This window comes from Leptopilina heterotoma, unplaced genomic scaffold (assembly GCF_015476425.1).
Source record: "Leptopilina heterotoma isolate Lh14 unplaced genomic scaffold, ASM1547642v1 Lhet_68, whole genome shotgun sequence".
In the NCBI taxonomy this organism is placed as follows: Eukaryota; Metazoa; Arthropoda; class Insecta; order Hymenoptera; family Figitidae; genus Leptopilina; species Leptopilina heterotoma.
In genome coordinates, this window is record NW_025111157.1 from 6,410,089 (window position 1) to 6,482,177 (window position 72,089).

The window sequence follows — 72,089 nt, forward strand, 5'->3', positions numbered from 1 at the left end:
AGGCATTTTTTTCCCTTGCATATTTAAAGCACCTATTTTTTACTCTATGCATGAATAAATATTAAGTTTCCCATGTATTTTTTTTTCTAAATAAATAATAATTACTCAGAAATTCTCCTTGCGTAGTTTAGTTAAAAATAATTTTTAATTGACGCCTTTTTTATTTCGCATTTAACAGCTCGTTAAAACGTTTTTTTCACGAAACAAGAAGTAATAAGTAAATTTTGAATTTTATTTTTATTTCAAAAGTATTTAGAATCAAAATTACTACCTACTTATCATTACGCACCGAGAAAAATAATCTATTGAACATAAAATTAATTATCTTCCAAAACAAATCCTTTAATAATTTTATTGTAAAACGAATCTTTATTAAAAAAAAATGTTACACGTTTATTGAAAAGAACAAAAAAATCCAACACTAAAAAAAAATTTATTTGATTCAAATAACAAACTAATAAATAAAAATCGAATAATCAAATCAAATAAATATTTACTCAATCCAATAAATTTTATTTAAGTCAAATTAATTGACTTAAATAAAAATTATTTACCTAATTCAAGTAAATATTTATGTGATATATAATAGACAAGAAATCAGTTATCTGAATCAAGTAAACTTTTATTTCTATGCAAAATAAAAAATTTTTTTTGTTTTTCAAATGAAATCCTTATACGGCCAAAGGATAATTTTAAGCAACAAATTGTAAAATGTTTTGAATAATAAAAAATAAATAGAATCTAAAACTATTCTGAACTATTAAAATTTTATTTAAATATTATTTATAACTAATTATAAACTTAAATTTTTAAAAAATTAAAATGTTTCAAAAGAAGTTGAATTTTAAAACAATAGTTTTAAATTTTACAACTGTTTATTATTTTGATTAATTAAAATTGTTTTAAAAATCATTAAATTTTTATAAAGATTTTACTATTTAAAAAAATAATTGAATTGTTTAGAAGGATTTATTAAAATTTTAGAAAATAATTCAACTCTTTCGTGAAATTTTATTCAAATTTTTGAAAATATGAACAATAATAATTAATTTTATACTTAATAAGTGAATTTTTTTAATTTTGATTATGAAATTATTTAAAAAATTTATATTTGAAAATAAAAAATTTTGTAATTTGCATAACAATAATAAATAATAAATACTTTTTTAATTGTAATAAATAATAGTTAATAAAAAAATAATATTCTATTTAATTCTGTTTGTTTCAAATTCGTTTTCTTTTGACAGTAAACTAATTTTTTTTAGGAATTAAAAGATATAACTTAAAAGATTTTTCCTTTGTCCTAAAAGAAAATCTTTTTAAATAAATATTAAAACCAAATATTAAAAATATTCAGAATATAATATAAAAATTAAAAAATCCGCTTAAAGGAGAAGGATTCCTTTAAAGTTAAATAGATTATTTTTTCAGTGCTGTATTTCGAAATATAAAAATCAATAATATTTTAAATAAACATTCGAATCTATGGAAATTCGGTTGAATAGAAATTTTGTTAACAAATCAAAATTCAGTTAAGTAAATATTTATCTTTATATGACATGACAAATTGATGAATTAAATATAAACAACAGTTTTTCAAATTATCCATCAATCCATGTAAACTAATATTTAATAAATATAAATTATTGACAATTATCGTATAATATATGCCATGATTAAATTATTTTTAACATTTTCCATCAATTTTAATTTACTTTAATTTATCGACATTTCTGTTAACACAATTTCTTTAAAATCAAATTATTATATTTAAAAACATATTAATTTAAACTATGTGACACATTATTTATAGCAGTTCAATTGAATTAATTATCAATTGAATTTCTCAAGGCGTCAAATGAATCCTACCTAATTTTCATAAATTCCAATTATCGCAATCTTATTAAATCTTATCCGATTTTCATTGTAATCCAAACTATATCAACAAAATTGTTTAATAGATAAGAATAATAATTTTCACGTGACCTAATTTTTAATTCACTTAAATTTTACAGACGAATTTAAATTCAATATTAAAAATTGAGAGACGAGCAGAAAATGACGTAAATCATATTTTTTGTAATAATCTGATAATTCTAATTGTTATAAATTTGAAATATTTCAACTTAAAAAAAATTCCAAATAATACACCGTCAAAAAGTTCAAATATTGGGAAAAAATGCCGTTTTTATTTTCTTTTTTTTTATTTGTACCCGACTATATTGTCCATAAAAATGTCTCTTAATAATCAAGAGCAAAACAAATTTCGAACAAAAAAAAAAGCATAATAACAAGTGAGTAAATAACTTTAAAAAAAAAAACAAAGATGTATTTTAATTAATTCCCCATATTGATTTTGTGCTGCGCTCTATTAATTGAACCAATTTCTCTATAGATTTTTTGGCATTTAATTTTGAATCTCTATATACTCTTGTTGTTGTTGTTTTCTTTTTTTTCTGGCAACGATGCATTAATTACTTTTGTAATAGCTGATAAACTCGTTGAATGAAAAATTGCAAACTTTAAAGGTCAGTTTGTTCCGGCATGAAACTTTGCTGCAGATAACAACATCAGTTTTATCAGTGTAAAATATCAGGTCTAGAGAAGCAATATGTTACTCCCACCGATTCTTTATATACCCAGTTTGTGTCTATAAAAAGAACTAACACAAGTTTACACGGGAAATGTGTCTTTAAAAAAAACTTTTTTTAAATATAAAGTAATTGTTTATTCACGAGCAGCCTTTAAAAATTATTCCCAAAGTTTTCCAAGATTTGGAAAAATTAAATTTTTATTTCTATTCTTTTAAAAAATATATTATTTGGTATATTTTCTAAAAAAATTTGTTATTCAAAAATCTTTTTATAATTAATACACGGACAAATTTATTCATAGTTTGATTAATTATTATTTAATTTATTAAATTAATATTAATTTAATTTAAAAATTAAGTATTGATTTAAATATTATTTTAATTTTAAAAGTAAGTATTGATTTTAATGCTATTTTAATTTTAAAATTAAAATAATGATTTTAATATTAATTTGATATTTATTTTAATATTAATTAAATGTCTAAATATTTGGGAAATAATTTCTAATTGTTCATCAATTTTGTGAGTGTAGAAATTAAAAACACGATTCTGGGGAAACCAATTGACCTAATTGAAAAAAATGTCACTTGCCACTATGCGAAATAAATCTAAAGTACAATGACGGCAGAAACCATTTTATTGTGAAGAATCATGGATATAAATTGAAAAATTAAAAAGCACTCACCGTTCGCTGATTCCCTCGTCAAGGAGCTCGTTGTCTTCCCTAGAGATTTTTTCTTCCAGACGAAGACCCTGTAGATGCTTCAGGCACTTAATTTCTGGAACTATCTGGCGTATTTTTCTAGTCTTCAATTTTTAAACGCCATCTAAAACATAAAGAGTTATATATTAAAATAATAAGCCATAAATCAATTAAATAGAACAAAAAATATTAGAAATAAATTAATAAATTGATTAATTTACTGAAAAAAATTTGTTTGATTCAAATAACCGATTACTTGACTATTATCAATTAAATATTTAATTGAATCAAATAATATTTATTGGAGTCAATTAAATGGTTTAGTTGTTCATATTTGCTTCAAATACTGAAATTATTGGTTCAAATACCATTTAATTGACTCCAATAAATATTATTTGATTCAAGTAAATATTTAATTGATAATAGACAATTAATCGGTTACTTGAATCAAAAAAAATTTTTTTCAGTGTATTTCTTGATTATTAATTCAGAGTTGCCACAAAAATTTATATTATAAAAGAATAATTTTTACTTTAACTTCGTCAAAATTATTTTCATCATTTCAATTCAATAAAAATTTTCTAGAATTTTCAACTACAATAATTCTTCTTCAAATCAATTATTTTTAATAATTTTTGAAAAAGTTCTTTGACAATTTTCAAATCCATCTGTTCACAATTCAATTTTATGAAATTTCGATTATTTGAAAAATCTTCAGTTAAATATATATTAGAAAATAAAAACTTGCAATTTAATTTTTACGAAGAATTTTATTAACAACTTTTGAAAATATTTAATGTTTTTAAAGAAATTAAATTAAAATCTTACTGAAATTTATTGTATAAAAGAATTTTATAACAATTTTTGAAAATAATTGAAAACTTTTTGAAGAATTTTATTAAAAAATTTTAAAAATAATTGAATTCCTGAGAAGAATTTAAATAATAATTTATATAAATAATTGAATTCATGCAAAGAATTTTATTAAATTTTGTTTAAATAATTGAAATTTTGCCAAGAATTTTATTAAAATTTTTGACAATAATTTAATTCTGGAGAAGAATTTCGCTATCTATTTATAAAGATAATTTAATTCTTGACGAGAATTTTTAAGAAATTTTGAAAATAGTTTAATTTCTGCAAAGCATTTTACTATTTTTCTAAAGAATTGAATTCTTCTGATGAATATTAATATTTATCAAAATAATTGAATTTTGGGAAAAAATTTTATTAAAATTCCTTAAAATAATTGATTTTATTGGAAGAATTTTGTTGTTTATCAAGATAATTGAATTCTTTTGCAGAATTACTTAAAAAATTTTGAAAATAATTGATTTTCTACGACGAATTAAAAATTATTTATGAAAATAATTGAATTATTGCAACTAATTTTATTATTTTATTGAATAATTAATTTAAAAATAATTGGATTTTGCAAAGAATTTTATTTAAATTCCTAAAAATAATTGAATTTCTGTGAAGAATTTTGTTATTTATTGAGATAATTGCGTTAAAACTTTTGAAATAATTAAATAATATTAAATAATTCATTCTTGTTAGTTATTTAAAAAGAATCGTAATTTAATTGCAAAAAATCAATTCAAAAGTCTACGTAAGTAATAAATTTTATAAATATCAAAATAAAAAAAAGTTATAAACTTTATAAACTTTGACAATTTTTTTTTCTTCTAATAAAATCTGCTAAATCACTGATTATCTCACTTTTCTATGAGACGCACCTCGAATGATGCATAAGAAATAATAAATTTAGTATCTTTTTATATTTAAATTAATATTTATAAGACATTTTAAAGAAATGAAACTTTTCATTTTCTTGTAAACTTTATCTAATTTCTATTTTTATGACACAAAAAAATAAATTTTCTTAATTATGATTACTCACTCGATTAATTGAAAGTCATTCTCGCTTCAATTTCCATCCAATCACACTTCCATAATGAGATTTTTTTCAAGAAATATATGCACTTGATTGGATTCCGTTGACTCAAGAATAATAATTATCATTTTAATAATTATGATTTAACACATCTTGAAAGTGACTTCATTCGACAACAAAGGACAAGTTTTTTCTGCAAATTAATGAAAAAAATTGTGCATATTAAAAAAGAGTATTATCAATATTATAATATTATTTAATTAAATAATTACGAAATGTAAAATTTGTATTAAATTAGAAAAAAAGAATTATATTTTAAAAACTCATTTTCAATCAATACATACGATATCTATAATATAAAAATTAAATATTTAATTGCCGATATTCATTAAAAATTTGTCACTTCCTTTCAAAGAACTTTATTAAACTCAACTGCGAATCTACTTAGTTTCAATAGTGTCATTAATATTTATTTTATAAAACCAATATCTTAGAACGAATTCAATTAATAATTTACATTAAAATTTATATTGATTGAAAGTAATAATAAAACCGGAAACTAAATTCATTTCAAATGACAAGGAAAGCTTGAATAAATTATAAATTATATTATATTAAATAAATTATAAATTATATTTCAAAATAAATTTATATTTTATAATTCTTTTTTCCATTACGATTTTATGTATAATACCATCAAGATATTAAATATATTAATTCAAACAAATACGAATATTATTTTTAATAATTAATATGACTTTCAATGTTTTTGTTTTATAATAATTTGCAAATTTTATTCAAAATAATTGAAGTAAAACAAAGCATCACTAATTATTGAAAATATAATGGAAAATATAACAAATAAATTAAATTTAAATAACCATTTTTAAAATTTTAATATAAAAGTACACTGTTATTTTACGATAAATGAAAAGCATTGTTAAAAATACTAAAAAAATGTTCGGAAAAAAGTTATTTTTATTGAAATAATTCATAAAAGCGAAATTATATAAAAATCGCTTATATCAATAACGAAAATATTGAAAAGTAGATTAAACATTTTTTTTTAATAAATAAATAAAACTTTCTCACCATTTGTTCTCCAGTAATTGTCACCGAATACTTCTTCGTAGTCACCGTCAAAATTATTGCGCCAGGAACTTGCAACAATTAATATTTTTGTTTAAAAATATTGAAGCGACTCTCATTTTCTATTGAATCGCCAACCATGCTTGCATTTAAACGGCGGAGATTGAGATTTTTCTTTAGCGCCTGAAAGAAAAAGTTACATTTTCTTCAAATTCGAGGTTATGTTGACATTGAACTGCATCAAGTACATTTAACAAAAGAATAATCAAGAACGTATAAATATTCAGAGAAAAATAAATTTATCACTTTAAATAATAAGGCAAATAATTCGGAAAATATTCTACTTGATTGTTTTCCACAATCACAGAAATATCACCTATCAGTTTATTTTATTTTGTACTTTAAATAATTGTTGACAAATTATCGCAGCGCGCTGGTGTCGAGTATTCAAATTACTATGACTTATCGACCGTCGATAAATTACTTCGAAATTAAATAAAAAACAATTTGTCATCAAAAAAAGAAAAAAAAATATTTATTTTACAATTTGCACAAATAAACTCTTCGTTAGCGCAAAAAATAAAAGTTAAAATTCTTAAATATTTGTGTTCGTCATAGCCTAAATGAATGTTGAACTTAAAGAGTAATTATTCAATTCTACCGATTAGATAAAAAATAATTTAATCAATATGTATAATCAAATAATATTACTTTAATAATCTAAAGGGTCATTAAAAAAATTAAATTATCCAGGTACTTTAAGCTAAAAGGTCATTAACTACAAAAATATTTTACCTAATTATTTTTCTTATAAAGAATATTAAGATTCGTTTATAAACTACTTGAAATCTTAGAGGGGGGAGGGACTGAATTAGCTGTGCATGATGATCTGTAAAAAAATATCGCCAAAGTACAAAAAAGTAATTACTCACCTGATATAGCATAGATTACTTCCTCTCAATGATGGTAGAACATCCTCCTCTGGACCACGGGAGGATCTCTCGTCACCAGGAGATCCCTTAGAACATCCACGAGGTTCTAAGGAGGAGAGGGGAGTAGGACCCCAGGCACAGAAGAGAGGTTAGAATGGATAAGAACAGCAAAAGCTGCCTCACCCCTCCAACCCCACCCTGGAGTTCAAACCACCCTACAACCCCTGTCTCAAGGGGGTGAGGGGGGTAAGACCCCTGGCAGCCTCTCCACCGGGGAGTTCCGTAAGGAACAACGTCCCGGGGAACGAGCTACTTCCACCGTCACCGGTGAATGCTCGCCGCCAAATGAGCTCCGCGCACTGCACATACGCACGTTCAGATATGCACTCACCTGATTGGCTGTCGCAGTCGACCAATGAGGCAGCTTCTTAGCAGCGCTCTGGTGGCGAGTATTCGAACTACAATGACTTACCGACAGTCGATCAACACAGTTTGTAAAATAGTAAAAAAACGAAACGTCAACAATAAAAGAATAATTAGAAACTAATAATTTATAATTTATGAACAGTATTATTTATAAATATACAAAAATAAGATGAATTTAGACAGTTAAAGGTGTACAGTAATAACTAACAATACTTCTGGATTATTATTGCTTACATACACTTTAAGTTCACGTTTAATTACATCGATGAGACCACGGTCTTTATTTTAAGGTTATGTTGATGTGTAAGAATCGTAAACATTAATTTCATTTATTTAATTGTTATTTTGTCATTAATTTAACGATTTTATTAATTGACAGGTGTTGTTTTCAAAATGTTTACAATCGTATTCTTTAATGTGATTTTAAAAAAGTGAGATCTAATTTAAACAATGGTGAGTGTTCTACTGTAATAATTTATTCAAAATAATCAACAGTTTTGGAACTAAAGGACATTTTAATTCATTTGTTTTTTAATTGTTTTTAAGTATTTTCGGTTTTCTGCAATTAATGGCATTCTAACCTTAAAAGGGGAAAATTGGCTTGTATGTATTTGTTTTAAATTTTTCTTAGTAATTTTTTGTATTCAATAAATTAGTCTCAATTCATTAATATTATTTGATTAATTTTTAATTAATATTAGAAATTAAATTCATTAATTTTAATATTTATTCATTTGTTCTAGAAAAATAGTGAAAACCGTATCATATTTAATTTTATCATTCCCAGATGTAACTTTAATATTCTATTCTGGTTTTCAGAAATTGTCGAAAAAGTGAATCGATTGAGACTGATTTAGAAGAAATCTGTGCAACTGGTTTTGCTTCTATTTCAAAATTCAGGAGGAAATTTTATTTACAAGGAATTATATTTTCAAGCTTCCACCTGAAAAAAGTAATATTTTATTAATTAATATTATCAAAGAATTTTATTACTTTTTAAAATTATTTATTACTTTTTATTTATTATTAATAACTTATTAATTATTTATTATCAATTTATTTTGCACTTATTCTTTTGAATTTTTAATTAATACTTTCTTTTTATTTTCATTTATTATTATTATTTATTATTACTTATTATTTACTTTATTATTCTATTATTAATTATTCGTTTTATAGTTTTAGTATTATTTATTAATATTGATTATTTTATCATTCATAATTTCTTTTATTAATGTTTTTTGCACTTATTCCTTTGTATTTTATTTATATTACTATTTGTTAGTCAATTTCGCTTAAATTATTTTTGTAACGAATTTTACAATTTTTTTTTTCTTAAATTGTTTGTTTAGAAAAACTAAATTTCTGAATGTAAGAAAATCAATTCAATAGTATTTTTTAAGAACATTACTAAATGTTTATAAACGCATTAATATCTTAATAACTAATTTTTATTAAATTTTAATTCTAATTTATTTTCAATAACAGTCTCTTAGTATTAATTTCATGTTAATTATTTAATAAATCGTAAATTTGATTTTAAGTCTTTTTTTCTTTTTCCAGGATAATCCAAAAACATTTCTTAGAATCGAAGAATTATACCAGAAATGTGTATTCAAATTTTGTTTCGATAGAATCGATTTCAGTGTGTATTTTCGATCCTTGAATATGTGTTTAAAGAATGGAAAAACTACCTTCGACATGGGAATTACAGTATCGAGAAAATATTTACGTGTATGAGGATTACATCGATATTTTTTAAAAACTATTTCCAATATTCTCCTGAATAATTTTTAATCAATTTCAAAAAGACAGTTAAATTATTTTTTAAAACGTTAAATTAATTTTATCCTATTATTTGTTTAACATTTTTTAAAAGTAAATATTTAAAAGATAGATGAAATATATTTTTAAAGAGACCGACAATGAGATGAATAATTTTCTAAATTTAATTTTTAAATTAATTATTAAACATTTTGAAATAAAAAAAGTACGTAAAACAACTAATATTTTTGAGCCGTTGTAAAAATAAAAATAATATTAATGGAATGCTATTAGTAATGGAATGCTATTAATAGAATAACATTTGAAAATTGATAATAATGTAAAATAATTTTCATTTTTAGATTGGTTCAAAAATATTATTTCTCTTACATGCGTTTTTTATTTATTCAGATATTTAATTTATTAAGAGAAATAATTTAATACCTCAATTTAGAAAATAGTTCATGTCGCTCTCTTTTAAGAAAAATATTTTGTTTTAGTTAATTCTACATCATTTTTCCATTCAATAATTGTTGATATTATATTTTTAATTTATTTTTATTTTTCAGAATGAGGAAAATAGAAATTTTTTTCTTATAACAGAAAGATAATTATACGAGAAATACACATTTAGATTCAATAACTTGAGTCGATTCCAAGTGTCAAGAACATGCACTTCTCTAAATAAACGTTAATAGAACGGAAACTGCGATCAGAATTGCTTTTTATAAAAACCGACAAAGCATGGAAATGTAAGAGGATTATTCCTATAGAATATTTTCCGAAAATCGGAAACATTTTTATTTTATTTGCACTTTTTATTATTTATTATTTTTATCGCTTTTATTTGGTCAGTTCTTTATTTTATTTTTTAATTTTATATTTTATTATTCTTTAAATATGGCACTAAATTACATTATGTAACTATGAAATTTTATATTTGCATTTATCAATATTAATGATTTTTGTTTCAAATTTTAAATTTATTGTATATAATTAATTAATAATTCATGATTTAATTTCTTTAATTAGTTACTAATTAATTTTATTTAATTTTATTAAAATTTTTTTTTCAATATTTGAAAACGATCAAAATAAATTTTAAATTTTTCAGCTTGGTGTTCCAAAGACGGGCGATTTAAAAGGTCCCTGAATCCCTGGACTTCAAACATGAGAAGCGATCTCAAGGGACACACTATGTACTAAAAATCTAATGCTGCATTTTCTTCGACGTTGACGAATGAATCCCCTAAGGTGAGGAATTTTTAATTCTGCAATTTAAATCTATTATGATCCACAAAAGAAGGGATTAATTCTATTTTTAAAAAAAGATCAATTTTTCCTTTTTATTTTATAGTGGACCTTTTGAAAATTATAATTATCAGTACTTTAAATTTAAACATGTAGAAAAATAGAATTAAAAACAATTTTTTTCCTGCCTAAAATAATAATATAATAATAATTATTATTATTAGCAATTAATTTTATAGATTTCTATTGAATAACAATTTATTCTAAATTTTTTTATTTTAAAACGAAAAATGAATATTTAGTTATTTATTAATTAAATTGTTTTCAATTATTTAAAAAATTAAAACTATTTGTTGCTATACTCCCATAATTAAAACTTAAAATAAATTTAAAATTATTTATTTAAATAATAAGATATATAAATTTATAAATTTTAATGTTTATAAATTGTGGTAAAATAATTTTTAAAAACAATTAATTTTGTAAACTTAATTTATGTAATATAATAAAAAAAATCAAATTAAATTTTTAGTAAGTATAAATGATAGTTAATAATAATTGATAAATAAATTAATAATAAATAAATACCTCATAAAAAATTATTAATTTTATAAATTTAATTTACGTAATGCAATAAAAAAATATTCAAATTTAATTTTTAGTAAATTTTCAATAATAATAATAAAAATAATCATAATATTAATAATAACAAGAAAATAATAATAAATAGTAATAGAGAAAAAGTAAATTTTATAAATTTAATTTACGTAAAGTAATAAAAAAATATTCAAATTAAATTTTTAGTAGGTTTGAATAATAATAATTAATAATAATAAATATTTATAAATAATAAAAATTTATTTATTAGAGATTATTTAAAAATAGTGAAAATTTTTCGAAAGAAAGTAAAATTATGTACATACATTTAACAATTGTCTGATTTGAATATTAAATAATTACCGCCAAATCAGTGTTGCCAACATTATAAATGAAAATGTCAACGCTGATTGGCCAGTGACTCAAAGGGTGTGGTGGGGTCTACACGACTGAAAGCACGGAAAAGAACGCCATTTTACTGGCGCACTTTGTCCACAAGAGTTTCAACGGTTTCAACAAAAATTTGTATTATTGTTGATCATATCTAATCGCATCATAGAATATTGTGTGTGTTTATTATTATTATTTTGAATAATTTACTTCTTTATTTTAATTAATTTGCGTTGCATTCTTCTTGACGTAATAAATTAAGTCATACATCAAGTGAAAGTGCTAAAGGAAGAAAGTTTAGGAGTTCCTTCATTCTTGTGTTCTTTGCAAAAGAATCAGGTAAAATATTTTTGTATAGTTAATAACTAAGTTAGTTGATTAAAGCAATAAATAATATTTCAGCAAAAGAATCAGGGTAAAATATTTTTGTTTATTATGCAGAATTTAATTATTGCTCTTCAAGGTTAACATAACCTGCATTTTTATGAATTTTAACTTTTATTCTTAGTAGCTAACTAGAATTTATTTATATATAAATTGTAATATAATTATTTTTTATTTATTTGTTAATTGTTAAATTTTGGAAATAATTTATCGACAGTCGGTAAGTCATAGTAGTTTGAATTCTCGACACCGCCGCGCTGCTCTTGCCTACTGCGAACCAATGGGGTGCGTTGAAATTTATACATGCGTATGTACTGTTGCGCGGAAGTCATTTGACAGTGATTTTATGGATTTTATTATTGTTTTAAAGTGTAACAATCAAAATATTTTCTGAATTATTTGTCTTTATGTTTAAAGTGCTATTATTTTTTCTCTGAACATAAAGTGTTCTTGATTATTCTTTTGATAAATGTACTGGTATAACTAATGATTCAGTTCAATGACAACATAACCTCAAATTTGAAAGAAATGTAACTTTTACTTTCAGGCGCTAAAAAAGAATCTTCATCTTCGCCGTTTCAATACAAGGAGAAAAAATGAGATACGCTCTAATATTTGTAAGTGAAATATTACTTGTTGCAAATTCCTGGCGCAATAATTTTTACGGTGCTAATTACTGGACATCAGTCGGGTGACACAAAGCCGGGCAACTAATGGTGAGAAAATTTATTTATTTCCAAAAAAAATGTTTAATCTAGGTACTTTTTAATAATTTTGTTATCGTTACTAGCGATTTCTATATAATTCCGAAATAATTTTGCTTTTATTAATTATTTCAATCAATAATTAACTCTTTTCAGTATTTTTTTCGACATTTTCATCAATGCTTTTCATTCTCTTCGTATAAAACAAAAGTGTACTTTTTCATTAAAATTTAAAAATGGGTGATTTAAATTTAATTTAGTTGGGATGAGTGAAAAATTCACGCAGTTTATTTTAATTAATCAGGGTGGCCACATGTCAGTAAAGTCAGGGAAATGTCAGGGAAAAAAATATTTTGTCAGTAAAGTCAGGGAAATGTCAGGAAAAAAATTTTTTGTCAGTAAAGTCAGGGAAATGTCAGGAAAAATTTTTTTGTCAGGGCAATTAAAGAAGAAGGGAAATGTCAGGAAAAAAAATTTTTTGTCAGTAAAGTCAGGGAAATGTCAGGAAAATTTTTTTGTCAGCGCAATTAAAGAAATTAAGACGGTTATGCAATAAATTTTTTGCTCTAAACAAAAAAATTTTTGTCAGGGAAATTCGTTGTTATGTCAGTAAAATGTCAGGGAAATTTATAAAGTCAATCTTGCGGCCACCCTGGTTATTTTACCATATAATTTTTATTGTAATAAAAGTTTAGTGTTTATTCGTTTTCCATTTAATTTTTAATAATTGATGAGGTTTTGTTTCACTTCAAGTATTTTGAATAAAATTTTCAAATTATTTTAAAATAAACATTGAAACTATTAATAATTTCAATTATTTTTGGTAATTTCTTTTAATTTTTTTCATTTGACTAATATGCGCATAATTATATTAGGAAATATTTATGATTCGAAAGTTCTGAACGTTTAAATGAATGAAATTTTTTCCATTCCTCTTTAAATTAAGTTTTTATTACAATAATTTTGCGTCTCTATCAAAAGAAGTTAATTATAAATCTTTTAAATATAAACTAATTTTTTAACTTTTATTGCAATCAGTAATTTTTGAAAATTTGTTTATTAAAAAATATTTAATTCATTTGAATGTTTAAAATTTGTGGATAATAAATATTTGTAAATAATTATATTCAAAGATCAGTTATTTATCGATTACAAATATTTTTATGTATTAATGAATATTTTAATATTAATTTTAATATTAATTAATTAATATTTTTTCAGATAGTTCGAGAGGATTTAAAGGACAGAGAGAAGGAGGAGGACGAAAGCATTTGCTCCTCGTCTCGTAGCCTATTCTATGTGATCTCCCATAGTGTTTGTCCAGAGGATGTACTGCCATCACTATGAGGAAATAATCTTTGTTAGATCAGGTACTAAGCTATTAATTTTTTATCTATTTCTTTATTTTATTTTACTTTTTTATTATTTATTATACGAATTATAATTATAAGTATGTATTAATTAAAATTTTTGTACTTTATTGTCTCTAAAGTTTCGAACCTTATTTCGACAATATTTTTATTACTTCTTTTACTTTGAATTTTATTTAGGTACAAAATATTGTTTTCTATAATTACAGAATTAATTTTTAATAAAATAAATGTTTAATTAAATTAGTTTTCGTTTCTGCGAGTAATTTTTTTAAAATATTGAAACATAGAAAAATATTGTCTTCTATAATTACAAAATTAATTTTTAATTGAATATTTATTTAATAAATAAAATAGTTTTCGTTTCTTTTGAATAATTTTTAAAAATATTGAAGCATAGAAAAATATTGTCTTCTATAATTACAAAATTAATTTTTAATTAAATTAATGTTCAATTAAAATAGTTTTCGTTTCTGTCGAGTAATTTTAAAAAAATTTTTAAGCGTAGAAAAATATTCCGTTCATTTAAACTTTCAAAAATGTAGGAAAATGTATTAAAAATTCTCTTATTTGAATATTGCTCAATTACTACTATATTAGTGTTGCCAATTGCTGAGCATTTGATAGTAAAAAAGATCTTTCTTTTATTCATTCATTTAATTCCGAAAAAAATTGATAATTTAACAAAATTTACAATGAATCTAAGTGGTTTTTATTTATTTTTTTTATATTAATCATTGAATTTCATACAGTAAATTTCTGTAAATTTTTTTAAATTAAAAAGAAGTTAATATAATTTTTGTACATTTTCAGTTGGCGTTGAGGGGAGAGATTCCTGAAATAATATAATGCGAAAATTGCAAATACTGTCTTTATTCAAGAGGGATGGAATCTCTGGAGACTAAAAATGACTCGAAATGGATATTTTTCCAACAATTTGAAAAGAAGGAGAAATTTATTTCTGGTGAGTGATTTTTAATATTTTTTCATCAAACTTTTGAAACAATATTTTATTAGAAAAATCTAATTTAAAAAAAATGATAATAGGAAAGATATAAGAGTAAAAAATAAATGTTATTTCACACAAGAAGAATTCTCGAATTTTAGAGATTTCTCTCTCGTGTATCTCCTTTACTTTGACAAGCGCGGAATTCATGAAGGTGTGAGGTGTAGACACGTTTTGGTGATAGCTGTCAAAGTATCCTACAGGATATGGGCGGTATAGGGTGGAGGATTTCCTGTACTTCATGTTAGAAACATAGTACAAACCCTTCCGCCTCAATTCAAAATGTCAAACATCCCTTCTCGGTTAACACCATCCAAATTGTCTACTGATAGTTTTCCTAGAGTTTAATTTGCCAATCACAATTACAATATGAAAACTGTAATTAATATTGCAATTTAATTTCGTTATATTTCAAAACTGAATTCTTTTTTAAAATTGTCGAATTAAAAATATTTTAATTTTATTATTAATTTATTGTTAATTTCAAATTTATTAATATTGATTATTAAATTTATTGATATTGAAAATTAAATTTATTAACGTTGAATATTAAATTTATTAGTATTGAAAATTAAATTTCTTGATATTAAATATTTAATAATATTGAATTAAATTAAATAACTTTGAATATTAAGTTAAATATTTCAAATAAATTAACAAGTATTAAATATATTTTATTAAAGCTTACGAGCGTTAATATTAAATGACCTTTTTCTCTAAACTGAAAAGATTTAGTTAATAAAAACTTTTGTACTATTGTCTTTTAAAATTAAATTTTATCAGACTTTGTATAAATAGTTAAAGTGAAAAAAGTAAAAACCAATAAAAAGATTTTAATCTAAAAAACTGAAAGTTGAATGTACATAGTCAGATTTTTATAATCGCTCACTCATTATTTCTTTAGGCGAACCGTAGTAGAATTTAAGGGGAATCTAGAAGCAATTCGAGTTGAAAATCTTTTGAGAGGGAATTAAAATATTTGCCGAACGACTTGTTCCCGGAGTACTTTAACATTAAAGTCGACGAGAGAAGGTTGTCAGAGACAAAGAGAGAGGGAGAAAGAGAGAAGGGTGACATTCTCAACGTTTGTTTGGAAAAAAAAGACTTGGGGCCCAATTTCAAAAGTGCTGCCCCCCTTGAAATCGCAGGAGGCAAAGGAATGTTGTAATAGAGACGTCTGGCATTAGGTGTACAGTACCGTCCGAAATTGTCAGTCCACCCATTTTCAAAGGAATGACAAAAATTTTTTAACATAAAATTCATAAAAAGTAAAATTTTTTTTGGTTTTTATTTTGAAAGACGATAAAATTTTAAAAAGAATAAGACCTTACAGAAGTCATTTGGCCAAAATTTGTAGAAGATATTCTTAAAAATCGTCATTTTCAATGTTTTACAAAAATTTGAATAACTTCTAAAATAATGAACGCTTTTTAATAATCTTAGGCTTATTTTAAAGACCATTTTCTACAGAATAAGAATTACTTATAGGCATTAACCTGTAATTTTTAACTTGGAGTAAGCATGACGTCAAAGTTGGACAAAAAAATTCAAAAAATTTGAAATAATATTATTAAAAGAAAAATAATTTTTGAAACTCAAACATATATTTTTATTAAATTTTCTTGAAAAATCTACACCATATCATGTTTTATATATGTTCTAGAATAGTTTTTAGTACAAAAAATTGATTTCAAATTTTTCCAATTTTTTTGTCTAATTTTGACGTCATGCTTATTCCAAGTTAAAAATGACAGGTTAATGCCTATAAGTAATTCTTATTCTGTAGAAAAAGACCTTTAAAATAAGCCTAAGATTATTAAAAAGCGTTCATTATTTTAGAAGTTATTTAAATTTTTGTAAAACATTGAAAATGACGATTTTTAGGAATATCTTCTACAAATTTTGGCCAAATGACTTCTGTAAGGTCTTATTCTTTTCAAAATTTTATCGTCTTTCAAAATATAAACCAAAAAAAATTTTAGTTTTCATGAATTTTATGTTAAAAAATTTTTGTCATTCCTTTAAAAATGGGTGGACTGACAATTGCGGACGGTACTGTATACATGTATGGATGAATACAGATTTGCTATATATCTATATTGGATAATGCTGTCACTTAATCCCGGGTTTAGCGTGCGCACCTCGTCAAGTTGAACCCTGCTAATGGAAGGTTAAGCCACCAGGATCCTCAGCTAACTTTCAAGCTCGCAGACAACTCCTGGAAGCAAATCGAAACTTCGTCTCCAATGTCCAACGTGTCGATTATCTTGTTGTCTTTCACAGAAACAAGTGTTTTTATCAATTCAAGACAAACGTTTTGCAACTATTGGAAAAACAATTTGTTTTCTCTCTATAAATATTTGTTCATTCTAAAAAAATTAATCTGATTCAATTAATTAAAATAAATTAATTAAATTATTTATTAGATTACATTATCTATTTATCTAAATTCAACTTTTCAAAATTAAAATTTTTTAATGGAATTATCTGAATCAAAATTAATAATTAATGTAATTAATAATATAATTAATAATACGTAAGTAATCAAATATTAATGATTGTTTTTCATTATTTGAACTTGAAAATAAAATATAATTACGGAATTCATTATTCACATTAATCAACAATAAATAAAATAAATAATTTATTTGATCATTAATAAATAATCAAATATTAATTTTTAATTAATTTTTTTATTATTCGAAACAAAAACAGTTAATTTAATTAATTAAAATAATCTTTTTGACAAAATAAGTAATTTATTCGATAATACGTAAGTATGTAATCCAATATTAATATTAATTTAATATAATTATTGTTTTTCTTTATTTAAACTAAAAAATAAAACATAATTAAAGAATTCATTATTAACATTAATCAACAGTAATCAATTATTAATTGATAATTGTTGATAACTGACAATTAATTCTTAATTAACCGTAAAATGTTAAGCATTAATTCCTTATTTTTTTAATTTTTGGATTTAAATAAACAAAAAAAAAATTAATGAATTAATAATTAATATTTGATTCCTTGTATATTATCGAATAAATTATATTATTTTGTAGAAGTGATTGTTTTAATTAATTAATTAAATTTAGTAATTAAATTATTTTTTTTTCAAATAAACAAATTGATTAAAAATTAATTTTGGATTATTTATCAATTATTATCAAATAAATTGTTTGTTTTATCAAAGAGGATATTTTGTTTGATATTTTGTTTGGTAACAGTTAAAAAAATTGAAAATAAATTAAAAATTGAATCAAATAAATTATTTTTCGATGATACAAAATGGAGGACAATAATGATTTCCATTTGGTGGAAAAATTTTATTCAGCAATTTTAAAATTTTCTCTGCAAACTTGGAATTAATCGTTTAGTGAGAGTTTATCTGATACTCAAAAATAAATGTTCTTCTTTCTTTGGAATTTCGTGTAATTATTTTATTACTCGAATTTATTTCTCAATTCGCTTTCTTCACTCAGCCGATTAAACTTTTTTCCTCCTTTATCTCTAATCTTCGTTTCATTTTTATTATCAAATCCTCTTATTTTCTATTGATTGTTCAATTATTCCGCATCAGCTCTCAACAAAATTTCTTTTTTGTTTTTGATTTTTATTATATTTTTATGAAAAATACTGTTACAGACTATTTATAAATATTATAATTTACACTGAAAACAAAATGTATTTGATTCAAATAATCGATTATTTGTCTATTATCAAATAAATATTTAGGTACTTGAATCAATTTATTTTTTTTTTTGGATCAATTAATTTTTATTTGAAGCAAATATCATTTAATTGGATTAAATAAAAATTATTTGAATCAGTTGATTTTTATTGGAATCAATTAATTTTTATTTGAAAAATAAATATCATGATATTTATTTTCAAATCAATATCATGATTTTTATTTGAAAAATAAATATCATGATATTTATTTTCAAATCAATATGATTTGAACCAAAAATATCAGGAATTGAAGCAAATATCATTATTTTAATTAAATAAAATAAAAATTGTTTTATTCAAGTAAATATTTATTTGATAATAGACAAGTAATCGAATATTTGAATCAAATAAATTCTTTTACATTAAATAAAATACAGAATTAAATTCTTAAATATTTAAAAATAATTCCATTTGCACTGAAAAATAATTTATTTGATTCAAGTAAATATTGATTATCAAATAAATATTTACTTGAATAAATTCATTTTTATTTGAAACAATTAATTTTTATTTGAATCAATTAATTTTTATTTGAAACAAATAAATTAAATAAATAATAAATAAAACAAATAAATTTGAACCAATAATGTCAGTAATTGAAGCAAATATATTGAATTAAATAAAAATTTATTTGATTCAAGTAAATATTTATTTGATAATAAATATTTACTTTAATCAATTAATTTTTATTTGAATTAGTTGATTTTTATTCGAATCAATTAATTTTTATTTAAATCAAATAAATCTTATTTGAAGCAATAATGTCAGTAATTGAAGCATAGATCATTTAGTTAAATTAAATGAAAATTTATTTGATTCAAGTAAATATTTATTTGATAATAGACAAGTAATTGAATATTTAAATCAAATACAATTTTTTTTTACATTAAATAACATACAGAATTAAATTCGTAAATATTTAAAAATAATTTTATCAATGGATAATTTATTACACTGGGAAAAAATTATTTGATTCAAGTAAATATTTATTTGATAACAGACAAGTCATTGGTTATTTGAATAAAATTTATTTTTTTAATGTCGTCAATTGTATTTTATTTATTTATTTATTTCTTCAAATTTATATTTATTATTATTTGTTAAAATTTATTATTGTATATATTTACGAATTTATAAATTTCGTATTTATTTTAATTCAGTTTCAGTTATAAATCCAGAAAGGGAAATTTGCTGATCATAACATAATGAACTAGAGCAGACTGTTCTTTTTTAATTCTTTCAATCGAAATAATTTTTTTTTTTTAGTAGATTTTTGTATTGAAAAAAAGAAACTTTTTGAATATGTTAATAAAAGGAGGTAATCAATACTGAACTGAATTGAATCATTCGGTTCTATGACTTCTGCATCGTTTGATACATGGTCTAGAGAGCACATTAGCATATTAGTGTTTGAAATTCTCATCAATAGGAGAGAACGAGCGAGACTGAGAGAAATAGGGAGAGTGAGAGATTTCTTGTTTTATTTAGGTTTAATGTCCCCCCTGATTTATTTCGTTTCTTTTTCTTGTTTTCATCTTACTTGAGCGGTACATGTATGAATATTCTGGTATGATATCGGAATTTACCAGACCTTCAATGAACCAAGAGGCATCCACACGATTAAGCTCACAAAGTTGTCCGCTTCATTGGTTACGAATAGAGAACCTGTTTCGTCCTGGGTGCTCGCGAGCCCTTCTCAAAACCATAAAATATCGTAAATTCGATGTAAGCTTTTTGAGTCAAAAGTTTAAATTGTTCCGGGGGAAAGTAGAGGAAATCCTATACAATCGAAAATCGTACAATTTTCCACACCAACCTTCCTGTAATTTCTTGTCAAATTAAACATTTATTTTACATTATTTAGAAATAGAAATAAAATGAGGAAAAATATAAAATAATAATAAAATAATAAAATAAATATAATAGAATAAAAGTGACAGATCAAACAGAATTTTTAACAACAAGTTTATAGCAGAAATTCAAATGCTTTCTCTTCAGTGTAATATTAAATATAAAAAGAATCTAAAAGTGGAAAATTAAAAATATTCTTTATTAAAAAAAATTACAAAAATAAAATTAAAAAAAAACACGCACTGTAATTATAAAAATCATCACAAAAGGAATAAAGCTAAAATATTTTAGCTTTATTCTCGTTTAAATTTTCTTTTTTACATTTTTGGTTATAAAAAAAGAGAGTGAAAAAAACATTATACGAATTTCACTACCCTTTTCATTTGTTCACTCTAACCGTCGGTCATTTAAAATATTTGAAATGTGCAAGACATTTTTTTCCCAACTACTAATTAAAACTTTTTAATTAAAAGCTCGAATGCTTGACAATTCTGATATTTATTTATCTTCTTTTATTTTTTCCCCTTTTAATGCGAAAAGAGGGGAAAACAACTTGATAAAAATATTTTAATATCTGTAAATTACCTTCAATAAAAATCAATCGTGACTAAACTATATATTTAAGTACTTGGGAAATTGAAAAGAGAGTTTAAAAGCTTTTTTTTTTTAATTAATTGAAAAAAAGATGTGTGTTTTCTATTTAACGTTGAGATCACACACAACAACTTTTAGAAAATTTCAATTTTCAATTTAATTTAATTAGAAATTTTAAAGACGGATTTTTGAAAAATTTTTTAAATTTAAATTCTTTTGGAATAATTTCAATTTTTTAATATATATTTAATTAATTATTAAAAATAATCGATTTATAGAAGAATTTTAGTTAGAAACACTAAAAAATTGAATTTTGGAGAAGTTACAAATTATTGCAGAAATTCAATTATTTTCAAAAGTAATAAAATTCTTCGCAGAAATTCAATTATGATAACATTTTTTAGAAAATTCACGCCCAAATTTCAATTTACAATTATCTTTATAAACAATAAAATTCATATTCAAAATTCAATAATTTTCAAAAATTTTAATAAAATTCTTGTCAAAATTTCAATTATTTTCAAAAATTTTCCTCGATTGAATGATTTTCAATATCTACTATTTTAATAAAAATTTTTCAAGAGAATTCAATTATTTAAATAAAAATCTAATACAATTCTAAGCAAAGATTTAATTATTTTTGTAATTAAGAAAAATCACTCAGGAATTCAATTATTTACAAATTTTTAATATATTTCTTCTTAATAATTCAATTATTTTTATAAATAATAAAACTGTTCTCAGGAATTTAATTATTTTTATAAATAATAAAAGTCATCGTAGAATTTCAATTATTTTTATACAATTCTAATTGAATTCGTCGAAAAATGTAATTATTCTTAAAAATTTTATTAAAATTCGACAAAAAATTTATTTAACAATTTGTTGATAAAATTCTTTATGAAACATTCAATTCTTTAATAAATTATATTTAATTTTGTACTTAAATAGTTGAATTCTTGTATAATTTTTTAATAAAATTTTATTTAATAATTAATTTCAGTTAAAATATATATTTTTGTTTCTTAACTTTTTTAATAATTTATCTTTTTAAATATTTTTAACTTTAAAATTAATAATATTGAAAATCATTGAATTCTCTCAAAGAATTTTATTAAAAAATCTGAGAATAATTTAATATTCCTTGTAATTTAATTGACATTAAACATTTAATTGACATTAAACATTTAATTATTGAATTTTATTGAAATTTTTAGAAAATAATTAAAATCTTTTGTAGAATTTTTTTTAAGTTTTTTTGAAAATAATGTAGTTTTTTGAATGATTTTAATTGAAAATTTTGAAAATAATTGAATTAAACAAAGAATTTTTTCAACTTTTTAAAATAATCGTGTCTGTTAATAATTATAATAAAATATATTTGATTATTGTAGTTTAATAAAATTGTATTGAAAATAATTGAATTGCTGAGAAGAATTTTATTATTTATAAAAAATTATTTAATTCTTGCCATGATTTTACTATTTATAATAATAATTGAATTGTTTTGAAAGGATTTATTAACTGTTTAGAAAAAAATTGGGTTCTTTCGAAAAATTTTATTAAAAATTAAAAAAATATTTGAATTGTTTCGAAGGATTTATTTAAATTTTAGCAAATAATTGAATTTTTTCGAAAAATTTTTAAAAAATTGAATTCTTTCATAAAATAATTTTGAAGAAGTTACAGTAACAGTATTCTTATAATATAAAATAATGATTTTATCACTCGGTCATCTTTAATTATTATAATGCATGTTTTTAATCATTCTTATAAGTTGTTGAATTTCAAAAAGGTTTGAATTTTTTAATGTTTGAAAATTATTGAAAATCTTAATTGATTAGGAAAAATAATAATGATTAAATAATATTTATTAAAAAAAAAGTTATTGATGGTTTCGAATAATTTTACAATTGAAGAAATTCGTAAATAAACGTAGTAGAACATTTTTTTTGAGCATTTAATCATTTTTAGAGTAAATCAGAATCGATAAAATTCTCCTGTTATCCTTGATTGATAAATCAAAATGACTTGTTTAACTTTATAGATGTGAATTTTTTTTACACGCTACAATTTAATTAGTTGTCATTTATCAATTCATAAATCTTTGTTAAAAGAAGAGAGAGCAAAAAAAAAAAAAAAAAAATCTGTTAAGAATTGTCCTTTCAGCGGGAGTCTTCACAAATCACAATTATCTATGGGAGATGCAATAGTCCCCGAAACTGTTTTCACGAAAGCTCACAATAGACAGTTGGGGGATGAAAAGCACAAAGCACTATTTAATTTGTTTCGAAGGGTGTTGGAGGCTCGATCCCCATTAAGGCCTGAATGGTTCGCCCGATTTATGCGAGGTGAGATTATCTGCAAGATAAAATGGGCGGTAGATAACCGCACGAGAATGCGATGCAAAGGGAGTTAGTTCTACCAGAGACACTTTCAAATTTATCACCTATCGACCTACTTAGTTCTCACTGGGCGGTTTGTTGGTGGGTGGTTTAAAAGAAAAACAAGAATAAATGTGTGTGTGTATATATATCTTACGGGAAGAAGACGAAACTTTTGTAATTGCTCAGAAAACCCCCTTTGAAAAGCGTTCTACTTGCAGGGTTTGTGTCTATATACACTCGTCTCGGTGTTAAAAGTAACTATATATATGTATATAAACCCTTGGAAGTAAACGACCGTTGGTTTCTGTATTGTTCAAAATTAAACGAATAGGCGTGTCCAGGAGCTAGTTCTCTCGTTACTCCTGTATAAACCTAATGAGAGATTAAGGCACACTGTACCAAGTTTCAATGGTCAATTTTCGCCGCAATTAATGCCACTTGTAACACCGCTTTAATTAATGAAGAATGTGCTCTCCACGTACATCAATATATATGTATATATGGAGTGCGCAAATTAAAGGACATGGTTGCAAGTGAATTTTAATATTTTTAATGATTCCGCATTTACATTTGTACCCGACAAAGATATTTAAAAGCCATATTGGAAATTTAGAATTGTTTGGAAATTGTTGCACGACTATTTATTTTTTTTATTTCTATAAACTTTATTATTTTTTGGTGAAATTCACAACTATAATGAACAATTTAAGACAAAATCCTATTTTTTCTGTATGAACTCCTTCATTGTCACTGACCTCTATAGCGGCATCGAAAAAGCGTTTAAAAATTAGGAAATTTGACTAAAAATTTCGAAAAAATTAATTATTTAATCAAATTTTTATACAATTCTTCACAATAATTCAATTATTTTCACTAATAACAACATTTTAAAATAAAATTTTCATAATATTTATATTTCGAAAAAATTAATTATTTAAATCAATTTTTATGAAAAATTCTTATAAAGAATTCAATATTTTTCTGAAATAATAAAATTATTCACAAGAATTCAATTATTTTCATAAATAATAAAATTCTTGTCAGGAATTCAATTATTTTTGAAAATTTTAATAAAAATCTTAGCAACTATTTAATTTTCATAAATCATAAAATTCATTGTGGGATTTCAATTATTTTTAATTCAATTTTACAGGTATTGCTCAAAAAATGTAATTCTTCTTAGAAATTTAATTTCAATTCCTCGAAAAAATCAATTATTTCAAAGAATTTTTTTTTTAAATTCTTTGATAAAATTCAATTATTTACAAAATTATTTGAATTTTTTACAGGAATTCAATTATTTTCAAATAACATAACCTAAAATTTGTTAAACTGTATTAAATTTATAAGAGTCAAATTTAAATTAAACTAACAATTTAATTTTCATTTTCAGTATCAATGACGAATTAAGACTGTACTAATACGATGGCCCAGAATTGTTTAACATTACTTCAAGGGAATAAGAATATTTGAAATCCATGTGATCTTTGGCTAAAATAAAAAACTGTAAAAAATAGAATTTAAAGGAGAATTTGAGGAGGATATTAAACGAAAAAAAACATACAATGGGGTGAGTTTTTAAAAAAATTATGATATTTGATATTTTTTATTAAAATTAAAAATTAAATTAAAACATTGGTATAAAGTTTATTTTTTTCTGTTAATTTGAAAATTTTTTTTTCATTTTTTCCAAAGTAAATAAACTCTGAAACAAATTTCACCTTAAATGAGGTTTGGAAATTCAGGGAAAAGTGAGAGAATTTTATTAAAAGTACTATATAAATTAAATAAGAATATAATATAGTAAAAATAAAATATAATACCTATAAAAAATATAATTTAATATGGAAGAGTTTCGAATAATTTTACAATTAAAGATATTTACAAATAAAAGTATTAGAAATATTTTTTTTTCGTATCTAATTGTTTTTAGAGTGAATAAAAATATTTTTTAGGGTCAAAATTCAAGATTAAATACTGAAAATAAAACTGGAAAGTCGTTTTCAAAAATTAATATTTTTTTAAGTGATCTTTATTTCGGAATTTTATCAAATTTCAGAAAATAAAAAGAAAAAAAAGTTTAAACTACATTTTGCATAAGTAAAGTTTTTTAATCATTGCGAAAAAGGGGTTATTCACGATTGTAGAGCAAAATTTTTGAAATTTACACCTGTCCATATTTTTTACCTGTTAAAAAAGCAAACTGGTTGAAAGTTTAGGATTAAATGAAAAAGTTAGTTTCAGTTTTTTTTTTTTTTTTTTTTGCTCTAAATTAAAACGAATCCTTTTGAAAATTTGTTCTAATTCTTATTTTGAAAAAACAGGCAATTTTATAACGACAAAAAATTTCTATTTTTTTCTCGCTTTTATATATTTTTAATGCTCCGTTTTAATTGACTTTATTACTTCAATATATAAATAAAGATAAAAAGACAAACGAACGGGAAATATAATTCTTGAATAAATGAAAATTGCTTCCATTTCTCTTTGCTTTCGATTCTAGTAAGGTAGTGAAGTGGAATTGACAGACGTTCCATTTGTAGATATTAGATCTGGTTTTTCAATTTCCTTAAGAATTTACAATCCATTTCTTATTTTTGTTATTAATTGAGTTCAAATCATAACATGAAAAATTTTAAACTTTACTAAAATTATTCTATATATTCATAAATGTAACTTATTTTTATTTTTTTTTAAAATATTTTAACTGTTTAAAATTATTTAATATCTGGGTGGAATTCATAATGTGCTTTTTTCAAATATATAGAATTTGAGAAAATACATATTCAATTTAAAATTCATTTATTTCGGTATGTCTGGAAATAAATTATTTTGTAGTATTTATTTACTATTTTATGCGAATATTCTTTTGTTTATTTAATTATTCAAATTGATACAGCATGAGAAAAGCATAAATTTAAACTTCTTACAATACTGAAATATTTAAATCAAAATTCGAATGAATTATTTCGTGTACCTTTATTTTTTCTATATTTAACATCTCTTCAGTAGTATTAAATCTGTTAGGTCAGACGTAACCTTTCTGTAGCCTCTATTTTCGTATGAAAAGAGATTATAAAATTAATACTATACTAAGTGAAGAGAATAAAAATATAGAATGAAAAAAATTAGTAATAAAATTAAAAGAATATGGTATAGAATTATATATTTTTATTTCTGGTCTTGAATAAAGATGTCGACTTTTTCATTTCTTGTTAATTACTTTAAAATGAAGCTTCTTTTATAAATAGACTGAAAGATAAAATATCAGATAAAACGGAAATGAAAGTGATGATAAGTTGTCGGGACTTCGAACCCAAACTCTTCTTTCTAGACAGGGTGGCTACCATTCTAGATTTCAGCGGGAGATAAAAAATTAGGACCACAGTATAAAGATAGTGTGTTTTTTGATAGAGAACAAATTCTTCTTGGTGTGTGTTTTTCCTATAAATTTCGTTTTTTCTTTATCGGTAGTAGATAAATCTTATTTGACGATTTTTAAATTGGATTTTAAACAGATTGTTTGGAGTAGGAAGTAGACTATTTTTCGTCTTTGTTTTCTGTAATCAGGGTTGCCACAAGTCAGGGAATTCAGGGAAAAGTCAAGGATTTTTAATAAAAGTACTGGAAAAATTAAATTTTTAGAATTTATGAGAACATTCTGAATTTTTGTGTATTTTGTTTAATAAAATTCTTGGCAAAATTTCAAAAATTTTCCTCATTTCAATTATTTTTAATAACTACTATTTTAATAAAATTTTACAAAAGAATTCTATTATTTAAACAAAATTTTAATAAAAATTTCACAGGAATTCAAATACATACCAATTTTTTTATATATTTCTTCGCACCAATTCCATAATTTTTAATTTTTTAATGAAGTTTCTCCAAAGAATTCAAATAAATTCAGAAAATTGAAAAAAATTGAAAATAGTTCTGAAAAATTCAATTATTTTGAAAAATTTAAATAAAATTCTTCTAAAAATTCTATCATTTAAAAAAATGTTGCCAAAATTCTTTACAAAATTTAGATAATAAACTTGCAATTTTAATAAAATTTTCCTATACAATTCAATTATTTTCAATACAATTCTTCTTAAGAATTCAATTATTTTCATAAATAATACATTTTTTTATGGGAATTCAATTATTTAAAAAAAATTTGAATAAAATTCTTCGCTAGAAATCAAATATTTTTATGAATAATAAAATTTTTCTTGAGAATTCAATTATTTAAAAAAATTTTGATAAAATACTTTATAAATTTAAAAAATTATAATAAAATTGGTCGTTGAATAAAATTATTTTCGTAGAATATAACATTCTTTCTAGAAATACAATTATTGTCAAAAATGTTTGTAAGAATCTTCGAAATAATTCAATTATTTTCGTAAAAAATAAAATTTTCTTCAAAGCAATTCAATTATTTAAGAAATTTTAATAAAATTCTTCTCAAGAATTCAATTATTTTCACAAATAATACATTTTTTATGGGAATTAAATTATTAATCAATTATTTTTTGCAAATAATAAAATTTTTCTTCAGAATTCAATTATTTAAAAAACTGTTGATAAAATGATTTATAAATTTCAAAAATTATAATAAAATTGGTCGTAGAATATAATTATATTCGTAAAATATAGCATTCTTTCTAGGAATACAATTATTTTCAAAAAGTTTGTAAGAATCTTGGAAAGAAATCAATTATTTTCGTAAAAAATAAAATTCTTTAAAAGAAATTCAATTATTTAAGTAGGTAATTTTAATAAAATTCTTCCTAATTAATAATTCAATTATTTTCAAAAATAAACATTTTCACAGGAATTCAATTATTTATAAAAAAGAATTTTTTAAAATTCTTTGGCAGATTTCAATTATTTTGGAAGTTATTATTTTTTTAATGAAATTTCTCGATAGAATTTAATTATTTTTAAAAAGTTTTGAAAAATTCTGAGAAATTCAATTATTTAAAAAAATTTGAATAAAATTCTTCCCAAGAAATTAATTATTTTGAATAATAAAATAACATAATAATAATAATTATAATAATAATAATAATAATAATAATAATAATAATAATAATAATAATAATAATAATATTTTTCTCCGGAATTCAATTATTTTTACAAATAAAATTCTTTAGAAATTTTTTTAATAAAATTCGTTGCAAGAATTCAATTATTTTCATAAATAACAAAACTTATCGCAGAATTTCAATTATTTTTTATAAAATTTTAAATATTATTATGATAGAAAATTGCATTTATTCTTACAATTTTTTTAAAATTCACCGAAAGAATTGAATTATTTTTAAAACTTTTGATAAAATTCTTCATAAAAATTCAATTCTAAGAAATATTCAATTATTAAATAAATTATTTATTCTTGCATGTAAATAATTGAATTCTCGAAAAGTTTTCTAATAAAAATTTATTAAACATTGAATTTTAGGTAAAATTTTAGATAATAATTAAATATTAGAAGAGTTATTGTGCGAATTTTTAGAAATAATTGAATTTTGAAATGGGTTCAAATTAAAATCTTTGAAAATTTGAATTTATAGCTACAATATTCGTATATCGATTTCCTCATGTTTTTATTTCGTCTGGAAATCAGGAAAAAGTCAGGGAATAACAAAATTAAAGTTTTGTTGCAACCCTGGTAATACAAGATGCAACATTACTTTTAAAAAAAGATTCGTTAGGGTCAGGGGGAAAGTAAAAATTGTGTAAAAATTGTCTAGAAAATAGAAATTGTGTTAGGGAAAAGTGAGGCAAAAAAGAAAATTTAAATTTTTGTGGCAACCCTGATGATGAATCCGATTACTTTGATTATAATAGAAACCTGATTTTTAAGGATCAAATGAACCTGACTTTGCTACTTTTCACACCCTCATTTTGACGACATATTGTGTGCTAGTGATGACATGAGGTTGAAGAAAAATGAACGGAGAAAAAAGATTCAATCCCCTTTGGTCCTTGTACCCCCTATAGGTATTTACAACACGTGAATGACGTATAGAAAATAACCCAACACTGTCAAAATAAAGAAGAACATCGACTTTCTCCTTATTGTCATTTTCATTTTATTCTCTGTCGGATAAATACAGTTTCGTGTTACCAAAAGCCCATAGTAACTACCTTCCCCTTATTCGCTCATGGGGAGCCACGTATCACCTTTATACCTCTATGCTTGCGAGTTATTTATTTTTATGGAGTATCGCTGCTCTCCCTCTTTGTTTCTCTTTTTTACTATCATCTCCCATTTCTTCATCTCTTTTTACCTTTTCCATCCTTCTTCTGCTCCATCTATCCTCCCTTTTTTCCATCCTTCTTCTCACTACCCTATTACTTTTCTCTGTCCTTTTCCCTTTTACTTCCTTTCTCTCTCTGTTTCCTTCTCGCATTTTATCTTGCTTTCCCTCTCGCTTAACGTCGTCCAGAACCGAACCTTGACTCGGAGCAGAGAGAAACCCTGTGCCCGCTTAATGGCGTTACGGGGTTACCATGGTAACCCAAACCCCATAGAATCACCTCACCCAGCGGAAAGCCCATTTATCCTGGAAAAACATTATAAGAACGCAAGTCTGGATACGCTACTGCCACTGAGACCAGCCAATACTCAAACAATCTTTTTTTCTTTTTTCATTTTTTCTTTTTTGCGAAAATATACTATAACCATATGTGTGTTGCTTGAGAGTTTTGTTCCCTTTACAGATTGTCAACGGTGAGAAAAGTAACATGTGAAGTCAGATATCATAGATTTGAAAATATGTGTATCCCCCTCTACCACCTTTCATTTTATTACCATACATCAATACGAAAATGCATTTTTTTTCTTCTTCTTTTTTTTAACTCTTACGCTTTAACGAGATACTCGATTCTCAATCAGAACATTTTTGCAGTTTTACGACTATACTGGATACATAAATTTAAATACAAATGCTTCATTTAAACTTCTTCCCTACAAAAGAAAACGCACCTTAATGTCCCCTTTCTAAGTTTAATGCGCGACCGATTGTAATTTATGTTAAGGTTTTTATTTTGCCAACTGAAAAATTCCATTTTAAGAGCAATATCAAAAACTGTTTTTAATAGATATTGTTATGTAGAGTAGGAGACATTTATTATAGTTGGCTGCGTAATAAATGTCCTTGCGCGGTATTTCAAAACTTGACTATATTTTGAATTGAATTAAAACTAAAAGTACTAAGTGAAGAAATATGTTGAATTGTTCTTTTTTTTATATAGGTTGATGGATTTTTTTTTAACAGATTTTGAAAAATATGAAAAGACACTGAATCTTTTTTTTAGCAAATTTCTAAAAAGAAACCTTAAAAAGACATGATTGATTAGTTCGGCTTTTTAAAGAGAGAATTTAAAGTTTTGGAGATTAAGTTCTTTATACAAATCTACAAAAGCGAATTACGAATTTGCCTTTTTCTTTTAAAGTTCCTTAAATATGTTGAAGGGATTTTTATAGTTATTAAAAAATATAAAAAGACATTGACCTTTTTTTTAAATTTCTAAACAAAAACCTTAAAAAGACATAGAATTTGTTTATATGTTGTGGAAAAATTTAAAAACAGACGTAACAAAAGGAAAGCGTAACAAAAGAAAACTTAATGAAAACGGATTTTAAAACGCAAATAAAAGAAGATTGTCTGCTTTAAAAATAAAGTGTTTCTGGAAAAAAGATGAACTGATGTTTTAGTAAATTTTTTTTTTGATTGATTCAATTAGTCAAATTTCACTCATTTTTCAGTTATTTTTTTTACTGATTTTATGTCAAACCGGGAATTTTTTCACCAAATTAAAAAAAGTTTTATTATTTTAATTTGTTTATAAAAAATCGCTTTTTATTTCAATTTTTATAGATATTTATACGGTTCTGTAAATTTGAATTAGTTAAAAATAATTAATTTGATAGTAAAAAATCAGTCACTGATTCAAATATAGTACGTAAATAAAATTTAAAACAAATTATCGAATGAATGGAAATTTTGTAAAATTCAACTGAAAATAATAAAATTTATTAAAGAATTCTATTAAAAACTTTTCAATAAATCGAATTTCCAAAGTATTTTAATTTAATAATTGATAAATAATTGAATTTTATAAAGAGTCACATTCTAATGTATTCATGTTTCTTTGTGCGAAAATTAATAATTAAAATTTTTATTAGTTAATTTAAAAAAACACACACACTTAAATTTTTTTTAATAAAATTGAATTTTCGCAAAATTTTTTTAAAAATTCTGAAAAATAAGATTTTTGTGATTTTTTAATTGTTGTTTCAAGATAATTAAATTTTTATAAACAAATAATTGAAAATTTTTGAAATAATTGAAATTTCTTTACATTCGTTAAAAATAATTAACTTCTTTTAAAGAATTTTATTTAAATTTTTCGAAAATAATCATGGTAATTTAGTCATCGTAATTATAATTTTATTTTTAAAAATTTCTTCGCAATATATTCAATTATTTTCATAAATAGTAAAACTCATTGCAGAATTTAAATTATTTTTAATACAGTTTTAATCGAATTCCTCGAAAAATGTAATTATTATTAAAAATTTTATTAAAATTTGTCGAAAGAATTCAATTATTTCTAGAAACTGTAAAAAAATTCTTCTGAAAAATTCAATTATTTCCATAAATAGCAAAATTCTTCAGATTTATTAAATTCTTTGGAATAGGGGAGACTGGGGCGAAAAGTTAAATTTTGCATAAATGATTTTTTTTTGGCAATATAAGCCGCTTAGATGCAAATATTTGTATATCAATATTGTAGGGCAACTTGTCCTCTACAACTTTCAATAAAAAAGTTCCTGATATTTTTGCAAAAAATACATGTTTTCTCCTTTTTTGAAAATTTTGTTTTTTTAAACTTTTCGCCCCATGCTGGGGCGAAAAGTTAAATTCTATTTTTAGCCTACTAAAACTATTTTCTGATAGGTGATAAATAGTAGATAAGTTAAAGTATACGTAAACAAGTAATTTAGTAAATAAAAGATCTTTGTTTATTTGACAAAAGCTTTAGAATAGTTGTAAAGTTAAAAAATTAAAATTTCAAAAAAAAAAAAAAATTTTTTGGTTTATTTCACGTGAACCGGCTTATTTTTTGACAGAGTACTTGCCAAATGTCAAATAAATAATGTTTAAATAAATAAACCCAAAAAAACGAAAAATAAAAAAAAATTTTTTAACAACATGTAAAAATACATTTAACTTTTCGCCCCACCCATTATTTAACTTTTCGCCCCAGGGTGCGTTTTTGGCTTTAACAACAAATATAAAAAATCTGACTAAAGATATTTAGAAAATACATGTAGGTATCTCTTCAGGGGACCCAAATAATGAAGTAAAAAAATCGCGGTGAGAAAAAATGCAAAAAATATACTTAAAAGTTGATATTTTCTTTTTCGAACAAATTTTCAAAAGTAGGTTGAAAAAAAACTTTTAATATTGACACCACAAAAATAAACAGAATTGCACACAACTCCGGACATTTATTTAGGGTGATAACACCCTTGTATAATTAAAATTGCAATGCTCTAACTATTTTCGTTCGAAAGATAATGAATTTTAACGGTTTTGGCAGTTTAACTTTTCGCCCCAGTCTCCCCTATTATTTTTAAAAAAATTTTTTCAAGAATTTAATTATTATAAATTCTTTGGAAGAATTTAATATTATTATTATTATTATTATTATTATTTTAAAAAATCGAAAAAATTCTTTGTTTAATTCAATTATTTTTCAAATTTTTAATTAAAATTATTTAAAAAAACATTATTTTCAAAAAATTTAAAGAAACTTGTCAAAAAGAATTTAATTATTCATAAATTTGTTTTCACATTGATTGAAATAATTTTTAAAAATTCTTGAATTATTAAATATACACCGACTTTGTTTAAAAACTAGAATTTTTTTTCATCAAAAATTAAAACTGACTTTCATAAAAATTAAAATACTTTTGTGAAATAGAAAATAGGATTTATGTGCGGAATATTTTTTTTTAGTTTCAAATATAAATGTCAATAATATAAAGTACCAGTGCATGTATAAAAATATTTTAAGCGGATTAAACTTTGATGCTAGCAAAAAGTACTCGTAAAATTTCAAAGAATCGAAAAAATATAAGTGTAAAGTGAAATATTTGTGTTAAGGATTAGGAAAAAAGCCTTCAATTTTCAATTTTATTTTCTTTTTTTTCGAAAAATCTCACACAAAACTTTGCCCTCATTTTTTACGATCAAAAAAATTTTTTTTTCTTGACATGAAATCGTTTACTCACTCGTGCTTACTGAATTAAATTTTTTATGGAAGGTTATGAAATTTCAATCAACCCGATGAAAATAAAAGCATCGTAAAATATCCATCATCTTTCAATATATATATATATTATTACTAAAGCTGTCAATGGCACTTTGATAATCTTTCTATAAAAAGAGAGCTGTCCATAAAAATGTCAAATATATAAAAACAATGTCTAAAGAATCGAATAGTCAATAAATAATATTTCGTTCCTATTTTGTGTTTAGTTTTGTAAAATTTTCTGTTTGAAATTTGATTTTAATTTTATAATAGTTTGTGTGGCGTAATTGAAGGTCATGATCAAAGAATTGGTTATAATTTTTTCAAGATAAAAATCAGTTTTTCTATGGATATCAAAATGAGACAAAAAATGTATCAAAACGTTGCTTCGAAGCAACGTTTTGATACGTTTTTTGTCTCAATTTGATATCCATAGAAAAATTGTGGAAAATAAAAAATTTTAAATAAATTTTTGGAGAAATTTTTTATACAAATATGTTTGGCATCAATTTTATCCTTTTTTGTATAAATTTGATACTTTCAAGAAAACTGTGAATTCAGAAAGGGAAAATTTTGATGAATAGTTTGTATTAATTTCTTTTTGTTTTCTTCAAAAAAAAAAAAAAAAATATTCTTAAAAAAGTACATTGGAATTTTTGTGGGATTACACTCCAACACACACCCTTTTTTCTGCGGGAATTTCTTGTGTCAAAACATTAGGCAATTAACCCTCGGGGGGATTTAAAAGCGCTATGAGTCCGGTCCCTTATATGTTTTGGAGATTTCGCGAGACCCAGACGCGTGGGTTACTCCATAACCACAAGGGAATTACTAAGGATTACATGAAAATTCTATTATCGTCTTACCGCGTCATATACGCCCTCCCACTTTTATACTTTCACTACTACTGAATATCGTGCTAATGTTACAAATCAATTTTCATTTGTCTCTCGACAGATGCGCGTAGGAACTTCCGCCCTAAAAATAAAAGCATAGCCGACGAGAATCTGCACTAAATTCATGAATGAATGCATAGTCACGTGATGAAAATATAATATATTTTGTATTCAAGCGAAATTTCTGATTAAAATTATTCTCTCAATTTAAGATGAAATATATATTCACGAAAGTGGTTTAATTTTTGATACATTCTTAATTACTTATTATATTTATAAGAAATAAATACTAATTTAGAAATTAGTATTTATTAGTAAACTTAACTAATTCATAAGCAAATAAATAGTAATTTATCGACTATTAATAAAACAGTTCTACTAATAGTTAGTAGAATTCTACTAAGCAATTAGTAAAATCTACTAATAATTAGTAAAATTTCACTATTTGTTAGTAAAATTATTACTAAATCATTTAGTGGAAGACTTTTCGTCATTTCATTAGTAACTTTTTACTAATTCAGATTTAGAGAGTACACGGGTTCAAATTTAAAAAGAATATTTATTTTTTTTTATATTGAATAATTATATTATTTATTATTTTTATTTACTTATAATAATCGTCATTCCGGCATTCATTCATTTTGCATTCACAACTGAAATTCATCATTTTTGCGTATGGTTTTATTTTTATTAGGTTTTTACGGTTTCAATTTTTTCAAGACTATAAACTGATCCGGATTTGTTTGTTATTGTAGAACGTATAAAAATTTTATTTAAGTGCCATTTCATTTTAAAATTAAACTTTTTCGGAGCACCTTTGCCAATTTAAATAGAACTTGGTACTTTAGTGAAACGAGATGGGATTATTTTTATTGGTATAAAGTTCCAGTAAAACAACTTTTTTTATTTATTTTTCCACAAAATTTTTAAAAATTACAATTTACAATATTCTGAAAATTAATTATTTCTAAAAATTATACAACTGTAATGCTTTTAAAATTAATAGGTTAATATTATTATTAAACATCAATTAAAATTTTCAAAACTTTTTAATTTAGTAACTGTAACTCTTTTTAATATTCAATTATTTCTTACAATTTTCAAATAAATGTCGCAGTTTGAAGTTAGTTTTTTTTTTGCTTTTTTATTTCCTAACTTTTTTTAATAATTTTTCTTTTTAAATATTTTCAATTTTAAAATTAATGTATTAAAAATCATCAAATTGTTGCAAAGAATTTTATCAAAAAATTTGATAATAATGGAATTCCTTCGAAGAATTTTATTATTTTGGAAAATAATTGAATTCTCGAGAAGAATTTTGTTAAAATTTTTGAAAATTGTAATTAAATTCTTTTTGAAGAATTTCTTTCCATTTTTTTTTAAATAATGGAGTTTTTTTTAATAATTTTAATTAAAAATTTTGAAAATAATACTGAATTTTATGAACAATTTCTTCCAAGTTTTTAAAATAATCCGCAGTTTGTTAATAATTGAAATTGAAAAAACCGCTGCCAAGTTGTATTTTTTTATATAATTTTGGTGCTCATTTCATGAACACTTTACTTCCTCATAGAGATAAAAATAATAGAAATATATGAATGACTTTTTATAAATATGGTAAAAGTGATTGAATTTTGAGTCAATCAATGTATTTTTAAATACACTACAAGATAGTTACAATAATTTAATAGTTAAATAAAAATTGTCAATCAAAAAAGTTGAGAAAATGTCATTTTTCACAATTTTTGGTTTTTAAAATACCAATAATTTTGAAATTTATTATCGAATTAGGTTCAAAAATAGGTCAATCGAAGCGTTTTTTAATGCTCTACAAGTTGATAACGATAATTTTAAAGTTACTTCTACGTTTTATAACAAAATTTTCAAAAAAGTCTTATTTTCCAAAATTTTTGATTTTTAAAAGTTTAATAACTCCGGTTAATATGGACGAAAAATGTTCAATTAGGGCTCAAAAGATGCGTCTAAAAAAACTCTACAAAATTATGGAAAAACATTTATAGGTGTCCTAACATTTTTTTAAAGTTATGGTCAAAAAACGTTTTTTTGCAAAATTAAAAATCAAAAAAAAATTTAGTTAAACTTTATTAATATATCAGAAAGTACTCTCGCTTTATGTCCGCAGGTGAGATCTACAATTTAAAAAAAAATTCAACTCAAAAGCTCTTCATGATTTCGAGATATTTATGAAAATGTGATGTTTACACACACACACACACACACATACGGAATGACATTTTTTAAAAATGTCATTTTTGAACTCCTGAGGTCAAATAACATAAAGATATGTCAAAAAATCGAACTCGAAAAATTTCGGTATTACAATACTTCCTCTATGAGGAAGTAATTTAATTATTGAATTTTATTAAAATTTTAGAAAATAGTCAAATCTTTTTAAAAAATTTTATAACGAATTAAGAAAATAATTAAATCCTTTTAAAAAATTTTATAACGAATTAAGAAAAATATTGAATTCTTTCGTGAAATTGTTTTCAATATAATTGAATTTTTTTAGTTATAAATAAAATTAAATCGTTTCGAATGATTTATTAAAATTTTAGAAATTAATTGAATTTTTTCGAAATATTTTATAACAAATTAAGAAAAAAATTGAATTCTCTCCTGGAAATTTTTGAAAATAATTGAACTTTTGCAAAGATTTTACTATTTAAAAAAATAATTTAATTATTTCCAAGGAATTACCTATTAAAATTTTTGAAAATAATTGCATTCGTTCGTGAAATTTTATAAAAATTTTGTTTAAAAATAACTGAGTTTTTGCAAAGAATTTTACTATTTATAAAAATAATTGAATTCTTACGAAGACTTTTATTATTTATGAAAATAATAGAATTCCTTCGAAGAATTTTATTAAAATTTTACACTGAAAAAAAAACTAGTAGATTTGACTACTTTTTAACTACTCTACGTAATTCAATAGGTCCTCAACTGAATTCAAATAGTTGTACTAACTATCATAAAAGCAGTTAAGACAACTAAGAATGTAGTTGGTTGAATGTGATTTAGTAGTTTATTTGACTAACTTTAAAGTAATTATAACAACTAAGATTTTGGTAGTAGATTTTACTACTTAAAGTAATTCGATAGGCTTTAACGACATTTTTGTTGTAGAATTAACTATTATTTTGTTTTTAAATCTACTACTTTAAGTAGTAGGTTTTACTACCTAAAGTAATTCGATAGGCTTTAACGACATTTCTGTTGTAGAATTAACTATTAAAAGTAGTTAATGATCTGTTTTATAAAGTAAAAATTAACATCTTTTTGTTTTTGTCAGCAACTACTTAAAAGTAGTAGAATTATTTATTATTATTTATTAATTATTATTATTACTGAAATTCATTTTTTCATCTCCTCTAGCATTCCTATTGGTCACATATACTTTATAATTTTCAACACTTATGTACATAATGGAGAAAAATCCTCAAACGCCGGGGATTGAACGCACGACCCTAACATTCGCAAACCGATAACCTAACCACCTAACCACGCTCGCACGCTACGATGGTCTGCATGAAACCTGATGACATTCTTGACATAGATCAACCGACAACTGTAGTTCATTTTACAATGTAATGTAGTAGTATTTACTACTTTTACTAGTTCTTTTATCTTCTTTAAATTCTTATTTCTGAACTTTGCTTTATTTAAAAATGCTGTTCAATCCTTTCTAATTACTTTAAGTAGTACAATCTACTACTCAATGTAGTAAAACTTAAGTTCAAAAAGTTAAAATTATCTATTATTTTCTCACCAAAACTACTGCATTGTGTAGTAGATTTTGCTACTTAGAGTGGTTCGATAGGCTTCAACAATATTATTCATTTATTTTTATTACTCTAATGTTGTAGTCAAATCAACTACTATAACTACATAAAAGTTGTAAAGTCTATTACACGAAAAAGGTTTGACTAATAAAAAAATTAGTTCCCTCTACTACTTTACGATAGTCAGTTGTGCAAGTCACGTGTTGTTTCAAATTCAACCGTATAAATTCTTTAATTCAACAATTTGGTGTTAACTATATTAAAGTAGTAAAATTTACTAGTTAAGAAAGTGTTACGTTACTTACAAAAGTAGTCCCTTTTACTACTTTCTATTTATTACTATACAATTGTTAAATTTACTACTTATGAAATGTTGAGTAAACTATTATCTTAGTTGTTCTTACTACCACACTGTAGTCAATTCTACAACTTACCTGTTGTTAAAATTTAACTACATATATTAGTAGAATCAACTACTATTTATCAACTACATAAAAATAGTTAAATTAACTACGCAAACCGGGTTAGACTAACTAAAAAAGTAGTTGTTTTTACTACTTTTCACTTAACTACCCAAAGGTAGTTGAATTTGTCAGCCTAATTTTTTTCAGTGTAGAAAATAATTAATTTCTTTTAAAAAATTTTGTAACGAATTAAGAAAAAAATTGAATTCTTTCGTGAAAATGTTTTAAATATAATCGAATTTTTGCAAAGAATTTTTCTATTTATAAATAAAATTGAATTGTTTCGAGTAATTTATTAAAATCTTAGAAAATAATTGAATTTTTTCAAAAATATTTTATAACGAATTTAGAAAAAAATTGAATTCTCTCATGAAATTTTCTGAAAATAATTGAATTTTTGCAAAAATTTTACTACTTAAAAAAATAATTAAATTGTTTCCAAGGATTTATTAAAAATTTTGAAATTAATTGCATTTGTTCGTGAAATTTTATAAAAATTTTGTTTAAAAATAATTGAATTTTCGCAAAGAATTTTACTGTTTATAAAAATAATTGAATTCTTACGAAGAATGTTAATATTTATAAAAATAATTGAATTATTGCGAAGAATGTTATTAAATTTTTTGAAATTAATAAACAAGAATAATTAATTAGTAAATTAGTTAATAATTGAATTTTTTTAAAGCTTGATTCTGAAATTATTCAAAAATTCATATTTGAAAATAAAAAAAAATTTTAATTTGCATAATAGTAAGAAATTGAATATCATGTTCAAATGCGTAACATTTGGTAGTTCTCAATAATTATTGGAAAGTTCTTTTGGATTTTAATTATTTAAATACAAAGATTTAATTTTTATAATAATTTACCATAAAGCGTTATGGTATTATATACCTGGGAAAAGAAGAAATAAGGCGCAGGTTTTTCTTTGCTAAATAATTAATTATGATAGTAATGTAAATATTCATGAGTTGTAAATTATATAATTTCTTTGACTTATTAAATTTCGATGAATTTAATCAAACATTGAGGAAGATTAAATGCGGTAGGTCGATAATGTCCACTTGTAGGGATATATATACATGAGCTGATAGAACCAATGGTTGCCGCACGATCTCGCCACAGCCAATTAGCGATCTCTTATTAATCCTCTTAATTAAGGATTACTGCAAGATTCTATTATCCTCTTATAGTCACAACATATGCTTTTCGAACGTTGAATAAAAATATTCCAATTATATAGATTTATCGATAAAAAAAAAAAATGATTTCGTATACACGTCTTTTTGAAGGAATTTTTCATTCTGAATAGAATTTATTCATTCTATTAAATTAGTTCTTCGATGGAAATTTCATATTATATTACAAAGAAAATATATTTGTATTTTCTCTTTAGGAAATTTTGTTTTAGTTTGTTCCTCTTTTTGTTTTCTTTTTGATGTATTGATACGTCTTCTTTAATAATGATATTGCATGATGGGCTTTTGAAGTTTCGATGCAATTGAATCCCCTTTAGAACTGAATCCACCTTTGTGTACATATTATATAGCTACCCCCTTTAAAACTTTATTTATTATTCATCCTCTCAAATTGGAAGTTTAATTTGAATAGTGATATACTAAATGCAAATCCTAAACAAATCATTCGATAAGGTTGAAATTATGCAGTGCTAGGTCTTTCTGACGCAGTGGTCAAGCGGTGCAGAAATATTCTTCAGATTCTTATGTGTATTTCAAATTTTTTTGTTCAGTAAAAGAATATGAAGCTGAAACCGACACCTACTCAATTTTGGAAATTAAATTTAAACGTTAAATACTTTTTATGAAGCTGAGAGTAGCACCCACTTAACTTTTCAAAATTTTATGAAGGTTTTTTTAAGCAAAAAATAATATTCCACTTTAAAATTTACTTTTCAAAATTAAGTGCGGGTGCCAGGTTTAGCTTCATTAAAAGAATGCCTACACTAAATGAATAAATGCATTAATTAAAGTTTAATGCTACTTTGTAATCTTTATGCAAACTAAGTTATTAATCTTGTTTTAATTGGCACTCGAAAGTATATAGAGAACTTTGTGTAAAAATGAACAAAATCAAGATTCTCCTTTATGTTTGAACATCGATATCTTAAGCGTGTGTATTTTTTTTCTTTGTTGTTGTTGTAAAGTTAAACGCCAATACAGCATAAAAGGAAAAGAGCTGATGAGTGGTAGATCGGACCGCGCGGTCTGGCGTGTTTCTACTCGCCGTAGCCAATTACCGTTCCCTCATTAACCCTGTAATAATCGTCGAGCACTCTCAGTCCTCAGAGCACAATTGCTCGTGAAAAGAGTACTCTCACCGCTTCACCAGGCGCATACACGTCCCTACAATTCATACCTTTGTACCTTTAGCATCCAACAATTTCTAGTTTGTGCATGCACAAATTACAAATTCAACTCTGTAAACAATATGCATCGCAAAAACGATACAATATACAAATTAATTTAACGAAAATTTCTCTTTAGAGTAGACCGCTTTTGTTTTCTATTATTAACAGTGTTTTCATTTTCAAAAAAAAATTTATTTTTGGTACAGTCGTTTTTTAATACTTGAGTTTTCAACTCGTAAATATTTATTTACGACCTAAAAATTTAATTTGATACGGGACTCAAAATAAATTTTTAGTGTCATTCTATTATTTCAATTGTGGAAATGATGATAAATTATTTTTTTTTTTGCTTGCAGGGAAAAGATGATTTTGTCTGCATCTCCTGGTTATGTATTTGCGAAAGCTACAACGAATTTTTCACTACTGAAAGGAATTTTCAATTTTCAACTGACTTTGATTTTATCTTTTACAAATACTGGTTCGGGAAAAAGAGGAGAAGCGTATCAAATTGCGTCGATCGAGATAATCTATGATTGGTAAGTCCCTCTTAACTTCAGTATTGTGGTGGAGTCAAGTTGTAACATATTTACAGGGTTACCACGAGTGATAAAAATCAGGAGAGTTAGGAAAAAAGGAAAGAAAAATAAAATTTGTCAGCAAAATCAGAAAATGACGGAGAATTTTATCAAAATACTGAAAACATATTATATTTCTAGAAACACAATACAAAAATTCGGGCTTTTGGTGTCCAAAAACATTTTTGAAAAACTTAATCTTAAATATTAGTTGTTAATAAGCAATTTGGTAACGACTTTTTCGACTAAAAATTGTTGGTAAACAGCAGATGAAGTTCGCTCAAAAAATAATTTTCCATCTTCTGCTGATTATCGGCTGTGGTTACTTTTTATGAATTGTGATTAAAAGTAATTTTGATGAACCGGATAGTAATTGGGATTGTTCTAATAATAGTTTGAAATCAGTAAAAAATTTTTTAACTAAAAATTGTTAGTAAACAAAGGATGTAGATCGCTCGAAAAATAATTTTTTATCTTCTGCTAATTGTCGGCTGTGGTTACTTCTTATGAATTGTGAATAAAAGTAATTTTGATGACCTAGATAGTAATTGGTATTGTTCTAGTAATAGTTTGGGATCAGTAAAAAATTTGTTGACTAAAAATTGTTAGCAAACTGAATATAAAGTTCGCTCAAAAATGATTTTCCATCTTCTGCTGATTATCGTCTGGGGTTACTTTTTATGAATTGTGATTAAAAGTAATTTTGATGACCCAGATAGTAATTGGTATTGTTCTAGTAATAAGTTAGGATCAGTAAAAAATTTTTTAACTAAAAATTGTTAGTGAAGTTTAGATAAACTTTGCTCAAAAAATAATTTTTCATCTTCTGCTGATTATCGGCTGTGGTTACTTTTTATGAATTGTGATTAAAAGTAATTTTGATGACCCAGATAGTAATGAGGATTGTTCTAGCAATAGTTTTGGATCAGTAAAAAATTGTTTGACTAAGAATTGTTAGTAAATCGAAATTTATTGAAAACAGTCATTAAAAATTTATTTCTTCTAATTTTTAATATTTCTAACATTGGTAAATTATCTGATTTATAGTTGGGATTGAGCCTTAAAGGATCCTGAAGGATAGAGATTTTTATTTCAACTTTTAAGTAGTAGCAGCACCTCCATTTGCCACCTAGCAGACAAACTCAAAATTTGGGTAAAAAGGTATTAATAATTTATTGTTTCTAAGTTTTTTAATTTCTGCCATCTGGAAATCTCCTAAGTTGTACTAGAGATTTAGCCTTAAAGGATCCTGAAGGTTAAAATATTTTATTGTATAGCCTTAAAGTAGTAGCAGGTCCACATGTTCGTTATCAGACATCAAAATTGGCATAAAGAGACGTTTAAATTAAATTGTTTTTAATTTTATTATTTTTATGGACTTTTATTAACCTAGATTGTTGCTGCAATGTTTTTGGGCAGCATTCTGAAGAATAGAAAATTTTTGCTGTTGCTTTTAAGTAGTAGCAGGTCTATCCGTACGCTGTCAGTCAGTCAAAATTAGGGAAAAAGGACGTTTAAATTGAATTTCTGTATTTCTAGTAATTTTTATGGGCTACATGCAAATTTTTGTTGTTCATTATTTAAAAAAGTGGAAGATTTCTTTAAAAATTTTGATTGAGAAATATAGATTGTCCATATTTATTTCCTCTTTTTACTTTGTTAGATGAAAAAACCAACGTGATTCCTGTTATTCTATTTTTGAAAATAATCTGCGTTATTCGAAATAAATTTCTCAAAATCCTATTTAACTTTTCTCCTACTTTTCGAGTTTCTGATGTTGGAAATAAATTTTGTTCTCTAGGAGACCTAAGTAGAAAATTAGGAGCGAGGCTAACAAGTCTTTTGTAAGACAGGGTGCCGGTCTCTGGGGGCACATTTACTCTAAGAAGCTTCCAACTAGCATATAACGCATCGTTCGTGGTACATATAAGTAAATCGAGTTACCGTCACTATAGAAGCATCGAATTCTCTCCCTAACACTTTTTCTCATGTTTATTTCATTGGTAGTCGCACGCACCCCATAAAAGGAAAACAAGCACCTTCATGCATCTCTTCTGTAATATGATTTTCCCCTTTTCTTATACATATATGTTCCTCGCATTTTTTTTTCCTGTAGATCAGTTTATTTCTTTTTTTCGAAAAACTGATGTATGGTTTATATATGTCTCCTTACGTGCGTGTGCAAAGGCGTATGACAAAAATTTCAATAACCCAAAAGAGGATGAGGGCATCAGGATGAGAAAGACGACGATGTCAAACAAAAAAAAAAAAAAAAAAAGAAGAAGAAAGAGGGAAAAGGTTGGCTGCTCGTTCACCTCACTTCTTGAACTCCATTTGCATTCCTGTCCTACTCGAATTTCGGAACGCATTGTGCACATTCTTGAAGTATTTTCATCCATGGAGAGATCTATTTCTAGACGCAATATTTTTTATATCAGACTGAAAATTTTATGAATTTATAAATTACATTTTCGTTTGAAAAATTATTGAGATTAGCATAATTTTTCTCTGTATATTAGGGGTGAAAAAAATGAATGATTTATTATGCTTGCTTTTTCCTCGCGAGTTTTTTATTTAATCTACAATGGTTGGAAAATATGTTTCCGGATTTTCTGTATATTCACATCTACTTCTATGATTATTTGAAAAATTTCCAAATATCAGAAAGAAAATCAATTTTATGTAAAGTAGTTGAAAATAGTTGGGTGTTCATTTAATTGAAATTCCAAATGTGATTGATGTGGTTGAAAATTTAAGTTTGTTAACTATTTATATCAAACTATCATTATAAAAAAAAACTCGGAAGAATTTAAATTAGTAAAGTCTGGCTGTGAATGAAATTCAAAGTGTGAGGGAATCATTTATATTTAAATTTTCCATGTTGGTTATTATTTTTTTTCGAATTAAATGTGTATATAATTCTTCGAGACAACTTGGATTTTGTTGAATCTTGTTTCACTTTCATTCATTTTCCTCTTATATTTCTCTCCCCTAATCCTTGAATCGTTACAACAATTTACAATAGCTGGAAAAAGTTTGTCGACACTTCCAGCGACGAGTTTCTCCAAGAGTTTACAAAAGGGGTAGAAAATCCGCTAAGTACTTTTCTCTATTTTCTTTCCTCGAAAATGCTTCGAGAGACGCTTTTTCGCACGATCATTTCGAGTTAAGAGAATCTGTCTGTCCAATTAGTTTATAACGTTTGTTAAGTCGAAAAGAGAGTTGAGACTATTTCAGAAATATTGTATTTCTTTTTTATTTTACTCTATATATTATTATAATTATTATAATTATAAAAATAAAATATACTTTTAATGTTTGTCTTAATTTTTCATATTTGGTTTTTTTAAAAGTATAATTGCTCCCTATTTTGTTATTTATTTTCTAATCGAATAGAATTTTAATAGTTATTAAAGAGAAATTTATGTGTTTTTAAAAATACAAAAATAAAAAAGTGATAAATTTCCTTCTTTTTATGACAGTTTTTTTATCCGAGTATGACTGAAAGCGGTATTTTTTAAATTTTATGGAAACATAAATTTCGAATAAATAGAAAAAACGTTGTTTTTCTTCTCTTGACGTCAATAAGTTTGCCGTAATATATGGAGAGTGAAGTTTCTTGTACTAAATGTTTAGGCTTCACGACACATAAGAGTCACGTTTCATGTATACTTGTTAACACATTGAAATTTCTTTTCACCTCTTGATAATCTTTCTTTCATAGTATGTTTTTTTTTCTCTTCGATTTTTATTTCAATTTTTCCCTCAATAGAGAGTCGAGTCTTTTTAAAAATCGAAATTATTGGCACATTGAACCTGCTAAATGTTCTTGTGTTTGAAAGTGAGGATCTTTCAATGATATTCAGTGTATTCTGTACTCGTAACTTATGTTAATTTTACAAGGAGTTACTCTCTAAATTTGAATCAGCGAAAAGTCGCTGATTTACCAGCCCAGAGTATGCAGCTGATGAAATAGCGTATATACACTGATAAAACAGCGTATATGCACTGATTTTCCAGCGTATATACGCTGTTTCATCAGCTGCATACTCTGGGCTGGTGAATCAGCGACTTTTCGCTGATTCAAATTTAGAGAGTAGAGAATACAAGAAAGCTTTTGATATTCGTATATTGTGATTATTATCATACGGAGAAAATGAATATAGTAACTTTCACTATTTTCAAAGCAAAACTTACTCTGACGGAAACTTCTGCACATTTTTGGCAATTTTTACTATTTTTCGAGTAAAAGTAAATTATTTTTTGTGCTTTTGATTCGAATTTACTTTATTAGAATTATTTCATTGATTCGAATTATTTTAATATCGGAAAGCAGGGTTGCCACAGGTCAGGGAAATCAGGGAAAAGTCAGGGAATTTTATTAAAAGTACTGGAAAACATTAAATGTTTAGAATTTATAACAATATTCTCAATTTTTGTGTCTGACTCAAAAATTATGTAATTACCACGAATTATAAAAAACATAAAATTTTTTCTATCTCTGACAATGATTTTTTTTAACGCAAGCTTAATAAATATTACAATTCTTCCCAGAAATTCAATTATTTTCAAAAATTATAAAAAAAAGTTCTCGTTCAACAATTTTCAATTATCTTTATAAGTATCACAATTATTCGACAAATTTCAATTTTATTCAGGAATTTTAATAAAATTCAATATAAAATTCAATTATTTTCATAAATAACAATATTCATCACCAGAATTCAATTATTTTCAAAATTAATAAAATTCATCGCAGAAATTCAATTACTTTCACAAAATAATAAAAAATTGTCGTCAACATTTCAATTATCTTTATAAATGAATAGCAAAATTTTCCGACAAAATTCAATTATTTTTAGGAATTTTAATAAAATTCATTGCAAAATTCAATTAATTTCAAAAACTTTTCTTAATTAATTGATTTTCAATATTCTAGTATTTTATTATTAATAAAATTTGAAAATTCTTTTCAGGTAATTATTTATCATAAATAACAATACCTACTCATCACAAAAATTTAATTATTTTCAAAAGTAATAAAATTCAATTATTTTCATAAATAATAAAATTCTTCTCAGGAATTCAATTATTTTTAGGCATTTTAATAATATTCTTTGCATAATTCAATTATTTTCATAAATAATAAAATTCACCGCAGGATTTCAATTATTTTTAATACAATTTTACAGGAATTGCTCGAGAAATGTAATTATTCCAGAAAATTTAATCTCAATTCCTCGAAAAAATCAATTATTTAAAAAAAATTGTTTTTTTAAATTCGTTGGAAGAATTCAATTATTTACAAAAATATTAGAATTTTTCACAGGAATTCAATTATTTTCAAATACTTTAATAAAATGGTTCGAAAGAAATCAATTATTTTTAATACAATTTTAATTAAATTTTTTTGAAATAATTAAATATTATTCTTTTAGATTTTAATAAAATTCCCAATAATTAAATTATTCTTTTAGATTTTAATAAAATTCCCAATAATTCAATTATTTTGAGGTATTAATAAAAAAATTCTTTGCAAAATTCAATTATTTTTAAAAGTAATAAATTTCTTCTTGGAAATTCAATTATTTGAAAAAATTCTAATAAAATCGTTCGCAAGAATTGATAAATAACAAAATATTTCCCAAAAATTCAATTATTTTTAGGAATTTTAATAAAATTCATTGCAAAATTCAATTAATTTTAAAAACTTTTCTTAATTCAATGATTTTCAATATTCTACTGTTTTTAATAAAATTTTAAAATTATTTTCAGGGATTTATTTATCATAAATAACAATATTCTTTACAAAAATTCAAAATTATTTTCAAAAATTTTAATAAAATTTCTCCAAAGAATTCAATTATTTAAAAGAAATTTCAATAAAATTTCAATTACTTTTTAATACAATTTTAATCGAATTCCTCGAAAAATGTAATTATTCTTAAAAATGTTATTAAAATTCGTAGAAAGAATTCAATTTTTCAAAAATTTGTTGATAAAATTATGTAGGTATAAGATTTCAATTTTAAGAAGTACTCAATTATTTAATAAATTATCTTTTTTTATTTAAATAATTGAATTCTCGTAGAATTTTCTAATAAAAATTGATTTAAAAATTAATTTCAATAAAATTTTTTTATAATAATTGAATTTTGGAGAAGTTACTAATAATTGCAATTTTTAGAAATAATTGAATTTTGTAAATGTTTCCAATTAAAATCTTTGAAAATTTGAATTTTTTTTTTATTTGATTAAAAATTCTATTCTATTCTTATATTATATTATAAAATAATGATTTTATCACTAGGTCATCTTTAATTATTATAAAATATGAAGAAATCGATTACTCCGAGTCGAAGACTCGGAGTGATCCATTTCTTTATGTTTTACAATATTATTTTTATCAATTATTGAATTTCAAAATGTTTGAATCTGAAATTTTTTAAAATCATAATTCCTGTGGAAAAATAATAATTAAATATTTATTTAACAAAAGAAGTTATTGGTGTTTTTTGAATAATTTTACAATTAAGGAAATTCGTAAATAAATGTAATAGAACATTTTTTTGAGTTTCTAATAATTTTTAGAGTGAATCAGAATATTCTTTAATGCCAGGGAAAAAGTCAAAATTTTGTCTGTAAATCAGGGAAAATCAAAAAATTTTTTTTTGTGGCAAACCTGGAAAGTTATTAGGAGGAATAGAATTATATTTTTTGCGATTGGAATCAAATAATCTTACAGACTACACAAATCACTGATTCATGGTAAATTAGGCGATAAACTGATAGAGAGAAAAGAAACTAATGACCTAATGGAATGAGAATAAAAAATTAGCTCGCAGTATTACTTAATTCCTCTAACTATTTCTCGTTAGGAAAAGTTTGTGAACCCCCTTCTAACCGCAGATTGATGTGGTGAATCAGGTTGGTCATGTGATACATCTGTCACAGCTTAAATTATGTGCTACATTTGATCTCATCCCAGGTATACATATAGACTTTTCCTTTCTCGACTCTTTTCACTTTGATGTATACTTTACGTTTTACGCGACTCTTGATAGTATAAAGATCGGGAAAAATTTCATTTTACCTCTGCGGTCGGTTCAAGAAGCGAGTTAAACGAATAAAATGCTGGGTCCAATGCACGGAGGGTCATTAGATGCGACTTACCAAAAAGAAAAAAGAAAAAGAAAAAAAGAGCTCTCAATTCATCCGACGAGATTTTTTTCTCATTTTTTCCTTTTGCACGATGTCTTTTACTCTTTTCAACTTTCTGCGTGTGTGATGCGAAGTGGAGAGAAAGGGGAGAAAAAGTTTTTTTGATAAATTATACCCTTTCCTGCTTATTCTTTATGATTCCTTTCATAATATAGTTTTTAATCAATTTTCACCCTGTGCATGGACTTTTGTGGAAAATATTGTGAGTTGCAGGCTTCGCACTCGCATCTACTAAAACAAACCTAATACTATTTACTACTTTTTTACTTTATGCTACTATGTGGGTATTTTTTTATGGATTTCAGCCACTAAAAGCTACTGTTGTTTTTCTAGAATTTCCACTACTTTAAATTCGCTAATACTAGAAATCAAAAAACTATTCGAAAAAATTATAATAAAATTCTTTAAAACGATTTAATTATTTTCAATATCTAGTATTTTCATAAAATAATAATTCAATTATTTTTAAAAAATTAATCAAATTTATCCAAAATTCAATTATTTTTATAAATAATAATAATTCATAAATAATATTCAATTAATTTAGAATAGCAGTTTCAATAAAAATTTCGAAAAAATCAATTATCTAACAAAATGTTTATACAATTCTTCATAATAATTCAAATACTTTCACTAATAATAACATTTTTCATGAAAATTCAATTATTTAAAAAATATTTTAATAAAATTCGTTGCAAGAATTCAATTATTTTTATAAATAATAAAACTGATCGAAGAATTTCAATTATTTTCACAATTAAAATTTTCTACAAGAATTCAATTATTTAAAATAAAATTTTCATAATATTTAATATAATTCGAAGAAATTAATTATTTAAAACAATATTTATAAAATTCTTATAAAGAATTCAATTATTTTCAAAAATAAGAAAAATGTTTCACAGAAATTCAATTCTTTTTAAACATTTTAATAAAATTATTCGCAATAATCCAATTATTTTCACACATGATAAATTTCTTCTCAGGAATTCAAATATTTTTTAAAATTTAAATAAAATTCTTAGCAACTATTCAATTATTTTCATAAATAATAAAATTCATCGCAGATTTTCAATTATTTTTAATACAATTTTACAGGAATTGCTTGAGAAATGTAATTATTCTAAAAAATTTCATTTCAATTCCTCGAAAAAATTAATTATTTAAAAAACTGTTTATTTTAAATTCTTTGGAAGAATTCAATTATTTACAAAAAGATTTAATAAAATTAAACACAGACATTCAATTAATGTCAAAAATTTTAATACAATTCTTTGTCAAGTTTAATTATTTTTAAAAACTTTTTGCTATTCAATGATTTTCAATATCTAGAATTTTCAAAATATTTCCAAACAGAATTCGATTGTTTAAAAACTTTTTTTGTAAAAATCTTCGTAAGAATTCAATCATTTTCATAAATAATAATAAAATTCTTCTCAGGAATTCAATTATTCACATAAATAATTCTTGGAAAGAATTCGATTATGTCGATAAATAACAAAATTATTCTAGAAAATTGAATTATTTTGAGAGGCATTTTAGTAAAATTCTTAGCAAAATTCAATTATTATTAAAAGTAATAAATTTCTTCTTGAAAATTCAATTATTTTTAAAAATTCTAATAAAATGTTGTTTAGGAATTCAATTATTTTCAAAGAAGTTTAATAAAATACCACACAGACATTCAATTAATGTCAAAAATTTTAATAGAATTCTTTTAAAATTCCATTATTTTTAAAAGCTTTTTGCAATTCAATGATTTTCAATATCTATTATTTTCCAAAAATTTCCAAACAGAATTCAATTATTTAAAGAATTTTTGTCAAAATCTTCGTAAGAATTTAATTATTTTCATGAATAATAAAAATTTCTCAGGAATTGAATTATTTAAATTATTATTTGGCATAAAATTAGTCGAAAGAAATGAATTATTTAAAATTTTTTATAAAATTCTACGCAAGAATTAAATTATTTTTATAAATATTTAAATTCTTTTATGAATAATAAAATTCGTTGCAGGTCAATTCAATTTATTAGTAGGATAAGAAAGAAGTCAATATTATTGATGGAAATTAGGAAAAGTGTCAAGTTTAATTTTTCGATAGCTACTTTGTTACTACTTTTTTTTAGTTTAAAAGCTACTTTTTGCTACTTTTTTTAACATTAATTATCGAGTGGGAAGTCTGGAGTTGTGAAGTATGTATACTGGTGGTGAAAAGACCAAAAGGCAAAAATTTTAAGAAATAAAAATATATTTGAGAACTTTGGCAATTCGATAAACTGTTTCAGAATGTTTTTTCTGTGGCAGGTTTAATTCTCTGTTTATTAAATTTTGAAATAAAATAGCTTTTCATGTAACCTTTCAATTCGTTTAATGGATCATTTAGTTCTTTACTATCACAGTTTTTCTAAGGATATCAAATTGAGACAAAAAATGAATCAAAATTTTACAATTTTGATACCTTTTGTGTCTCAATTTGATATCCGTAGAAAAGCTGTGATAATGTATGCGTCCAGATTCAGTATCACTACAGAACGAAAACCATGTTTATTTTAAAAAAGTGTCATTGTTGCTTCCGAAAAGAAGATGTGGCAGAAATAGAAACTTGTTGCCAACTAATAAAAAGTAGCATTTTTATTATTCTTTTTGAGTGTTTCTATAATATTAAATTAAAAGTCGTACTTAAATTTAAATAAAAAATTAAAGCTAAAATAACATAAAATATTTACCTATATCATAAATAAAATTTGAATGAAAGTAAAACATGTTCTGTAAATATTATGCTTCCAAATATTCCAAAACAATTGAATTTAAATATTGAAGTATTTGATATTTGATTAATTGCAAAATGGTCCGTAAATTGAATAGGGGTTAGCCATATGTGATCATAATAGATGAATTTTCACTTGGGGCACTATTAGGTGTAAATAATGAAGGGTTACCAAACAATGGAGCATTAATCATGTTTATAGTATACAGTTTCTAGGAATTCAAGATTCATTTTCTTTTCTTTCACCTTTCTCTGGTGATTTTATTCTAGTTATGTTAGAGACAAAAATCTCTTTCTATAAAAAATTAATTTATTTCTTAATCTATTTTCTATTTTTTTTAATCTATTCTATAAATTTTATCAGGAGTTCAGGAGTGCGTATATACAGATATAGAGAGAAGATTATAGAATGTAAATGAGGGAGAAATTTGTTCAGTAGGATAAAGGCGGATAAAAATCTCGAATGTTGTTATGCAAGGAGAGTATGCAAATATTTAAGTCTATTATAAAGGAATTTTCTTTGAGGAAATTTTTTATGTAATAAAATGAAGGTCCTCGAGATTATTTTTGAAAGAAGATGAAACATGACGCGCTTATTCCCAGCTCGTTGATAACGTCGCATCGCATGAAGAGGGGCTGTTTGATACGTTGTTTACGAAGAGGTATAGTAGATCCGCACGGGGTATTACACGGAGTAAAGCGATGATGATGATAGTGTATATGTACATACACACTTGGTATTGCAAAACCGTATCGAACCGTGTGCAGTGTCTATGGCGCATTTCCCCATGCGGATTCCATAGACGACGAGAGCTAACAACGCCGCGACATCGGGAGTAGAGAGAGAGAGTATCGTTGACCCTGATGACGCCTCGACGTCGCCAGCTGGACAACAATGTGCTTTCTCTCACTCTCAGTCTCTCTCGCTCTCTCTTCACTTGAGAATTGCACTTGACTCGTGCTTTGGGTACTAGCAGCTTGAATTACTTTTGACGAGAAATGTTTTCTCTCTCTCTCTCTCTCAACTTGTTCGCACCACTGAGTGTTCTTGGAGCAGGAAACTTTACTATGACAAGTTCCACTCTTTTCTTCATTATCTCAACTATATGAGGGAAAAAAATTTCTTCTTTGTGGAGGAATTTTCATTTTTGATGGATATAGTCAAAGATGGATATTTCAAAGTTGGTGAAATACTTTCGGACAGACGTATAGAAACTAGTGTTATTAGTGTAGATTGCGATTGATAAATCAATTGATGCAATTCCGTAATCAAATCAGGGTTGCCACGCAACATGAAATACCTGGAAATGTCAGGGAATTTTCTAATGCTTGAAAAAACCTGGAAAAGTCAGGGAATTTTGATCGAAATCCTGCGGAAAATTGTTGTTTTCTAAAGTTATTGTGTTTATTCTTGAAATCTAATTTCACTTAAAACTTTCAAAATTAATTCAATTTTAAAAGAACTGCGTTTACAATTTTCGTAAGTAGATGAACTTTAAAAAGATTTAGATTTGAAATTTTGTAAAGTTTCAATTTCAAATGATCTTTATTAGAAATATTAAAAAACTGAGATTTAAAAAAAATTTTTAACACTAAAATTCTTCTGTAATTAGTTAAATTTTCTAATATATAGGAATTTAATTGATTATTAAAAATTTTTAAATAATGGACTTACAGAAGAATTTTATTTAAAAACACTAAAACAAATTGAATTTTGAAGCAATTACAAATGATTGCAGAAATTCAATTATTTTCAAAAGTAATAAAATTCTTTTCAGAAATTCAATTATTTTTGAAAATTTAAATAAAATAATTCTTCTCAGGCATTCAATTATTTTTGAAAATTTTAATAAAATAGTTCGAAAGAACTTAATTATTTTGAATACAATTTCAATTAAATTTTTTTTTAAGTAATTCAATTATTCTTTTATATCTTAATAAAATTCTTCCTAAGAATTCAATTATTTACATAAATAATTCTTCGAAAGAATTCAATTATTAAAGATAAATAACAAAATTATTTCGAAAAATTCAATTATTTTGAGGCATTTTAATAAAGTTCTTTGCAAAATTCAAATTATTTTTTTAAGCAAAAAATTTCTTCTTGAAAATTCAATTATTTTCAAAAAATGTAATAAAATATCTCACAGACATTCAATTATTGTCAAAAATTTTGATAGAATTCTTTGTAAAATTTCATTATTTTCAAAAACTTTTCGCAGTTCAATGATTTTCAATATCTATATTAATTTTATAAGTATTTAAATTTTTTTATAAATAATAAATCAATTATTTACATAAATAATTCTTCGAAAGAATTCAATTATGTCGATAAATAACAAAATTATTCCCAAAAATTCAATTACTTTGTTGCATTTTAATAACATTCTTTGCAAAATTCAATTATTTTTAAAAGTAATAAATTTCTTCTTCTAAATTCAATTATTTAAAAAAATCTTAGTAAATTCGATAGCAAGAATTCAATTATTTTTAAAAGTCAAAAATTTCTTCTTGGAAATTCAATTATTTTAAAAAATTCTACTAAAGTCGTTTAAAAATGTTAGTAGAATTCTTTTTAAAATTTAATTATTTTAAAAAACTTTTTGCAATTCAATAATTTTTAATATCTACTATTTTCACATATTTTAATAAAGTAATTCGAGAGAAATCAATTATTTTAAATACAATTTTAATTACATTTTTTCGAAATAATTCAATTATTCTTTTAGATTTTAATACAATTCTTCCTAAGAATTCAATTATTTACATAAATAATTCTTCGAAAGAATTCAATTATTAAAGATAAATAACAAAATTATTCCCAAAAATTCAATTATTTTGAGGTATTTTAATAAAATTCTTTGCAATATTTAATTATTTTTAAAAATAATAAATTTATTCTTGGAAATTCAATTATTTAACAAAATTATAATTATAATTTTATTTGACAAAATTATAATAAAATCATAAGATGGTAAATGGGTTTTTTCCGTGATAATAATTATTATAAGATGGTAAGGTGTCAATTTAGCGGATATATATTTATTTCGCTTATCATCGATAAGACAGAAATCAATATTTCAAAATTAATACTTCATTAATATTTGAAAATATATTTTATTTTGTGCATGGTTTCTGAAAAAAAAAATGAATCGTCTCTCACCGCTGGGGTATAATAAAATATAAAAAAATTTATTTCATTAATTTTATAATAAAATCGTTCGCAAGAATTCAATTATTTTCATAAATAATGCTTGTAAGCAGCAAAAATTAAATATTAAATATTGTATGTTATTAGTATGCATTATTGGCACAATATATTTTGTGCAACACCTGTAAGGAAAGTAATACTTTGCATGCCTGTAAAGTAGGCGCAAAACAGTACTTTGCTGCACTAGTGCGGCAAAGTGCTTATTTTGCTGCACTAGTGCGGCAAAGTGCTTACTTTGCTGCACTAGTGTGGCAAAGTTCTTAAACTTTTGGGTTTTTTTGGTGATATACATAGATATTTGTTTTCTATTTGTAGAATACCTGTTTTTTACAGTAATATACGCGTAAAAAACCACGAATATTACGTGCGGTAACATACGTTCCAAACCCTGCTAAACAGTACGTAAGTTGGCGTCAACTAGCGTTTCCAAACAGCTTTTTTTATCAAAACCAAAAGGTGTTGCACAAAGTACTGTGTGCAACACGTACGAAAGAAGATTTTCCAACTTCGTGCAAATTGCTGCCCTCGCTTCGCTCGGGACAGCAAACTTTGCACTCGTCGGAAAACAGCTTCTTTCTGTACTTGTTGCACAATATACTATTGTTGCACAGTGACCACTTTACTCACCACTTTTCATTTGTTGCAGGACATTTCGATATTCCGGATTCCAGGGGGATCAGTTGTGGCGTATCAATTGGAATGGATTATTTTCTCGTGCTCTACTGGACATATAGATAAGTATATCTAATTAATTTGTTTGTTTCGTGGAATTGTGTGACTATAATAGTTCGCCTTTTAAGTTTTTATTTTAGTCAGTAATTTATGAAAATATTTTTACTGAAAAATATTTCGTTCATTTGAACGTTTCAAAACTTGTTGATCGTCTTAAAAACCTTGAATTTTTGTTTACCTTAAATTTCGAATCTCAATGAATTTTAAAGCAAATTAATTTTTTCTTATTTCTGTAAATAATTAAATTTATTTCAAATTGTTAAATTCTAGAATAAGTTTTTTGAAGTTATTAATTTCAATTAACTTAAAAAAGAATTTATGTAGTTATAAACAGTCATAAATTTTAAAAATATTTCAATTTCAGAAAATGTTATTTTTGAAAACCTCAATAGCTGTAAAAAAAATTGCCAATAATTAAATAAGTGTTATAATAATATTTTATTTTTAGAATTACAGTAATTATTTAAAAAATTATTTCAATTTTGAATAATTTCACCTAAAATTCTGAAAAAAATTGTGTTCTTATGAAATTTTAATACTTTTAAATACTTGAAATTGAGAAAAGAATGTATTAAAGAATTATCAAATTATATAGAATTTTTTTTTTTGAAATTAAGTAAATTTGTTAAAAAATTGCATTAGATATTAAAAAAAAATTAAATTTTACAAAAAGTTACAATTCAATATTATTCAAATGTTTGTTATAATTTAAAGCGGTATTATAAGGGTCTGAACTGAATCTAAAATAATATAACTGCGAAAGAATTACAATTAAAATATTTATTAATTAGTTAATTTTAAAAATATTTAAATTAAAAATTATCTTTAAATAGAAGTTTTGCAAAATTTTATTTTAAATTGATAAAAATTTTATTTCCAAATTATTTCAGTTCAATTTTTGCTTATTGGATTAAAGATAATTGAATTTTTCTAATAAGTATAATTGAAATTTTTTGGAATAATTGAAATTTCCTAGAATTCAATTGAAAATAATTGAATAATAAAAATAACATTGAATAATAGTTGAATAATAAAAATAAAATAATTGAATAATAATAATAAAATAATTGAATAATTGAATTTTCTATGAATGTTATTGAAATCTTCGAAAATCGAGAAAAGTTTGCAACAATAGCTAATTTTGTTTTTAAAATAGGTAGAAACCCTTAGTTTTAAATTAAATTTTTACTATTTAAAATTATCTTCTTTGTTATAGATTTTTTTATATTATAATAATATTAGTACTTTTTTACTAACATTTTTTTTCTTCTTGTTTCAGAATATTTCCACGTTCTTCAAGTCCTCCGGCGAATCGTCTCTAAAAATTTTTCTCTACTATTCTATCTTATTAGAATAAAAGGTAAGTTTATTATTTTAAAACTTTTTTTAAAATTTCATTTATTGACTCGGTTTTAAATTAATTTTTTATAAGTTTTTTCCATTAGTTTATAAGTCATTTTATAGAAAATCTTTTTTTTAATTATTCGTATAATTGAATAAATATTTAATTTGTTTTTTAATTATTTTTTCTTTAAATATGAATGTTTAAAAAATTTTCTTCTCATTTAATTTGCACTAATCGTGCGAATAATATTTTAATTGTTGATGCTTCTTATTTTTTAGTGGTGAATAATTCTGGAGAGGATTAGGAAGTGAAAATGAGACCTTAAGCTGGGCAGCGTAAAATATTAATATCAGGAGTTGGTCCAAGGAAACTGTGCTAGCAAAATTGGAGGAATCAGAGTTACAAGGAAACCATGATAACAATGATATTAAATATTATATCGCGACGCTTAAGTACCCCGATTTTGGTGAGTGATATTATTGAATTTTCATTTAATTTCTAATTATTAACGATACTTGATTATAATTTGCCATGAACTGAACAAATTTACCCAATTTTTCTCTTTTTGAGAAAAATATTTAATTGACAATATTAATTAATTTTTCCTCGTGGAAATTTCTTATTGCAAAAAATATATTTTTGTCTTCAAACAGTTTTGATTAGTTTTTAGTTTTTTCTTTTTTACTCTGTTTTCTTCTTGTCCATCAGGGAAATATTTTTTTTTTAAATCGAGAGCAGTATTATCTAAAAACCTCAAACTTTATTCGATTTTGGTTACATATCACAGCCGGAATATAAAATTGGCAAAATTGAGTTTGAAGTTCAATATCGATTTATTGCAGAATTTGATTACTTGATTAAAAAGTTGTTACTTAGGAGCGAATTTCTAAAGTAAATTATAATTTAAATAAATTGTTATTTAAGCAAAAGTAAAATTAAAAATTTAATAGTAAATTATAATTTAAATAAATTATTATTGAAACTAACTTAAAATCGAAAAGTAAATAGTAAATTATAATTTAAATGAATTATTTTTATTTAAGCAAAATTAAAATAAAAAATTAAATTGTAAATAATAATTTTAATAAACTATTATTCATACTTACGATTTTTTACAAAAAAAATAGAGAATTTTAAGTAATGGACTTTATCTAAAAAATTATTTTTTGCGACATGAAAGTTGATAATTTACAATGTGTAGTCAGTTTGCTGGGGGAAGGACAGAAAATTTACCTGCCTCTCCCCTTTACGACTAGATATTAATCTTGGAATCCTGAATCCTTTTGAGTGCCTGTTAAAAATCCAACAAATAGTCACTGCTGGTAAAAACCCAGGGAAAAAATGAAAATGTGGTGGAAAAATCTAGACGATGTACAATAAACATAAAACATTCTGAATAATTGCAGTTGTACAATGTAAAAATTTTTTTTGAAATAAGGGGTTGATATAGGTTTCCATATGGATTGAAATTCATAATTCTTCAAGTACTCAAAGGGAGAATATTTATTATTTTATTATGATTTATGTTCTGTTAAATTTAAAAAGAAATTTATTGTCACTTAAAAAAATAACGATTTTTTTTGCAAATTTATTGCAAACAACTTTTTAAAAAAAATTATTTAGAGAAGAGATTTAGTTCAAAATAATTGTAGAAAATAATAATTTAAATTATAAAAATAATTTTTGAGAAGTTACAATGTCAATTTTTATAAATAATTCATTTTCAAGAGGTTTCAAATTAAAATGTTTGAAAATTTGAATTTTAAATAATTTTAATCGAAAATTCTAAAGAAGTTAGTTTTTGAAAAATTTTTATTCAAAATTAGTTAAAGTTTTGCATAATATATTTAATTGAAAAATTTTCGAATAATCAAACTTTCGAAAAATTTAATTGTAAACAAGTGGATTTAAAAATTATTCTTTTAATTGAATTTTATTGCTTTTGAAATAAATTGAATTTCTTCGAGGAGTTTTATTATTTATGAAAGTAATTGAATTTCTACGTAGAATTTTATTAAAATTTTGAAAATAATTGAAATTTTGACGAGAATTTTGGAAAATTTTTGTGAACATATTTGAATTTCTGCGAAGAATTCTATTGCTTCTGAAAATAATTGAATTTCTACGTAGAATTTTATTAAAATTTTGAAAATAATTGAATTTCGGAGAAGAATTTTATTATTTATAAAATTAATTGAAATTTTGACGAGAATTTTGGAAAATTTTGAAAATAATTTAATTTTGGAGATGAATTTTATTATTTATAAAAATAATTGAAATTTGGACTAGAATTTTGAAAAATTTTGAAAATAATTGAACTTCGGAGAAGAATTTTATTATTTATATACAGATAATTGAAATTTGGAAAGGAAATTTAAAAAAAATTTTCAACATAATTGAATTTCGGAGAAGAATTGTATTACTTTTGAAAATAATTAAATTTCTGCAATCAGTTGTAATAATTATTAATAATCAATTAAATACCTATATATATTTAATAAAAAAATTTCTAATAATCAAAATTTCGTAAAATTAAATTGTTAACAAGTGGATTTCGAATTATTTTAATCGAATTTTTTTGCTTTTCATTCAATAACTGGAATATTAAAAACATTTTTAAATATTATTAAAAATAATTTATTTAGAGAAGAATTTTTATTAAAATTTCTAGATAATAATTGAACTTAAATTATGATGAATTGAAATTTTAAAAAACATTTTCAAATATTATTAAAAATATAAGTAATAATTGATTTAAGGAAGAATTTCAATTAATAATTTCAGAAAATAATTGAATTGAAATTATTATTTATGTTCTTTTCAATTAAATCAAATTTTACTGTCATATTAAAAAAACCTATTTTTTGCAAATTTTTCAAACAACTTTTCAAAGAAAAGAATCTCATATTCTACGGGAAAGAATAAATAAATAATTATCCTAAGTATACAATGCCATTTGGCATTTTTTTCAGTCAATATATCCACCGTTACATTTAAGGGTATAATCACAAGTGCAATTTCAGTCATTTTATGAGCTTAAAATACATTACTTTTCATTCTCATTTAGAAAGAAAGGAATTACAGTCCTAATATTTACTGGAATTTTATTAACAATAATGAATAGTTTAAAATTTTTGCAAATTATACGTTCATTTGTTTTTTTTTATTTCTTTATTGGGTTGTATAATTATAATTGAAAACCTATATCGTAATTACAATTCCATCGCATATGTCTCGTATTTATATTGAAAACTAAAATTCAGTAATTCAACGCGTGTACACGCTATACCTACTTTTTTTTCTTTGCCATTAAATTCGGTATTTTGCTTTTGATTGATTGCACTGTAACCTGTCAGATTAAATCAATATTTCCCTGAAGTTGCAGATTTGAAAACTGTAACAAATGTCTCCAATATATTTTGTAAAAACAGATTTTAGAAAGGTGCTTTCATAAAAATCAAAGTCAATTTGTTATTTAAAATTGTGATATAAATTGTTGCGGAGGTTATTGCTGAAAAATTAAATGAAACATTGTTTGATGAAATTTAAATTGAGAGGACTATAGTAAATTTTAATTATTTTGAATTTTGAATTTATTCTGAAATCTGGAATTAAATAATGTAGGAATTATTTACAATTTGTTTTTATTATTGTTATCGGGAAATATTGTATTAAATTATTTTTACTTTGGAAAATTTTTCTCATTCTCTGAAAATCGATAAATTTAATACTGCAATGAACGTTAAAACGAATCAGGGTTGCCACAAGTCAGAGAATTGAGGGAAAAGTCAGGGAAATTAGAATTGGTCAGGGAAATAAGGGAAAAGTCAGGGATTTTTATTAAAAGTTATTTTTAATATCTACTATTTTAATAAAATTTTACAAAAGAATTATATTATTTAAACAACATTTTAATAAAAATTTCACAGGAATTCAAATACATACCAATTTTTTATATATATTTCTTCGCACCAATTCAATAATTTTCAATTTTTCAATGAAGTTTCTCCAAAGAATTCAAATATATTCAGAAAATTGAAAAAAATAGTTCTGAGAAATTCAATTATTTCGAAAATTTTAAATAAAATTCTTTTAAAAATTCTATTATTTAAAATAAGTTTTGCAAAAATTCTTTACAAGAATTAGTTAATAAACTTGCAATTTTAATAAAATTTTCCTATATACAATTCAATTATTTTGAATATAATTCTTCTTTAGAATTCAATTATTTTCACAAATAATTTATTTTTTTTATGGGAATTCAATTATTTAAAAAAAAATTTAAATAAAAGTCTTCGCTAGAAATCAATTATTATTTTGATAAATAATAAAACTTTTCTTGAGAATTCAATTATTTAAAAAAATTTTGATGAAATGCCTTATAAATTTGAAAAATTATAATAAAATTGATCGTAGAATAAAATTATTTTCGTAAAATATAACATTCTTACTAGGAATACAATTATTGTCAAAAAATTTTGTAAGAATCTTTGAAAGAATTCAATTATTTTCGTAAAAAATAAAATTCTTCAAAGCAATTCAATTATTTAAGAAATTTTAATAAAATTCTTTTCAAAAATAAACATTTTCACAGGAATTCAATTATTTAAAACAGAATTTTTTTCAAGTCTTTGTCAGATTTCAATTATTTTCAATTTTTTAATGAAATTTCTCGATGGAATTTAATTATTTTGAAAAAGTTTTAAAAAATTCTGAGAAATTCAATTATTTAAAAAAATTTTTTTATAAAATTCGTTGCAAGAATTTAATTATTTTCATAAATAACAAAACTTATCGCAGAATTTCAATTATTTTTTATACAATTTTAAATATGATGATAGAAAATTGAAAAATTGAATTGTAAACAAGTAGATTTCAAAATTATTATTTTAATTGAATTTTTCTGTTTTGCTTTAAATAATTAAAATCTTAAAGAACATTTTCAAATATTATTAAAAATAATTGATTTAGAGAAAAATTGTAATTAAAAATTCTAGAAAATTATTGAATTGAAATTATGATTTATGTATTCTGTTCATTTTAAACAAAAATTTGTTGTCATATTTTAGAAAAAACCTGATTTTTTTTTGCAATTTTGTTGCAAACATAATTTTTCTAAGAAATTTATTTAAGAAATAATTTTACTTTAAAATTCTATAGATAATAATTTAATTTAAATTATAAAAATAATTTTTGAGAAGTTATAATGGTCATTTTTATAAATATTTGAATTTAAAGGGGTTTCAAATTGAAATTTTAGAAAATTTTAATTTTAAATAATTTTAATTAAAAAGTCTAAAAAAGTTACTTTTTGAAAAATTGTTATTTAAATTTGTTTGAAAATGCAATTCAATTATTTAAGAAATTTTAATAAAATTCTTCCCAAGAATTCAATTTTTTTCAAAAATAAACATTTTCACAGGAATCCAATTATTTAAAACAGAATTTTTTTATTTCTTTATCAAATTTCAATTAATTTCATTTTTTTAATGAAATTTCTCGATGAAATTTAATTATTTTCAAAAAGTTTAAAAAAATTCTGAGAAATTCAATTTATTTAAATAAAAATTTGAATAAAATTCTTCACAAGAAATTTATTATTTTCATGAATAATAATATTTTTCTCCGGAATTTAATTATTTTTACAAATAAAATTCTTTAAAAAATTTTTTAATAAAATTCGTTACAAGAATTTAATTATTTTCATAAATAACAAAACTTATCGCAGAATTTCAATTATTTTTTATACAATTTTAAATACGATGATAGAAAATTACATTTATTCTTAATTTTTTTTTTTTAAATTCACCGAAAGAATTCAATTATTTTTAAAAATTTTGATAAAATTCTTCATAAAAATTCAATTTTACAAAATATTCAATTATTAAATAAATTATTTATTTTTGTATGTAAATAATTGAATTCAAGAAAAATTTTCTTATAAAAATTTATTAAAAAATGAATTTCAGGTAAAATTTTAGTTAATAAATAATTGAATATTAGAAGAATTATTGCGTGAATTTTTAGAAATAATTGAATTTTGAAATGGGTTCAAATTAAAATCTTCGAAAATTAATCACTTCGAGTCGAAGACTCGGAGTGGTCGATTTCCTCATGTTTTAAAATAATATATTCTCATAAGTTATTGAATTTGAGAATCTTAATTCCTATAGAAAAATAATAATAATTAAATATTTATTTAAAAAAGAAGTTATTGATGTTCTTCATTATCAGAGAAAAAGTGAAAATTTTGTCTGGAAATCAGGGAAAAGTCAGGAAAAACAAAATTAAATTTTTGTGGCAACCCTGCGAATGACAAGTTTTTATTTCGACTTTTTATGCGAATATAACATTTTTAAAAGAGGATTTTAGTTTTAATATAAGTGAATAATTTAATTTTTTTTGTCTGTCATATGGAAAATTTTTCTAAGGGAAGAACAATTTTTGGTTTTCATGGTCAACCTTTGAGCTGGTTTTCGATGCGAATGAAAAACAGTATTTCTCATTTCTCTGAGAATTAATCTCATTTCAATGAAATTCGCATGAATTATTAACAAAGGACTTTCCCTTTGATAACAGTAGTATAGGTATTTTGTAATTCTTCTAGACAAAATGCTCGTTCAACATTACATTTCAGTTTAATGCACATAAGCAACAGTATTACAATCCCTAATTTGTTGGCGACGATGCATGAAACTCTGGACGCAGGAATTAATTTTCGTATATAGCCGCAGATTATTTGGTCGATTTTTGAAAAGTTAGTGAGAGAGAGAAGCTTAACACAAAATATTGTGATATATATATATTCACACTCACACGTCATATATGAGGAAGATTCTCAGTTCATGAATTATGCATATTTTCCACGATACCGAGTGTCTGAGCGATGGAAAACCCCACAGAAACGACAGACTCTATATTAGAATGAAAAATTCCACACGGCGTTTAATGCTTTGTTTTATAGCAGTACAAACTACCCTCATAACATGCTCTCCTCTCTTCTCCTCGACCCAAACAACCAACAGTCCACTCTCGCGCTATATATCTCGAAATTTCCACGAAAATAAACCTCACCTTCTTCTTTCATTGTTTTATTGCTTTTAATTAACTTTTTTTTTCTCTACTTCCCACCTTGTAAACAGTGGCTAATTTTATTTTTCACATTGTCCACATTTAACACCGCGCTTCACTGTGTGTAATTTGTTACACAAACTCGTTGAGAATTTTTATAAATAAAAAGAAAACAGAGATGGATAAATTTGTCTAGGGGTTAATTTTATTTATTTATTTATTTTTTTTTTTGAAAAAAGCAAAACTGGAGTATTCAGGATTGTCACAAAAATTTAATTTCGTTTTCCCCTGATTTTCAGACAAAATTTTGACTTTTTTCCTGAATCCAAAGAATATTATGATTCACTCTAAAAATTATTCCTAAATACTCAAAAAAAAAGTTCTATTATATTTATTTGCGAATTTCTCTAAAAGTAAAATTATTCAAAAACATGAATAACTTCATTTTTTGATAAATATTTAATCATTATTATTTTTCCATAGGGAAAAAGATTTTCAAAAATTTTAAATTTAAACATTTTTAAAATCCAATAACTTATATTTATAAAACATAAAGATATCGATAATCGCTTTCTTCATGTTTTATAATAATTAACGATGACCGAGTGATAAAATTATTATTTTATATTATAAGAATATTGTTACTGTAAATTCTTCCAAAAGATTTTCATCATTTCAATTTAATTATTATTTTCTAAAAGTTTTCAATAAAATTCTTCTTTATTTTTAAAATTTTTAAAAAACTTCTTTGAGAATTTTCAAATTCATTTGTTTACAATTCAATTTTAAGAAATTTTGATTATAAGGAAATTCTTCAGTTAAATATTTGTTACAAAATAAAAACTTTAAATAATTTTTTAAAAAACCAATTAAACTTTTTCAGAAAATTAATTCTACAGAATTGTTAGTTAAAAGTAAGGAAAATTCAGATTTTCAAAGATTTTAATTTTAAACCTTTTCAAAAAAAATTTGAAAATAAATGGATTATTGCAAAGAAATTTATAAAACAATTTGTAAATAATTGAATTTCTGTGAAATTTTTACTATTAATGAAAATAATTGAACTCCTAAAAACAATTTTATTATTTCTGAAAATAATTAAATTCTCGTAAAAAATTTTATAATTTCTGAAAATAATTGAATTCTTACAAAAAAATGTATAAAAAATTAAATTCCTGTGAAATTATTATTTATTTGACAGGAATTATATTAAAATTTTAAAAATAATTGAATTTTAGAGAAGAATTTTATTATTTATAAAGATAATTGATATTTTGATGAGAATTTTGTGAAAATAATTGAAATCTTTACAAGAATTTTATTCAAATTTTGAAAATAACTGAATTTTGAACATAATTGAATTTTTTTGAGGAGTTTTATTAAAATTTTGAAAATAATTGAATTTCGGAGAAGAATTTTATTATTTATAAAGATAATTGAATTTCTGCATAGAATTCTTTTAAAATTTTGAAAATAATTGAATTTCGGAGAAGAATTTTTTTATTTATAAAAATAATTGAAATTTTGACAAGAATTTTGGAATATTTGTAAACATCATTGAATTTCTGCATAGAATTTTATTAAAATTTTAAAGATTATTGAATTTTGGAGAAGAATTTTATTATTTATAATATTAATTGAAATTTTGACGAGAATTTTGGAAAATTTTTTAAATAATTGAATTTTGGAGAAGAATTTTATTATTTATAAAGATAATTGATATTTTGATAAGAATTTTGTGAAAATAATTGAAATCTTTACAAGAATTTTATTCAAATTTTGAAAATAACTGAATTTTGAACATAATTGAATTTTTTTGAGGAGTTTTATTAAAATTTTGAAAATAATTGAATTTCGGAGAAGAATTTTTTTATTTATAAAGATAATTGAAATTTTGACGAGAATTTTGGAATATTTGTAAACATAATTGAATTTCTGCATAGAATTTTATTAAAATTTTGAAGATAATTGAATTTTGGAGAAGAATTTTATTATTTATAATATTAATTGAAATTTTGACGAGAATTTTGGAAAATTTTTTAAATAATTGAATTTTCGAGAAGAATTTTTTTATTTATAAAAATAATTGAAATTTTGACGAGAATTTTGGAAAATTTGTGAACTTAATTGAATTTCTCTGAGGAGTATTCTTAAAATTTAGAAAATAATTGAATTTCGGAGAAGAAATTTATTATTTATACAGATAATTGAAATTTTTGAAAATTTGTAAAAATAATTCAATTTCGGAGAAGAATTTTATTATTTAAAAAGATAATTGAAACTTGGACGAGAATTTTTAAATGGTTTTGAACATAATTGAAATTCTGCGAAGAATGTTATTACTTTTGAAAATAATTAAATTTCTGCAATTATTTGTAATAATAATTAATTTAATTTATATTGAAAAATTTAACTAATTTAAAAAGAATTTGTATTATTAGAATATTAAATATTTCGATTTATTTAACCATCGAGACATCGAGTTTTTGAGTATTGCACTTTTTCGAAAACAAGCTCTTTTTTGATTGAAAAAGCTCCCTTTTATCCAAAAAAAGTACCCTTGTTGAAAAAAATATTAATAATTATAAAATAATTAAGCATCAAAAACATTTTCTTTTCTATGAAAAAATTATTTTATGTTGCAAAGATGATTTAGGAAAGCTCCTTCTTTGGGCCTTATAGAGTCTTATTATTTACTTTTTCCATAGAAACTTAAATTAAAAAAAAAATTGTTGAACCTTATGAAATTTAATTTTTCTAAAGTCGAACCAAGGCTTGATTAAACACAATTACTTTATAAAATCCTAATTAATTATATTTTAATTAAAAATTGATTAAACGATTAAGAACCCTAAATGTATCATCATAGTTGGATGTAATCCATTAAAGAAATATTTTCACTAAATCTCTTTTAGAAATGAAAATATAGAGAAAAAAGAAGTCGTTTTCCCGTGATTTCTGACGCGGACAAAAAAGTGAGATATATATATATATATATATAAAGCCTTTGACGTTTGCCGGCTAGAATTTTTTTTTCGCGCCTTTCGAAACGCTTCAAGTGTTGGGAAAAAGGTGTTGAATAATTTTTTGACAGACGATGCGCGCACGTGCACAAATGATGGTTCAGTGCACGTGCATTTTTGCTCCAATACCATAATATAAAGATCACCAAACTATTACATAACATATGTGCACATTTATAAATTTTGCATTCAATATACACACGTATATTGGGAAAATATTTTGACGATCAAAAAAAAAAAAAAAAAAAAATGAGAGAAACAAAAAAAAATCGATGAGAATGATGTTTAATAAGTCACAGAGTACTGAAAGCAAGTTACCCTTCATTTGCGGGTTATTGCAACCAATAAGCGTAAAGTGTGAATTATTGGTGATCGATTTTATAGGGAGGCTTGACAAAATGCTGAACACCCTTTTCGAATTTCGTATACTACATGACCCGCATCATGATTTATATCCAGTTTGATGACATCAAGTGTACTTCTCACTTGTTAATATATTCCACGTAAAATATTCAAAGACCACATATATTCCATTGCTTTTTAATGAAGTGATAATTATTCCGAGAGTTTTTCATATATCACACATATAGTTTTTTAGGTCATACATATTATTATTTTTAATATTATAATTATCAACTGACATCTCTTTGTATTTTTAATTGAATATTTCATTAACTTTTTGCATCTGGAGGATAAATATTTTATGCTTTATTATAAAAGGGAAGTTGCTTTTTCTGAATTAAAAAAAATTATCCATTTGTAAACTAAATTTCATTATTGGTTATTGTTTCCGTAAAAATTTCTCTGATTTATTAAATCGTATTAAAATATTTTTCAAAAATAGTTTCCACAGAGCATTATTGTTAGAAACAATTCAACAAATAAATAAATTATAAAGCTACAGAGGAGTATATTATTGCTAGAGGTAATTTCCATATAAGTAAAATTCTTAAAATCAACATTTGTTCTCGTTTTTGTCCTTTAAAATGCACATGTTGGTAAATTGCAGCGAAACAATTACACAAAGAGAATAATACATTATGGCTTACAATAATTGGAAACGCTTGTATGTAATTAAACTTTGTTTTTCATTAGCGGAAAAAAGGTAGAAATTAGTATTATTTGTATGGAGAAATATTTAGTGGAAATTTACTCAATCGAAATAGTGATCTATTTTTCTCGTTGAGCAGAAAAAGTCCCAGGGTTGCTACGCAACTTTGACAACCTTGAAAAAACTTGAAAAAGCTAGGAAAATTTGATCGAAATCCTGAAAAATTGTTGTTTTCTAAATTCATGATGATTATTCTTGAAATCTAATTAAATTTTAGAATTCATAATATTCTTCCTAGGAATACAATTATTATCAAAAATGATTGTAACAATCTTCAAAAGAATTCAATTATTTTCGTAAAAAATATAATTCTTTAAAACAATTCAAAAATTTAAGAAATTTTAATAAAATTCTTCCCAAAAATTTAATTCTTTTGAAAAATAAAAATTTTCACAGGAATTGAATTATTTAAAACAGATTTTTTTTATTTCTTTGTCAGATTTAAATTACTTTCAATTTTTTAATGAAATTTAATTATTTTCAAAAAGTTTTAAAAAATTCTGAGAAATTCAATTATTTAAAAAAGTTTGAATAAAATTCTTCACAAGAAATTATAATTATTTTCATGAAAAATAATATTTTTCTCTAGAATTCAATTATTTTTACAAATGAAATTCTTTATAGGAATTTAATTCTGTAAAAAATTTTTTAAAAAAATTCGTTGCAAGAATTCAATTATTTTCACAAATAAAGAAATTTAACGCAGAATTTCTATTATTTTTTATACAATTTTAAATATAATGATGGAAAATTGCATTTATTCTTAAATTTTTTTTTAAATTCACTGAAAGAATTCAATTATTTTTAAAACTTTTGATGAAATTCTTCATAAAAATTCAATTTTAAGAAATATTCAATCATTAAATAAATTATTTATTTTTGTATGTAAATCATTGAATTCTCGAAAAATTTTCTAATAAAAATTTATTAAAATATGAATTTTAGGTAAAATTTTAGATAATAATTGAATATTAGAAGAGTTATTGCGTGAATTTTTAGAAATTTTAAATAGATGAATATCACAAAGTTTTAATATGAAATTTTATCAATTTTCAATGAATTTAATTAGAAATTTAAAAGAATTTAGATTTTTGAAAAATGGCAAAAAAACTCAACTCAAAATTACAATTTTAATCGATTTCAATAAATTATTATAAATAAAAAATAAATTCAAATATGAATTTCAGTTAAAAATACTAAAATAATTCAATTTTTTTTAGAAAAGTTACAAATGATAGTAGAAATTCAATTATGATCAAAAATTAAAAAAAAAATTCTTTTCAAAATTTCAATTATCTTTAAAAATAATCAAATTCTTCTCCAAAATTTCAATTATCTTTAAAAGTAATAAAATTCTTCTTCAAAATTAAATTATTTTCAAAAATTTTATTAAAATTCTGTTCAAAAACTTCAATTATTTACAAAAATTTTCCTCAATTTAATGATTTTCAATATCAATGGTTTTAATAAATTTTCCAAAAAAAAAAAAAATTAAATGTTTGCGTAGAATTTTGTTAAAAATTTTTTTCATTTAATTATTTTAAACAAATTTCAACAGAATTTCACGCAAACATTTAATTATTTTTATAAATTTCTTCTCAATAATTAAATTATAATAATTAAATTATTTTCATAAATAATATCAATATCAATAAATTATTTATTTTCGTATTTAAATAATTGAATTTTTGTTGAATTTTCTATTAAAAATTGATTTAAAAATGCCTTTCAGTTAAAATTTTAAATAATAATTGATAAGGTAAATTTCTCAAGAAATGCAATTCTTTATAATTTTATTAAAATTCTTCTAAAGAATTCAATTATTTTCGAAAATTTTAATAAAAATTCTAGTCAAGAATTCAATTATCTTCATAAATAATTAAATTCTTTTTAGAAATTTAATTATTTTCATAAATAAAACTCATCGCTGAATTTCAATTACTTTTTAATACAATTTTTAATCCAATTTCTTCGAAAAATGTAATTATTCTTAAAAATTTTGTTTGATTTCGTCAAAATAATTTAATTATTTAAAAATTTGTTGATAAAATTCTTTATCAGAATTCAATAAATTATGTATTTTCGTATTTAAATAATTGAATTTTCATAGAATTTTCAAATTAAAACATTTAAAAATCTGAATTTTTCGTACTTTAACTAACAATTGTGTAGAATTAATTTTTTTGGAAAGTTTAATGGATTTCTTTTGAAATTATTTCAAGTTTTGATTTTCTAATTTATATTCAATTGAAGAATTTCCGAATAATTGTTATAATGTAAAATAATAATTTTATCACTCGGTCATCTTTAATTATTATAAAATATGAAGAAAGTGTTTACTCCGAGTCGAAGACTCGAAGTGAACGCTTTCTTCATGTTTTATAATAATATTTTCATAAGGTATTGTATTTCAAAAGGTTTGAATGTGAAATTTTTAATTCCTAGGAAAAAATAATAATTGATGTTTTTGATTAATTTTACAATTAATGAAATTCTTAAATAAATTTATTTTTTATTTTTTAAATATAAATGTATTTTTAATTTTTAAAATTTTTTAAATAAATGTATTTTAATTTGAAAAATAATAAGTGTAATTTTAAAAACCTGGAAAAATTTCGTTTTTTAACTTGGAAAACCTGGAAAAGTCAGGGAATTTAAAATGAGCAAAAGCGTGGCAACCCTGAGTCACAATTTCTGCCTTTCTAGAGACAAAAAGAGGAAGTTATTTGGCAGTAAATTTAACCGTTTTTATTTAAATTTTTTTTAAAGAGACAAATAATAGTCTGGTGTGTGTGTGCTAATAACAGTTGTCGTTTGCAAATGGGGATGCTTTTCAATCGATATTAATGGTGCATCTGTCAAAATTACCCTTCCGGAGGACAAGTTGTGCTCTCTGCATGATTCCATCCGGACGAGAGAAAACTATACCGTACCCTGGGCCAAACAATACGGAACCGTATTGCCATACACAAGAAGGGAATTATAACGCTACATCGAATTACGTGTATCAGTCCTGAACAAATGTAATAAATAACAAACACGTACTTTAGCTTAAGTGCTTCACGTTTATACTTGTGTGTTGTGTGCATATATGTATTTGTGGATGGACAGTACCACACCTTATGGCACCATTTCTCCTTGCCGCTACATTTCCCTTATCTAAAGAGAGTACATCTCCTGCTTTCATCTGTTACTCTGCTATTGTTTAAGGTTAGGTGTTGTAAAATTCGTTCAAAAATTGGATGAAAAGCACTTTTTTCGGAGACATTTATCGGTAATTTAATTATTCACAGGGTGGCCCCACATGTCAGTAAAGTCAGGGAAATGTCAGTAAAACAAAATTTTTCTCAGTAAAGTCAGGGAAAGGTTAGGAAAAAAATTGTTTTGTCAGGGAAATTTAGAAAATTGAGATTTTTTCCACTTATTTTTAAAAATTGCGACTTTCTCCATTTTTCTTCCAAATATTGCAACAAAATAAATAACAAATATATAACAAAAT

The 72,089-nt window shown here is 23.2% G+C and overlaps 2 long non-coding RNA genes across 4 annotated transcripts; one reads left to right on the forward strand and one right to left on the reverse strand.

Annotated features, from left to right (window-relative positions):
* Positions 1-3,282: 3,282 nt before the first annotated feature.
* Positions 3,283-7,541, reverse strand: LOC122510219. The gene is made up of 4 exons (XR_006302422.1): positions 7,215-7,541; positions 6,286-6,465; positions 5,200-5,386; positions 3,283-3,420 (listed from the first exon to the last, which is right to left on the reverse strand). It is a non-coding gene; the product is annotated as an uncharacterized LOC122510219 (long non-coding RNA).
* Positions 7,542-9,984: 2,443 nt separating this feature from the next.
* On the forward strand, positions 9,985-56,185 carry LOC122510375. 3 transcript variants are annotated; one of them, XR_006302435.1, is made up of 9 exons: positions 9,985-10,156; positions 10,519-10,658; positions 12,574-12,742; positions 13,952-14,100; positions 14,914-15,064; positions 25,070-25,246; positions 41,887-42,066; positions 43,153-43,266; positions 55,955-56,185. It is a non-coding gene; the product is annotated as an uncharacterized LOC122510375 (long non-coding RNA). The 3 variants fall into 3 exon arrangements; XR_006302437.1 differs by lacking the exon at positions 43,153-43,266; XR_006302436.1 differs by lacking the exons at positions 9,985-10,156; positions 10,519-10,658 and adding an exon at positions 11,749-11,981.
* The last annotated feature ends 15,904 nt before the right edge of the window (positions 56,186-72,089 follow it).